We start from the raw sequence: 72,089 nt of genomic DNA on the forward strand, positions 1-72,089 counted from the left end.
GAGGCCCTTTGTGATATGTATTAGGCCCATGGGTAAGGCCCATATGATGTATTTAAGGCCCAAGTATGAGGCCCATGGTGATGTATATTCGGCCCTTATGTGAGGCCATGGGCCCACTATACGTTTGGCTTTATGTGGGCCACACCTTGGGAGCAATGTTAGTTGAATGTCCACATTGATGGACAGTGATGGTTAAATGTCCACATAGTGACCTTCCCTTAGGCCTGGCTAGGCCCATTCTCATCATTCTCTAGTGGGTTAACCCAAATTATTGGGGCCCATTAATATTGCTTGATTCATCACCGGTCATCCATTTATGGACCCTGTCTTGTGTCGGGGCCGATTCCGTTTCGTTAAGGCCGATTCCGATTATCGAGGCCAATTCTGTTTGGTCAAGGCTGATTCCGTTTGGTCGAGGCCGATTCCGATTGTCGAGGCTGAGTTAGATTGTCAAGGCCGATTCTGATTTCGTTTGTCAAGGCCGATTCTGATTATCGATCGATTCTGATTATCATGACCGATTACCGATTTCGATTGACATGACCGATTTGCCGATTCTGATTATCGATCGATTCTGATTATCATGACCGATTGCCGATTCTGATTGATGTGACTGATTTGCCGATTCTGATTATCGATCAATTCTGATTGTCGTGACCGATTGCTGATTTCGATTGGCATGCCTGATTTTATAATTTTAATAATCGATCGATTTTGATTGTCATGACGGATTGCCGATTCCGATTGACATGACTAATTTGTCGATTCTGATTATCGATCGATAACGATTGTTGTGATCGATTGTCGATTCCGGTTGACTTGACCGATTTACCGATTCTAATTATCGATCGATTTCGATTGTCGTAAATGATTACCGATTCTGATTGACGTGACCGATTTGCCGATTCTGATTATCGTCACCAATTGTATATACCAATTTTGAGTGTCGAGGCTGAGTATCAAGGGCGATTCCGATTTGTATAGGCTGATTCCGAGTGTCGACGCCGAGTATCAACACCGATTTCGATTTATGGAGGCCAATCGTATAGGCCGATTCCGATTGTCGAGGCCGAGTTCGAGGCCGATTCCATTTTGTCGAGGCTGATTGTATAGGCCGATTCCGATTGTCAAAGCCGAGTATCAAGGCCGATTCTGATTTGTCGAAGCCGATTGTATTGGCTGACTCCGATTGTCAAGGCCGAGTATCGAGGCCGATTTTGGGTGTTAATTCTAATTGTTGAGACGATTCCGATTTGTCGAGGCTGATTTCAATTGTCAAGGCCGATTGTCGAGACCTATATGATGTATATGCGACCCGTAGTTGAAACCCATTGTGATGTATATTCGGCCTATGTGATATATATGCAGCCCGTGTTTGAGGCCTAATGTGATGTATATGCGGCCCATATTTGAGGCCCATTGTGATGTGTATTTAGCCCGTGTTCAAGGCCTAATGTGATGAATATGAGGTCAATGTGATGAGGCCCATTGTGATGCATTTGAGGGCCAGGCGATAGAGTCCATTGTGATGTATATTAGGCCCCTGTGAGAGGCCCATCGTGATGTGTATTAAGCTCTTAAGTGAGGCCCATGGTGTTGTATATTTGGCCCTTGTGTGAGGCCATGGGTCCACTATATGTTAGGCTCTATGTGAGTCATTCCTTAGGGGCAATGTTGGTTAAATGTCTACATTGTAGGGGTCAATTGTCGATGCTGGTTATTGATACCAATTATGAGTATGTGACAGCATAGCATCATGATACATGCCCATACACATCATCTGCATGTTTATTATGAGATGTGGTTGACCATTGCATATGTCATTGAGCAGGTTGTTATCAAACTCCCTGATAGGCAGAGATTGTCTCACATGAGCGCACGGTATGCGCAGGATTGATGCATGACTGGATTGTATAACTCATGCATCTGGCATTGTGTGTTGTGATTACTATACGCCCTAGCGACATCAGGGTCATAGCCTCCACAGGCATATCGTGGATGGCCAGATGGGACACAGAAGATTTTTGGTTCTAGCATCGGGCTGTCATAGATGGCCCTTGGTGAAAATTCCTAAACCCTCTTGGTACTAGAGGACGGCCCAACATTGAGACTGAGTGGATATATATGAGCGCATGAGGGCCATATACCTATAGGCTGCATCTCCCACTGTGTCATGGTCAGTTGGGAGTGTGTGTGGCCTTACCCACCTGAGGGAGTAGGCATAGCTAGGCTGAGTTTGACCAGCTTATGAATGGGTTTGCTATCGACGTACTTGGTAGATATTGGCTGACTACTGGCCAGGCGGATAGTAAGGTCCCTTCCACTTACCCAGTTGTGCACTTAATGGGGCGGCAAGCTGGTGTAGAGTGTACTAGACCTCGGTGATGATCCCAAAGATGAACTGTACTGATATGTGGACTTATTGACCAGGAGTTACATATTCATTCATTCACTATCCACTCGGGCTAGTGGTGCGCAACTATTTGTTGCGTGTACCTTCACAATGGTCAGGATTTCGGTTGGGGCGCACGACTAACCTAAGATCAGGAGGTTACCACATTGAGTTTGACTATCCAAATTTAGGTATGGGACTGGTTTGGATAGAAGTCCCTTGTGATGGACCCCATAGCCTGCGATACTGCGTACTATCATCCCGACTCCACACTTTAGCATGGTCATTCCATTCGCACCACATATTGCATTACATCCGTGGCATATGGCATTTTGGGTTACTGTATTTTTACATTTATATGGTCTAGATACGGCTGACGGTATTCGTGAACTCATCAGGAATTGTATATTGCATTGCATCCATAGCATCTAATATTTGACTCTTTATGACTCCTCATTTGTATAGCTGATATGTATTGTGTAATCTGACATTGATTGACTCATGAACTTATCAGTATTTTCGCTTACTCTGATATAGTATGATTCTTGATCTTATCAGTATTTCTGATATTGTATGACTATGACATTGTATTGGATACTTAGCACTTACCTTGCACACACACTTATACCACCCTCTAAGCTTTCTATAAGCTTATGCACGATAGATGCGTGCAGGTGGCATTAGGTTGTAGTAGCGTTGAGCATGGAGCATGCAGTGGTCTTCTAGAGCTTTAATTTTGGCATATGTATTTCCCTTTCAGCATTGTATTTAAATGTTTATATTAGTGGATATGTGATAATGATGTTGCCTTTGTGATTTGGGTATACTTGTAGTTATGCTTATTACAAGTTAGATATACGTTGGAAAATCTTCCTTGCAGCATCCTAGGATTGGAACCTGACATATGAGCGCTAGAAGCTGAGAATGGGGTACTGCGGAGACTGTCGGCACCAGGTTCGGTAATTGGGATTCCTGTGAGTCCGATTTTCGGATTTGGGGCGTGATAAGATCAAAGGTGGGTGTTCATAGTATTTGATTTTGATGTAGGGCCCACGTGATTTGGGACCCACTTGATGTATGCATTGTATATGGAGGGCCCATAGTGGCAGGGTCCCTCCCCTTCACCGATTTCTCCCCTTTTTCCCTTTTTGATGTGTGGCCCACCATGATGCTAAATAGTGGAGATCCACCAGACCATGATGTATTTTTATATCTGCACCATCCAGCAGATTTGGACGGTGGAGATCCACCATACCATGATGTATGAGTTTTAATCCACACCGTCCATGGCTTAGTGAGGGGCCCACATACGTACATGTTTCATTCACACCATTCATCCAGGACCCCAGGCCATGGGCCTAGAATGAGGTAGATGCAAATCTCAGGTGGAAGCACACTGCGTTGTGCCCAGTACCTGGGACCACCATGATGTGTGTATTTCATTCACGCCGTCCAGTTGAGGACGGTGTGGCCCGCATGATGTAAATGTTATATCCTCACCGTCCATATGAACGGTGGGATCAACGTGATATATGTGTTCAATCCTAACCGTCCAAATCAAGGCCCCACAATGATGTATATTTTGTATTTCCACAACGTCTAGACGCTGGACGTGTGGGGACCACTGGATATGTATAAAATAATAATAATAATAATAATAATAATAATATATCATATACTATATGTGTGTGTATGATATATTTATATATGTTTAGGTGGTGGGCCCCACGTGGGACCCACCTATTTGGAAAGTGGATTGGCTGGTCTCCCACCTCACCAGCTATTTAGCTGATGTACTGGCGTCAGCCAGTACGTCTGATTAGACGATCTAATATCCAGACCGTCCGTCCATTTAGTTGGTGGCCCATGTGTGTGGACCCCACATGATGCATGTGTTACATCCAGCTGCCCATTATTGATATTGAGGACGTCAACAAGTTCTTTAAGTCCCATGCAATGTATGTGTTTCATCTATACTGTCCAACCAGTTGACGTGGACCCCACCTTGGTGTATGTGATTTATACTTGCCATTCATCTGTGTGGGTCCCATGCAGCAGCAACTGCTGCTGGACTGGAGTCAGCAAATTTTGTGTGGCCCACACATGATATATGTATTTTATCCATGCTGTTTATCAAGTGGACCACACTGCAGTAAACAGTGGTGAGTTGAACGTCTGCCATTGAAACCCCTTTTGGGAGTGCAGAAGTTTTTGATCAGTATGAAATTTGTTTTTCCCCTTAATTTAGGCCTTTATGACCTTATGAACAGATTGGATAGAAAATAAATGTTATGGTGGCCCTGGGAATTTTAAACGGCGAGAAACATTATCACCACTGCTATTTGTGGTATAGTCTAGATGATTTTCCAATCATCATCTCCGCTGCTATTTAAGGTGTGGTCCAAATGATCTTCCAATATGATTCATTTTTTTGGGTAATGTTCTAAAATGATCTCTAAAAACAGATGAATGGTGTAGATAGTTCACCTGGAACAGTGGGCCCGACTTAATGTATTTATAGCCCATCCATGGGGCCCATCTTGATGTATTTATGGCCCATCCATGGGGCCCACCTTGATGTATTTGTGGCCCATCCGTTAAGGCCCACCTTAATGCATATGAGGCCCATTGGTGCGGCCCATGTGATGTGGCCCACTTGATGTATATGAGGCCCATTTGTGCGGCCCGTTGATGTGGCCCACTTGGCGTGTATGAGGCCCATTGGTGCAGCTCGTTGATATGGCCCACTTGATGTATATGAGGCCCATTGGTGCTACCCGTTGATGTGGCTCACTTGACGTGTATAAGGCCCATTAGTGCAGCTCGTTGATATGGCCCACTTGATGTATATGAGGCCCATTGGTGCTACTCGTTGATGTGGCTCACTTGACATGTATGAGGCCCATTGGTGCAGCCCACTTGATGTATATAAGGCCCATTGGTGCGGCTCGTTGATGCGGCCCACTTGATGTATATGAGGCTCATTATGATATATTTGAGGCTCATGGGTTGTGGCCTAATGTGATGTATTGATGCCCATGGGTTAGGGCCCATAGTGATGCATTGGAGGCCCATTGTTGTGGCCCATGTGTTGCACCCCATTATGATGTATTTGTGGTCCAGGTATGAGGCCCATTGTGATGTATATGTGGCCCAGATATCAGGCCTAGCGTGATGTTTATATGACCCATGAATGAGGCCTATCGTGATGTATATTAGGCCCTTTGTGTGAGGCCCATTATGTTGTGTATATGGCCTTTGTATGAGGCCATGGGCCAACTATACATTTGGTCCTATGAGGGTCACTCTTTGGAAGTGATGTTGGTTAAATGTCCATATTGATGGGCGATGATGGTTAAATGTCCATATTATGACCTTCCCTTAGGCCCTTTTGTTAGGTCGATTATCGATTTCGATTATCGAGGCCGATTCTGATTGTCGAGGCCGATTGTATAAGCCGATTATCGATGCCGATTGTCAATACCGATTATGAGTATGTGACATCATAGCATCATGTACATGCTCATACGCACCATCTGTAAGCCTCGTATCCTAGACCGTACCGTTCCATAGACTTCCGCGGTCTTCCCGGTCGAATTTCGGTAACCTTCAACCCTCAACCGGTATATGCGCGTGACCCTAATTCACACGCCATCAACTCGAGTCGACTCAACCCAAGACTTGTACCTTAGCGACCGTGTTGTTGTCGCGGTTCCAATGCCGTGACTCGCCCGCCAAGGCGATACCGTGGTTAGGAGATGTGGGCCAGCGTTCGGTGCGAGGAAAACGCCGCCCGTGCAAATTTTGAGAGAATCTCTACGAGATGTCACATCAATCAATCAACCCATCAATCCCATCATGTCAAGTACATGTCAAGTACACATCACCTTTCACCCATTCCTAAGCAACCACAAAAGTCAAAAAGTTCTTACAAGCCCATACCTTTCTTACACCAATTGCCACAAAAGTCAAGGAAATCTCTTACACCCATCACTCACCCCATCCATCACTCCATCACCCATCACTCTCTCTCTCTCTCTCTCTCTCTCTCTCTCTCTCTCTCTCTTTACAACTTTCTTTCTTATTTTTTTCAAACCATTCTCAAGCAAGAAAGAAACCACCACACGTCCAAGCCTCTCCCCATATCTTCCAAGCTACAAGTGTGGCCCACCTTTCCACCCTCTCATCTCCCATCTCAACCATCCAAACCTCATCTCCTCCGTTGGAATCAAAGCTAAGGAGCTAAGGAAGCCAAGGGAGCAAGAAGATCAAGCGGTGGGTGTGTCATAGGCTAGATTTTCATGTGTTTATGATGGGCCAAGTGAGGCCAACCGATCAATGGTTTGGATCTCACTTTGGACCCTAAGATGTGGCCGATGGCCCACTTGGATCATCATGATCATTCCATGATGGGGTCATTCTCCGTGGACCCCATCATGATGTTTATTTTCCTTACATACTTAGGGTCATCTAGACCGTCTATTTTAGTGGAGAAGGGATCTCCACCGTTGGATTTTGATTTAATGGGCCCACATGTAATGGCCCACTTGATTTATGTTGTAGATCATTGAAGGGAGGGCCCATAGTGCTGGGGTCCCTCCATCATGCGTGTCCCACTCTCTATCTCTCTCTCTCCCTCTCTTTTTCATATTTTTTTATGTGATCATAACATGATTGTATGGCCCACTTGGATGGACCCCACCCTAAAACATGTATTTTATCCAAACCATCTACAAGTGGGGCCCACTTTGTGTGTATTGCACCCACACCATACTCCATTTGGTGGCCCACCTAGCCGGGCCCACCTTATGTACATGGGTTGCCCCGACCGTCCAGCGTCCAGGGACGCTGGACGTCAATGGAAAGCACAATTCAGCTTTATTTTCAAAGCTTTTGGGAGGGTTATCTATGTAGGCCCCACCTTGATGTATGTATTCAATCCACGCTGTCCATTCCTTTCCCAAGCTCGTTTTAGGCATTGAGTCGAAAGATGGGACCAATCAGACTTTCAGGCGGGCCATAACATGGCAAACAGCGGGTTTACCGTTGAAATATCCCATGTTGTTTCTATACACCAAAACAGGCCCAATATTGGGCTTGTTTTGCTCGTTTTGAGCCATGGAGGGCCATTGGACAGGGTGGATTCACCTAATGTGGGCCCCACACGAGCAAAACCTTAGAAAAACCAGAAAATAAAAAAAAATTGTAAACATCGGCAGCAGCAAGCGCTGCTACTGTGTCAGAAGGCAGCAGGCACTACCTACGCACAGCGGACGAGCGGACGGCGGATGGCAGCAACCCACGGTCCCTGCCATGGGCCCCACCATGATGTATATCTGTCATCTAACCCGTTCATTGGGTGGGCCACTCCTTGAAGTGCACTCAGCCCAAAATTCAGCCCGATCCGGAGTTCAGGTGGCCCGCATCACAGGAATCAGTGATGATGAACGTCTACCATTGAAACCCTTTTTGGGTCCACAGAAGTTTTGGATCAGGATGAAATTTGTTTCTACTCTTCATCTAGGTCTACGTGACCTTATCAATGGGTTGGATGGTGTATAAACATTATGGTGGGCCCCACGTGGAGCTCACAGTAATATATGTGTTTTTCTTCCACCGTCCAGGCGGACGGTGGAGCCCACTGTGATTATGTGCTCTATCCCCACCGTCCAGGGGACGGTGGGTGTGTATGTGTGCGTGTGCGCGCGCGCGTGTGTGTGTGTGTATAATATTATATTATATATATAATATTGTATATACTATATATAAAATATATATTATATTATATAAAATATGTGATGGTTGGCCTTCATGTGGACCCCCACCATGAGGCAGGTGCTGCATCCAATTTGTCCATCCATTTTAAAAAGCTTATTTTATGGCATGGGCATAAAGAATGAGCCAAATCCATAGTCCAAGTGGACTCCACCTTGGCATGTTGTAAGGCCCATTCGATGTATTAGGGGCCCATGGGTTAAGGTCCATTAAAATGTATTGGGGCCTATGGGTTGAGGCCCATTTGATGTACATATGGGCCCAATTGGTGTGGCCCATTTGATACACATAAGGCCCATATTATGAGGCCCATTGTGATGTATTTTAAGGCCCATGGGCTATGGCCCATTGCAATGTACGTAAGGCCCGTTGGTGAGGCCCATTAATGCGGCCCATTTGACGAATGTAAGGCCCACGTGATACGGCCCATTTGATATATTGAAGGCATAATGGGATGTACCTAAGGTCCATTGCAATGTGTGATCCCAACATGGTTTATGTAATGATGTTTACGACAGGCTATGCCTTGGGAGCAATGGTGGTTTGACGTCCACATTGCAAGTATAGTGTTGGTTAATGTCCGCATTATGACTTTTCCTGGGGCCCATTGTTAAGCTCGTACATGTAATGTGTAGGCCGTCTAAGCCCATCTTCGTTATGAACTGCATTCATTACCATATAACATGCTTAGTATAGTTCCATTATTCACGATCATACGCATCATATGTATGCTTGATATGAGAGGTGACTAATCATAGTATATGCCTTCGGGCATATTGTTTATAGGCTCCCGGATAGGCAGTGCTACCCTACATGAGCGCACGATACGCGCAGGACTACTGCATGACTGGATAGTATGATTCATGCATTCGCATTGTGCGATATGGTACTGAACGCCCTAGCGACATCAGGGCCGTAGCCTCCACAGGCTTATCGTGGTTGGCAGGATTGGATACCAGAAATCTTATTCTACATGGGGTGCTATAGATATCCCTGGGTGAAAGTCCTTAAACCCTTATGGTACCAAGAGGTTGCTCCAACGTCTAGACCGAGTGGGTGCATGAGCATCGAGTGCCGATTACCAGACGGTTGCGCTTTCCATTGTGTCATGGTCGGTTGGAAGGGGATGCGGCCTTACCCGCCCGAGAGGAGGGGACAAAGCTAGGCTGAGTCTGACCAGCTCGAGAAATGGGTCCGCTATTGACAAGCAGAGCCCGATATTGGCAGGCAGATAGTGAGGCCTTTTTCACTCACCTATTGCGCGTGATGGGGCGGCAATCTGGCTTGGAGTGTATTAGACTCCGGTGATATTCCAAAGTTGAGCTATATTGATATGTGGACTTAGATGAGGATTTGCATGCTTGAGTTGCATTCCACACCGCATGGCCTTGGTATGGCCGACATCATCCATGCTTCGCATTGCATAGCCTTGGTACGGCTCATGGCATTCATGGATTCATCAGCATATTCCGCATTACTCTGATACTGCATAACTACTACCTCGCATACACACTTACACCACCCTCTAAGCTTTCCATAAGCTTATGCACGACCGTTGTGTGTAGGTGACGTTGGAGCACAGTAACGCTGAGGCAGGAGCGCTTTGTTGATCATCTTGGAGCTTTTTTTGTTTATCATCATTGTATTTCCCTTTATGCTCATTGTACTTTTAAAGTTTTTTATCATAGTGGAAATGTGATGGAGTTTTTGGTTGTTGTTTGTGGGTTATGCCTTTGGTTATGCTTATTACGAATCAAAATGATGTTGAAAATCCTCCTCGTAGCATCCCAGGATCGGAACTTGGCGAATGGGCGCTGGGAGCCGAGAATGGGGTTCTATGGAGGCTGTCGGCGCCGGATTCAGCGATCAAAAATTTTATGAGCCCGGTTTTCGAGTTTAGAGCGTGATACCATTTGCATGTTTATTATGAGATGTGGTTGACCATTGCATATGTCATTGGGCAGATTGTTATGAGACTCCCTGATAGGTGGAAATTGTCTCACATGAGTGCACGGTATGCGCAGGATTGATGCATGACTGGATTGTATGACTCATGCATCTTGCATTGTGTGTTGTGATTACTATATGCCCCAGCGACATCAGGGCTGTAACCTCCACAAGCATGTCGTGGATGGCTAGATGGAACACCAAAAATGTTTGGTTAGAGAATCTGGGCACTTTGGATGTCCATGAGTGAAAGTCCCTAAACCTAAGTGGCCAGGAGATACCCCAACGTTTAGACCAAGTGTTCATGAGCGCCCGAGTGCCGAATATCAGTACGTCGCGTCTCCCACTGTGTCATGGTCAGTTGGGAGGGGGTGTGGCTTTATCCACCCGATTCGTAGTTGGAAAAACTAGGCTGAGTTTGACTAGCTCATAAATGGGTCCGTTATCGACGTGTCGAGTAGGTATTGGCTAACTACTGGCCATACGGATAGTGAGGTCTCTTCTACTCACCTGGTTGTGTGCGATGGGATGATAATCTGGTTTGGAGTGTATTAGACCCTGGTGATGATCCCAAAGATGTACAGTATTGATATGTGGACTTATTGACCAGGAGTTGCATACTCATTCATTCATTCATTCACTATCCACTCGGGTTGGTGGTACGCAACTATTTGTTATGTGTACCTTTGCAATGGCTAGGATTTCGGTTGGGGCACGCGACTAACCTGAGATCAGGAGTTTACCACATTGAGTCTGACTATCCAAATTAGGTATGGGACTGGTTTGGATATAAGTCTCTTGTGATGGACCCCATAGCCTGCAATACTACGTACTATCATCCCGACTTCACACACTTGCATGGTCATTTCATTCGCACCGCATATTGCATTGCATCCTCGGCATCTGATATTTGGTTCTCTATGTCTCTGCATTGCATAATCGATCTACATTGCATACTCTGATATTATATGATTTATAGACTTGCCAGTATTTTCGACATTGTATGATTTATGGACCTGCATTATATACTTGGCACTTACCTTGTGCACACACTTACATCACCCTCTAAGCTTTCTATAAGCTTATGTACGATAGATGCGTGCAAGTGATGTTAGGTTGCAGCAGCATTGGGCTTGGAGCGTGAAGCGGTCTTCTGAAGCTATGATTTTTTATATATGTATTTCCCTTTCAGGATTGTATTCAACTGTTTATATTAGTGGATACATGATGATGATGTTGCCTTTGTGATTTGGGTAAACTTGTGGTTATGCTTATTTCGAGTTAAATGTACATTGGAAAAATCCTCCATGTAGGATCCCAGGATCAGAATCTGGCGTATAGATGCTGGGAGCCGAGAATGGGGTACTACGAAGGCTGTCGGCACTGGATTCACCAATCGGGAATTTGTGAGCACGATTTCCAGGTTTGGGGCGTGACAGCTTCGCATAGTTTATCACATGTAATTGAAGTTTAAAAAACAAATAAAGATATTTTCATAAAGTACGAATAATTAAGTTTTTAAATCTAAAAGAACATTATAACCATGCATGCAATGAAAAATACATATGTAATATGTCAAAAGTCTCAGCATAGTTATCAATACAACATCTAAGGCCATTTTAAGTTAGTCAGGCCTATATTGTTAAATAAATCTTCATTGGCTTGCATGACAATCTCTTTCACACACCTAGGCGCTCACTCAACCAGCTATAACCAACGAAGTATTCTCCAAACTCAATAGTTGGTCTATTGCACACATGTAGATGCTCACCAAACCTGATCACAACCGATGGATTATATAGTTTATTACACACACTTGGGTTCTTAACCAAAAAAACATTATAGGGACTGTTACACACACTTAGGTGCTTACCCAAAGATATTCACTAGTTCTATTGCACAAACTTAGCCGCTCACCTGAAGATATTCATTGAGTCTATTGCACACATTTGGCTTCTCACCCAAAGATATTCACTGGGTCTCTTACACACTCTTAGGTACTCACCCAAAGGCATTCACTAGAGTTCACATTCGCGGAATGTATGAATCATACAAATCCTTTTTTCAAAACTTTTAAGAATCAATCTTTCAGCTTTCCAACCCTTTCAAGGCATCAAACATTAATCATAAACTTAAGAATTTCTGATACACAATGTATTACACAATTTCTATGTAAATTCTCAAAATCATCACCAAATACAACTATCATAGTATAAATTCAAAATCTGAATATAACAACACGAAATTTGGGCAATGAATGATGAGTAAACACTAGGAAAACAACATGATGGATTTCCAAATAATGAACACAATTTTCAATTCATATGTTGGTATGATAAACCAAATTAACACAATTGTGTAAAATAAAATACATAAAGGATAGAGTATAATGTGTATAACCAGTGTGAGACAACTCACCTATTTAAAGCATACTCGAACCTAACTTGACTCCACTTGACTCAGTTGTGACTCAGTTTTGACTCACTTGTAACTCGACGTTGTATGACTTTCCTCTTAAGCACACTGGATTTTCGGCCTTCCAGTAAGGATTTCAAGCTTTGTTGGACTTGGCTCGACCCAAATTCACTAGGACTCAGCCCATAACTCAATTCTTAGTTAACTTTGTGAATCAACTAATTTCTCTCTCTATTTCTCTCTCGATTTCTCTCTTGATAGAACATTATGATTGTGTGATCTCTCTTTGGATTGAGAGGTTTATAACCTTCTTTTAGGCTTTTTATGTTTCCACAATTTGAGTTGAAATAGGATCCATGTTGAGCTTATGCTCGGATTATGATCAAAACATGTTGAAAGATTCCAGGAGTGAGATGCATCAAATATCGTTGTACGTTGGTGATCATATAGAGATCAGATGGGCCTCTTAATAGATGATTTAGATTTGAATTCGAAGGCTATAACAACTTCTATGGTGATGGGTTCTTAACGAGTGAGATGGCCGAGGGGTAGTGGTGGATTTGCATATGAGGGGTTTTTCTTCAAATAGATGCTCATGGACAATTCTTATTGGCCCCATGAAGCTCAACGATACTTTAAATCAAAGCTCCATATCTTTTTGGGTGGTGGGTTATGTAGGAGAAGCTTTCAGCTGCCACAATGCTATTACGACAAAAGAACGGGAAATCTGAAGATTCCAAACGTTATTTGGGATCTTCTTATAATCTACAAGCATTTGGAAATCACCCAAGGGTTGCGCAAATGGTGTGAATTGATTCGATATCTCACTATCTCCAGAGATTTACTTCACAACATGCGATAACTAACAAAGAAAATCGATATAGTTGTAGTTGTTTGTAATTAGGCACCAAGAACTGTAGGATCGGACGATTATGATCTTCCGCTCGAATGGTTTACATCAGTCGAAAGAGTTTCCCTTAGATCATGATTTGATCAAGTTCCTAAATGGAATTCTTGGTGAAGGTTTTCTGTAAGTACTAAAATGTTAAAGCACACTTTAGTTGTCAAATTTCATATAGTCAAAACAACTTGTCAAGAAATCTTCAAGTCTAGTCAAAGATCAAGAGAAGATGAAGCTTAAGATCAACTGATGTTCTAGTAGAAGATCAAGCTCCGAAGACAAGATGAAGTTAATAATCAAGTTCAAGACAAAGAAGTTCAATTACTTCACATTTCAGGTAATATAATACCCTAAAAAGACCTTAGGTTTAGGTGCTTTAAAAAATTATTTAAATTGGGTTTTTATACTTGAGTTTGCTTGGAATTCGACCAGCCTAAGGTTTAGTTCGACTAGTTTGAGTTTTCTCGGCCAGTCCAAGTTCAAGTTGAAGCAAAATTATATTTCTGTTGCAAATTCGACTAGTCGAATTTTCTGTTCGACTAGTCAAAGACTGATCTTCGACCAGCCCATGGAAATTCGGCTCGAAGTGCAGCAACTAAATTGGTTAGGATTTTGGGATCTTCGACCATTCGAAGACCACCTTTGACTAGTTGAACAGAGCTCTTTGACTAGTCGAACTAGGGCCTCTAACCAGTCAAAGATTGGATAAATCTCATCCTGCTCAAATTTGAAAATCCGTTGAATAGAATTTGGTGCTTGGGATAGTTGAAGACTGCTTCGGGCCAGTCAAAGATTCAACTTCTTTGCTTATAAATTGAGGTTCTCTCTCAATCCGAAATATCAATTATTATCATTAAAATGCTTCTGCAAGAGAGAGAGAAGCTCCAGTTATTAGCAAGTTATTGAACGGTATTTATAAATTATTTTTATAGCTTTTGTTTAATTCCCTTAATCTTAGATTTTGTCATTCTGATTCTAAAGAGAGTGAATACTACTCTTCTTTTGAGATTTAAGAGAATTAACTCAAGTAATCATTGGTTTTAACTTAATTAAAAATAATAAAACCCTGGACCTTTTCTATCTGACTAAACATTGAACAATCGGCATTCAAGCAAAGCGGTTATTTGGTTATAACTTCTTCTACAGTAAAGATAAATATACCTTCAATTCTTATTTTGGTTTTTCTAAGATAGCTAGAAAATCTCTGTGTAGGTTTTGTCTGAGATAGCCTGAAAATCTCAGTGAGGGGTTTGATTGTAATAGTCTAGTAAAATCACAATTGTATTGGGTTTTAAGGTGACCCTGAGAAAACCTTTTTCATAGTGAAAGCCAAGATTACGTGGAGAGTAATTTTTGGAGTGGAGTAGGTGTGGCTGTTTTAGAACAGTTTTTGACACACTGAACTACTATAATTCTCTATGTTATATGGTGAATATTTTTATCTTTTATGTGGTGAATGGTTGTAATTATATTTTAGTTTTAGTGGTGAATGATTGTAATATTTATTTTTATTTACTCTTGCAAAGTTTGAGATTTTGATTTTAAAAGTATTTGTGAAATAAGGTTGTCCTGCCTAAACTTTTAGGTGAAAGTTGTCATACGAATCATTTGAAATCAACGTTTTAATACCTAGGCAATTGAGATCTTTGATTTATTTATTATTCAGTACTTTATATGATTATTTGGCATAGTCCTATTCACCCCCCTCTAGGACTTCTTAAGCTCTCTTTTACATTTTCTCTCTTGAAAGCGGCCTTATGTTGGGGGTTATTCAGGTTTTCGATTTTTCATGCACGCATTGGTGCAATTCAAGTTTTCTTTACGTTTCATACGAAGGTGGATTAAGTGTTGATTATAGATTAAGATGTTTAATGGAACACTCAATGCATGGTTTAGATTGTCAAATTTTGATTCCAATCCACTACTTTCATTAAAACGACTACAATTGTTTGGATTTTGAAATCAACAGTCAGATCAAGTTAAAATTGTAGATCGAGCATCCTCGGGGTTCCTTTGATGCGTTTCATTATAGATGTGCGGTCAGTCTCACGATCGAACGATCAGATCAAGATCTTTTGAGAGAGAATGCACGGTGTAAGATGTTCACTTGACTACCATATCCTTTTTTGTTTTGCAAATTGTAGAATCCATAAGATTCTTCCTGGATAATATGGGGCCTTCAAAAATAGGTCCAAACGTATCCCGATGTGTAAAGTAAATTGATAGCTTCTTCAGGGATCGTCTACGAATCATAATGATAGTTGTCATGTTATTTTCAAGCAGGTCATCCAACGAATATAATGCAAAATCTGTTGGATAGTTGATTTTGTAGGTTAGACTTGAAATTGATAATGTATGGTTCCACTAGGTTGAATAAGCATTGGTTAGATTTTCATCAGGATCGGATTCCCACAAATAGGTTTTCTTAATATTAGTGTTGGGTAGGAATGTGTACATCATAGAAAACTCTAAAAGGTCAATAATGTGTTTATATCCATTGGAATTAGACTTTAACGGTATAAAACATTCTCTAGTGTATCAAGATTATGATGAAAAGTTTAAAATCGTTGAGGATCAAATATAAATGGCTTAGATTAGATCCTTGTCTATTTCATGATGATCTGATGGTCCAAATTGAAATTTAATGGTTGGAACTTAATCTGTTCGTAAGAGTCATCCCAATGGTTGAATTGAAGAAAGATCGAGTGTATTGCTATATATAAGCTCAAGATGTGTGTGTGTGTGTTTGTGTGTAAGTATATGTAGTTTAGATGATCTTCGGCAAGTTCTTTATGATTTAATGGTTTGATGGTGATGAGGACGATTAGATTTAGGATAAATTATAGATGAACAAATAGTGTTGTGCGTAAAAGAGGTGAAAGTGATTATATACACACAAAATCATAAAGTTGATGATTACATGAATCAATGATTCATACTAAACAAATCAATTAAGCATATCAATAATCACACCTTGCATGGTTTAATGGACGCATGTCTTCATGAATGCTTAGATGAATGTAAGTGTACATGCTCGTGTGCTTATGTATACACATCGAAATCCTGAGTCATTACAGTTGAAGTTCATGGTCCACTCGTTTACCCCTAGGATCTTCTCCCTCAGTGAAGAGGACATCTTCGTAAAGGAAGGTCTTTAATGGCTGGTAGTCTGGTAGGGAGTGTGCCGCGAGATGATTTTCTAGTGCTTGCCCCTTAATTGCTTTATAAGTGATATAGGTGATGTCGAACTCAGAAAGCAACACTTACTACTTAGCTATTCTTCTTGTCAATGCTAGTTTCTCGAACATACAATTTAACGAATCTATATAAGCAAGTAGAAGGACCGAATAGGCAATCATATAATATCAAAGGAGTTAAATAGCTCATACAAGGGTAAGGCAGGTCTCTTTAATTTTCAAGTATTTGGATTTGTAGTTTTTGAATCTTGTGCTCAAATACTAGATTGCTCACTCTTTTCTTCCAATGTCGTTGTGTTAATCAAGGACTCACTAATTGTGTCTGTAGGGACTGATATGTAGATTAGAAGTGTCGTCTTGGGCCAAGAGGGACTAGCACCAATGGATCCAGAAAGTACTTCTCGATTATTTCAAAAGCCCTTTAACAACCTTTATTCCATTCTTTTGGTGAATTATTTCAAAAAAGCTTGAAGATGGGTTCACATATGGGTGTGAGTTAGGTGATAAAGAGACTAATGTATTCCATTTTACTTAGAAAGCTCTGAAGTTCTTTCCTGGTCTTCAGAGGTGACATCTCAATGATTGCTTTAGTTTTTGTTTTATCGACCTTGATGTTATCCTTGCCGATGATGAAGCCAAGTAATTTTCCTTGAGTTACACCAAAGACATACTTCTATAAGTTGAGGTGGAGCTTAAACTTCTTCAACCAGTTGTAGAATTTTTTGAGATCATCAGAATGCCCTTCGATACTTTAAGATTTGTGTTAAGCGTGAAATATTACATATTTTTCCCTTGTTATAGATTGGTTTTATGAATATGGATGCACTTGATCGATCTAGTTATACATGTTTTCTCTTGCGAGGTGATTTTGAGAGCTAAGGAGAAAAGGATGCTTAAAGCGATGATTTAATGCTTAAAGGATTACCAAGTAGAGGATTTGATCTATGGAGGTTATCATTGAAGAATTCAAGTACCAAAGATCCAAGGAAACTAAGTGAGGAATGAAGAAAATCGAAGACCCAAAGTGAAGGAATCAAAAAGTGTAGAAATCGGCACTTCAATGACATAAATGACACCTTCGGTGCCATCGAAGTAAGTTCGATGTCATTCAAGCCACCTTTGATACCATCCCAAAAATTAGGAAAATCTTCAATTGATTAATGGACATATATATACAATCTTTGATGCCATCAAAGGAGTGTTCAATTCTATCAAAGCCAAGTTTCATGCCATCGAAGGAAGTTCGATCCATCAAGAAAATCCCCAAATTTGAAAGTTTGTTGTTATACAGTTTCCTGTTTTCATTCGGATCCATCGATGGGAGTTTGGATGCTTAGGAAGACTATGAATATGTTCTTACATATTTTGTAATAGTTTGTTTTGTAAAATCCATTGATCTATCATTGATTCCGGGCATGATAGATGCTTTAAATTCCCTGCGATCATTACATTGATGTTTTATGAGGGAGCCAATTCAATGAAAGTTCAAATCTATTTCAAAGCATATGAATGATGATTTAACTACTTTATTATCTGACTGGATAAGACTTCGATTGCAGTTATGTGATCTAATTTAAGCAAGTAAAGTAACGTTAAGGAAGCTATAAGTGGATCTTTGGTACTCTAGCATGGATACTCACACATGTGAGCACAATCCCAACACAAGATTTGCTGGTAGGTGGAAGTTTTTGAAAACAGAAACCATTTTCTCCTTGCCATGCTGGCGATCTACTTGAGGAATCCTCCAATCCTAGCCCTCCATTTAGATAAATCTCGACTTTCCATTTGGTTGAATCACTATCGTCCAAGTTAGGGCTTCTTTCTCGGTAAGAAAAGAGAAAACAATGGACGATTTTCTTTGCAGAAGTTGTTGCGAAACAAAGCAATCCCGACTGTTTAGTTTTGATCCTACAGTTCAGGAGAGCTAGGGTTTTCTATAAGAAGAGGAGGATCGAACAACAGTACGGTTCTCTTCATTTCTTGTGGCTACGCTTGAAAATCAACCGAACTCTTCTCCCTTTGAACCCATTGGAAAAACCTCCTTGGAGCTTCACTCTGATCATTCTCCAAGCTTCCATAGGCTTGTCTAATACTTTCCAATAGCTTCAACTCGAAGAAAGAAGAAGTGGTTGAGATTCCACCATTATCGTCCATTGTCTTCTTCACCGAGTCGACGCGGTTTGAGTCGTACGGTGGGGTTGAGTCCATACTCATCTGGTTTGACAGAGACTGAAAAAAAAATAGAGAAAAGAAAGGAGAGGAAGGAAAGAGAAGATAGGAAGAATAGAAAGAGAGAGAGGGAATGTTGGGTTGCCACACTACGACCAAATCACGGCTTGCCGTCAAGTCGGATTAACTCGAATCGATGATGAGTTCGAGTCAAGTCTAGCGTCTCAGGTCCTCCCAGCAGAGAAGAAAGAAGGAGAAGAGAGAGTAGAAGAGAAAGAACGGGAGGAGAGAAGAGAAGGAAGAAAGAGTCGAGTTCTAGTCACCATCATCAAATCTGACCGGGCTATCCTGCATGACAGTCATCACCATCGAATCCCAAACCTCAGCCTGCTCATCTCCAAGACTACCATAAAGTCCTTGGTTCAACACTAACTTCGGAATCACCTCTAAGCCAAGCTGACCGAGTTACAGCAATCGGTTCAGCCACCTATCAACTCCATCCTCCTAGTCATCGAGTTGCAGTGGGACGGTCCAACCACCCGCGGAGTCATGCTTGAACCATACCTCCCTTCCATGATAATGATGTGGGTCTGACTCAGTGTCCGGGTTTAAAACCAGACCACCTGGTGCAGCAAAACGAGTCAACTCATCTTCAACACCTATAGGGTGTCACTCAATAACTCACTATGTTCATGTCCGTTACAGGGCTGAACTCAACCAGTAAAGCGGCAATAATCACTGAATCCCCAGCTCAATTTTGAATTTAATGGAGTAAACTCCATTTCATCAAGTAGCTATCGTAACCGAGTTCCTTGACTCACCAACCATGATTTAAAGCATTCATGGCTGGCCTAGGTGTCCAACAAGAGAGCATAAGAAAAACAGATAAAGGAAATGGAAAAAGAGAAAGAGGGAGAGAGGAGGAGCCGATTAGGTCTAACCGAGTTAACTCTGTTATTCGTTGAGTCCAACTCACTGATTGACTCATATGGTTGAGTCTGGGCTGAATATGGGCCCCATTTGGCACCAAGGGAAGAAAGAGAAGGAAAGAAGGGAAGAAGAAGAAGTGGCAATGATAGGTTGATTCGATGAGTTCAGTCAAGTTCCACCAAGTTCGGCTGAGTTTAGATTAGTTTAGCTGAGTTCATTCAAGTGGCATTGGAGTCGAGTTGGGGCTAAGTTAATTCAAGTTGAATTAACTAGGCTAAGAGCGAGTCGAGTTAGGTCTATCTCGGGAAGATTCTAAGGGCGCATGCACTTCCTAGCGATAATGTAGGCGATCGAAAACATAAGGTGATGACTTCTTCCCTTTTTTGCTTTCCACTTTCATATTAGCTTAAGTGATAGTTTCTATTTTAATTTTGACTTATAATTGATATCTCTATTTTATGATTATTTGTGCTAGTTATTGGAGCTGATCCTCAAAATTATATGCTCAACATTTATCTTGTATAAACATATATATGTTGCACTTGAATATATTCTCATGTTTGTGGATTGCTTGTGGATTACTTGTGAAACTTGAATTGATACATCTTTCAGTAGAAAACCCCACTTATCTATGTACATCCAAAATTGGGATGTAGTTTGATTGATTGTGATTATAATGGACCCTTGACATAGTTGCTACTTTGACTGGTGGATAAAATGGAATATTGATGTACCCACGCCATCTATAGATCGTTGTGCCTATGTGGCTTTTGGGGATGATCCATTTTTATCACATTCCTTGATAGACTATTCACCTTATGTGGTTTCGATTTGATATTTGCCCTATGTGGTTTCAATTTGATATTTGCCTCATGTGGCTTCGATCGCATATTGGCCTAATTGGCTTGACGGAATATTTGTGTGTAAACATGCGATAGTAAGTTTCACTTGTTAAATTATGATTGGTCACTGGTTGAGGAGGTTACCATTAAATATCCTAATGTTGGAGTCTCATGAGCTGGAGATGGTGTTATCGGAGATTATGCTCGAGTTGTCGGCCTATGCTAAGTGACGAGCCTCCCATAGTGACCCTTGAATTTTCTTAAATTGACTGTTTACAATTAGAATAATAATAGTTTGGCTAATCATGCATATATGACATATGGGTTTTATCGGGTGCCTGGTTGACTGTTCGAAATATCATTGTACTGTTTGAACGACTTTTTTTGCATTTTGAATGGGTGGACTGTTTGAAAGACCTATTCTTGTGCGTAAATGGGTTGACTGTTTAAAAGTTCCATTCATTTGGCACGTGGGCATTATCAGGTACCTGATTGATTGTTTAAAAGACCAGTGTACTGCTCGAATGACCTCTTTTACAATTTCAATGAGTCGACTATTTGAAAGACCCATTCTTTTGCATAAATGCACAAACTATTTGAAATGTTCATTTTCTTACATAAATGGGTTGATTGTTTGAAAGAACCATTCTCTTGCATGAATGGGCCGACTATTTGAAAGGTCTATTCATTTGTCCAACTGGATGAACATCCCCAATTGATGTGCATTCACGCGTCAATGCATTTAAATAAGATTACATCATGTATAGCTTTGTATGTTTTCTTATTTAACTTATGCTTAACCAATGCAGTGCAGTGTAATATTGAGGGGAATTCATACTAAGTTGGCCACTCAAATCCTTTGAATATATAATTGTACATGTAGTGTATGTGGTTTAAATGAAATTCATGTTCAGATTGATGAGGAGAAGGGTACAAATACCAAAGACGCATGGCTATATCTACACAAGAGTAGCTGTGTGATCTTACAGTTCAAGATTAGTTGTAATTTATTTTATTTCATATATCAAATTATTTCTTTCTTATATTTATAGCATTGAAATATTAGTTTGTATAAGCTATTTGGACAGCCGCTCGTAAATTTTGAATGTATATACAAATTTTCTTTATGTTTAATTTATTTTTCTTCTGCTGAATTACTATCTATAAAAATAAAAGAAAATAAAAATATGTGAAAATAGACTATCTTTAAAGGTTAATATTTTACTTTTCAATAATATACTTGAATTTCAAGAACAGGGGCTTTGTAGTCTAATCGATGAATCTACGTCAAACCTAAATATCCTAGGTCACACGTACACGCGCGAAAGCCCTAAAAGGGGCGTCTATGAGTACGGTCTGGTGTTCAAAAGTGGGTGAGAATATTTATAAGTAGTCTGAGGTGGCGTTTTAGCGATCTTAGGAATTTTGAAGGTTAAAAATTGACTTGGCATGGTGCGAATGGCGTGATTGATGGAGGAGAGAGGTGCTCGTGATGCTGCTTTAATGGTTGAGATGGGTGGCATGAAATGTAAAAAGAGAAGAGGAGAGGGTACTTTTGAAATTTAGGAGGTAGGCTCGCAATCTGAGGTGGGAATTGCATCTGGGAGATGCCACGGCTATCCCTACCGAAGCACAGCCAGCTGGTGTGTCAAGTGCCTATGCCACGTGGCTTAGTTAAATTTGCTCTAAAACCAGCTGGTGTGTCAATTGCATGAGAGACCATGAAATGTGCTCTGAAACACATGACGGTCGAGATCAATGGATTTACTATCCAAGTGTCCTAATGCAACTTGAAAACATTTTAACATGTGTCACTCTTAGCTCACCAGAGCATCTCTTTATCTAAGAGAATTTTTTTATTTTTTATTATTAGCTAGTAACTATTCGGGCTTTTTATTTTTTCTCCTAATTTACCAAGTAGGGACTCCAGAAACCAAATTTCTATGCATTGTAGCCGAGAAATTACTCCAGAAACCAAATTTCTATGCATTGTAGCCGAGAAATTAGCAGGTCTATTAGTTTTTAAATTTTTTTTTTTTCCTTAAAAAGCCAGAGTTGAGCACTGTGGGGCTCATGGGGTATGCTCTGACATCCAACCCGTCCAACGGTTGTACCCCACCATCATTCTCAGAAGAAGAAGAATTTTAAAAAAGATAATATCATACGACTTGAAGAGATACCAACTCATGTTTAATGTGATCACGACAGTTGTGGGTTTTATATGTTGTATGGGTTTGATGTGGACGCGAATAAGCTGCCACACCGGAACCAGAGATAAAGAAGCTCATCTTGTTTTTCAATAAGAAGGGCGGCACTTGTATCGATTTCCCAACTCCTTCAATGGATTCATTGGAGGCGATTCCTTTCACGATAAAATTGAAGGTGGTAGAAGCAACGGAGACGAGTTTTAAAGAATATGGACAGGTGATCGACGTTTCTTCCGACGGTCAGGAATTCGGCCCCTCCGATGCTCAGTTAGACCTAAGTCGTGGCACTCCCAGGTTCTCTCTCCTCTTTTTTTTTTAAAAAAAAAAAAATCTATAACAATGATTTTTTCTAAGGACTTGTTTGGATGGCGCATCGATGTATCTTCCTTTCATGCTGTTTGGATACCCCACTTTTCTTCTTCTTCTTCTTCTTCTTCTTCTTCTTCTTTTTCCCCCAAATGAAGTATATAGAAAACGCAAGGAAGACCATTCAAATTGTGGGACCCACTATATATAGGAAACATCCCAAAAATGTTGGAAGATTATTTCCAAGTCTTTTTAAACGTTTAAATGGAAATTTCCAAACTAGCGCCTTGCAGCTGTGATTAGTGTTTCTATTTCAACAAGGTTTTAAACGTGAACATTATTTTCAAATTTCTCCTCCACTGCCTCTTTGTTGATATTGCTCTTTTTGCTGATTTAGTTGTGAGTTTGGATCCTTGCATTTGATTAATCTAGTGTCAGAGTGCAGCCAATGAATTTATTATTATTATTATTATTTTGGTCCAATTGTTTCAAGAGTTCTTACATCAATGCGAATCATGGCTATGAACGGGATGATTCAACAACAACTCCTGGAGTATTGAGATGAATTTTCTCTTCAGATCTCAACAGTTTTGGGACTTGGTGGAGAACAATTTTCTTATTGCTTGAATCTGGCTAGTTAGGTGCAGTTGCCTGCAGACGCGCGGATGCCTGCATCAACCATATATAAAGGACAGCGCGGGTGCCGATTGTGGCCAGGGATCCTCTTGATGCCCAAGTCAGGCAAGCGGACTGAAATAAACATGGGACTTGAGTTAAGGTTTTTAGTGCTTACCCCTCTCCAATTGCAATGAGTGTACTTACAGGATGTTTAGGTGACTTCAAGAATTGAGTGTTGTGGTGGGATACGTTGGATTTGCTAGAGGGTCCTTATTTGGATGGGGATCTACTTCTGAAAGTATCGTCGAACCTATCTCGGTCGGCGTGATCTTCGGATAGAATTGTACCAAATCTTTCCTTTCTTGATTTGAAGTAGAATTCTCTCCAGGTTTTCCTTGTATCTAGTTGGGGTCGATCTGGTTAGCTCGGGAGGTGATTTCCATAACTGAGCTCTGCCCTTAAACAACTCAGTTCAAGGTCGGCCCATTGGTCATCTCTCTGTCGGTGCCTTATTAGCTTGGGAAGTTCATCCTGGTATTCTAATTGGCCCAACTTTAAGGCATTCTTACTATGGTTGTTTGTATTTCCTGTACAGCAGGCCTGTTCGGTTGTCTCCACAACAGTGGCCCCCTCTGCTTTTGACCTCGTCATGCACGAGCTTGGGCAGTAGGAGCCTAAACTGGTCTGGATGCGCTGGAACTGAATTTCAAACTTTTAAGTAGCCTGTTCTTTTTCTTTTGCTTGAAATTTCGAGTCGAACTTAGATTTGTTGTCTAATGATGAGGGCGGGAACAGAAAAGGAGGCGCCTGTCGCGAGATTCAAAAAAGATATGATGACAATTGCAAGGTACGAGGGGACGCCTATTACTTAGCAAGCGTCGTTCAGCCTGATGAATCACAAACGGACAACTGTCGACCGAGTCATCATGGTCTTGTCTGGGCTAACCTCGTGTCGCCACGTGGACGGGCACGTTAGTTGAAGCGTCTCCTCGGGCCTAAGTGGCTTTAGTCAGCAATAAATGCCCTACTATAGGGACTGTATAAGTATTACCTCCCCCCTCCATTAGCACATCAGTCCGTTTCTACGAAGCCCGAGCTCTTTCGACTCGGTCTTCCTCTCTTGACTCCAACTTGCAAGTCCCTTTTCCTTCAGTATACCTCAATTGGATATCTCTGTGTTTTCCGGTACACCTGGACCTTCCCTTGCTTCCCTTTTCTTCTACTTTTTCTTCATCCTTCCTCTCAGTGCCTTATATATATATATATATGTCTTCTGGATAGAATTTCGGGGCTGTCTTTGTCTCCGAGGCCTTCCATAGGGAGTTAATGAGTAATAGTACAGACTCTCAATGTCCCCCGTCTCCAAGTTCTGGGCCTTCGTGGCCTATCCTTCCTCCTAGGCAACAGAGATGAAACCTCGAAAAGGGGAGGCCTCTTCGCCTCAAGCGGAGCCAACCTCCCCGTCTTCCAAGGATGTGGCCCTTACGGCCAAGATCTCTGTGTCTAGGTTGAGGACGGGGGACTTATAGGCCCTCTAGTCAGAGTATGCGATCCCAAGCTCAGTGGGGCTTTGGCTTCCTCGGGCGGGAGAGCTTCCAGGCAAACCTCTTGCGGGGGAGGTTGCCTTGTATTCGATTTTCTTTTCCTATGGCTTAACGATTACCCTTTCATCCGATGGTGAGAGAGATGCTCGACCGTCTTAGGGTCACCTTGGGACAACTAAATCCCAACATTTGGAGCGTTGTCTTTGGCTGCTACATCATGTGGCAGTAGATCAGATGTTCTGAGTTCTCTATGGATGAGCTCTTCTACTTGTACCAAGCTAAGAGCAGCCCTGGCTGGTACTATTTTTCTTCATAGTCGGGTAAGGGTCAGGCCATCATTACCAATAACCCATCCTCCAACAAGGGTTGGAAGGAAATATGGTTTTTTTTGTGACTGGTGAGTGGGAAGCCCTCGCGATGGAGCTGGATGGATTAAGAGCTCAAGTCCCTACCTCCTTCGCCCTCCCAGGTCGAAATATACGTTGAGCCATTATACTTGGTTAGTTTTGCTTGATTATATTTTTATTTTTGTAAATATCTGATGTCTTCCCATTTCTTCTTTTTACACTTTTTCCTAAGTCTCAACCCAACCTCTCTGCTTTCCTCCTCCGCCAGATCAGGATTGCAAGAGAGCCACTTGCAACCCAAAGAGATTGTAGGAGGTTAATCACTTCTCAGTTCCTGTAGCAGGTTGGCCTCTCTTTGGCAGGCTCAACGGGTAAATACAATTTCTTTCCTTTTCTGTTCAATCTTTATGAATGCTGCAGCGCCGACTTATCTTGACTTTTATTCTCTAGAGACATGTCGGATCGACCGTAGACAAAGAAGAGGAATGATGCAGGACATGAAAATTAACCATGATATGCGAGATCTCAGGCTTTAGATCATACTAATTCAGAAACATGCACATAAAATTTCCACATCCCACACAAAAGTTCAAACATTCAGACAAGGGGAATCTGTGCAGGTGTAGGCCTACACATGCTAGGGCTGGATCAATAAAAATTATTAGCCAAACGATATTCGAAGGAAAGTGAAAATCATCCACACATGCACAACAGTTAGTCCCTAATCCAAGGGATTCACCAATTTCAATTCAGGGAACCTTAGGGTAAGAAAAGGGGCAAACAAATTAAAGATAACGCAATCTAGGGTTAGGGTTATGAAAAACAGGTATGAGAGGGGAAAATAAGAAGAAAACCTGAATCGGACGAAAGTCCCCGCATGCGGACAGCGGGCCAGGCCTGACGCACTTGCGTAGGGGCCTGGCCGCACGTGCGAGGGGGTCCCACACCTGGAAATTGACTCCTTGAGTCTGGTTGGCCAGGGGTGGGCTCCAAAACCCCAAGTTTTAGATCGATCCGAGCTACGAGTCGTGCGTGGTGCTACACCGAAGTTTCAACCCTCCTGCAGGGCCAAAACTGGAATTCTGCTGTAAAGAGGAAAATTGTTGTAATAAAGGACAGATTTGAAGCACGGATGGTGGTAGGAGATGAGAAGTAGAGATGGTAGAGGATGGGGGTGAATCGGAATAGATGTGGCCTTGCACCATGGTAGTTAGCCCTTCGATGAAGGGAGGGTTTCGCACCCAATTGAATTTCCACAACTCAAGAACTCAAAGGAGTAGGAAAATGCAGATTTTTTTTTTATTAAACTTCAATCAATTCAAAAAGCTACAAGGGGTGTCTGTTTATAAGAAAACCTTATACCCCAAAACTCGCACCATGTGCTCAACCTATTACTTGGCAATGAAATAAACTAAAATAAAAACTAATCAAAGAAATCTAAAGCGTCCATGATATTCTAAATAACATTAATAAGAAAAACCTAAAATATGAGGTTAATCAGACTAGTGGGCCACGATTATGAGATCCAATGATGGGCTTTATTTGACTACCGGGCCCACTTTAACAAACCAAAACTCAGTTTTCTAACTAGAAGGCCCTCCTTGGATGTCATCATCGATCCAGATCGACGGTGGGGCCCTCCTTACGTACGTACGTACGTATGTAAGAGGGGGGGGGGGTGTGTGTGTGTGCGTGCGTGCGTGATGTCCCCATCAAGGAAGTTGCCATCTGCCGCCGACATGGAGTTGCTAAAGGCCGCCGCTAGGAGGATAGCCTCGTAAGCTCCTGCTATGCATTCTGCGGTAGGTCCTTTTGCGGGTAGATCTGTTGCGCACGTGACAAAGAACAGAGAGGGCGGCAATTGAGGTTTCTCCCAAGGCTCCTCCATTGTCTGTCCAGGTGGAAGCTGAGGCTGTAGCTGCCCCCATGGAGTGCTAGGCGGCGTCTCAAATGTTGACCGCGTCGGGCTCCCTTTCTTCGAGTGTGCCTTTGAGGGAGGTTGTTGATTTGGAAACATCTCCTGCTTGCGCCGAGGGGACTTGGGTTGAGATTGCTTGAGCTCCAGAGGGTGTGTCTGAGCACAAAGCTCAGCTTCTGAGGGGGTAGCGACATCGGGGGCTTCATCTTCCTCCCTCCTGAGGCATATGGCCATGTTGGCCAATTGGGGACGATGATATGTTCCTGAGGAGGAGGTGAATTGATGCAGGATATGAAATTCAAATATGATGTGCAAGATTTTCAGACTTTAGATCACACTAGTTCAGAGACAATCACATAAAATTCCACATCTCACATACTGTCAAGCACTCAACAAGGGGAATCTATGCGGGTCTAGGCCTACACATGCTAGGGCTGTGTCAAGTAAAATTATAAACCAAACAATGCTCAAAGGAGAGTAAATTCATCCACACATGCTCAGAAATATTTCCTTAATCCAAGGGATTCACAGGTTCAATTTGAGGAACCCTAGGGTTAAAGAAAATGGATAGAAATTGGGGATTTAGGGCAATCTAGGGTTAGGGTTAGGGAAATCAGGTGAGAGAGGAGTGAAAGAGAGGAGATAGAGAACCTATAACCAACCCTCGCATGTGGACAACAGGTTGGGCCTGGCGCACGTGCATTGATGGCTAGCTGCACATGTGTGGGGCCCATGAACCCAAAAAACGCCCTCTTGGATCTGGTCAGCTAGGGCTGAGCTTCAAAACCTCCAAGTTTCAAGTCGATCCGATGTACGGTCTGGGTGTGGTGCTCAGCCAAAGTTTTAGCCCTCATGTAGGGCTAGAGTTTGAAATTCTGTTGAAAAGAGGAAAGTTGCTGCAATAATGGACAGATTTGTGGCGATAATGATTGTGGGAGATGAGAAGGGTGGATGGTAGGAGATGGAGCGAATCGGGATAGATGTGACTTCGCACCATGGTAGTTAGCCCTTCGAAGAAGGGAGGGCGTCGCACCCAACTAGGTTTTCATTAATCTTCATTGAATAAAAAAACTACAAGGGGTGCCTATTTATAAGAAAACTCTATACCTTAAAACTCGCACCATGTGCGCAACCTATTACTTGGCGATGAAGTAAACATAAATAATAACTAATCAAAGTAATCTAAACCATCCATGATATTCTAAATAACATTAATAAGCAAAACCTAAAATATGAGACTAATCAGACTAGTGGGCCACGATCATGAGAATCCATGATGGGCTTTATTTGACTATTGGGCCCACTCCAACGAACCAAAACTCAATCTTCTAACTAGGGGGCCCTCCTGGGACGTCGTTATCCATCCAGATCGATGGTGGGGCCCTCCTCCTTGCTTACGTTGCCAGGGGGGAATGCTGCGCCCCGACCTCCTCTCAGCTATGGCGGCGTCGCGCATTAAGGTTAGCATTTGGTTGTCGTTGACTTGACTTCGAACTTGCCCACCCCCCCCCCCCCCCTTCTTTTCTTTTTCTTGTTTTTTGGATGATGTCTTGACCCTCTCTCTTTATTTTTATAGGGCGCACTTGGGGCTCTTGCCATCCGACAATTCTTGCTTGATTTGAAGGCTCGAGTGGATGACGCAAATAGGAAGCTCGGAGCTACCAGAGTTGAGCTGCAAACTAAGTCTTCGGAGTTGGCAACGACTATGGAAGCCTAGGTTGCGGCCCACGTGGAGGTTAAAGTCCTCTAGGAGGCCTTGAGTGTATCCCTGGAGGACTGCGAGGCAAGCGCTTCTCGCCTGGCCGTTTAACAATGCGAGAAGGTTGACCTGTTGGCTAGGGATGCTGAGCAGGAGGCAAGGGCCAACGAGGTAGAGGCCCGTTTGACTGGGGCGGAAGCTTGGGTAGTCGAGGCAGAGGCATGTTTTGGGGAGGCCAAGGCCAGGATGGCGGGGGTCGAAGCCGAGATTCCAGCAAGAGAAGGGTTGTCGTGGAGGCTTACAAGGCCTCCGAGGGGCATTCGGCAAAGCTCAAAGAGACATTCAACACCTGTTTTTAGAATTGTTGAGAGGAAGTTCAACGCCGATATCTCGAGTTAGACTTGGGTTATCTAGACAAGGATGCTTTTGAAGTCCCTGAAGTTGCTGCACCCAAGGTCGAAGAACCCTCCAATCTTAAACTTTCTCAATGTTCTATTTTTATTTTTTCTTTTAGAGAATAGGCTTGTAACATTTCTTCTATTAATAAAAAAAGGGAATTTTTGCTCAAATCTCTGTGTTGCCTCATGTGTAGTGTAGCTTGCATACTTTTGTTTTGTGTTAGTCTCGTAGGGGCAACAAATCAGTGGTCCTAAAAAAACCCTTTTTCTTTTATTCATAGAGGGAGGTTTGCAAGTAGCAGGCACCTGAGGTGCCTTGTCGACCTAATATGCTGAGATGTCTTTGTATAATTCCCTGGGTCTGCTCCTACTGATGGTAGATCTTTAAATGCTCGACATTCCATGGGTGGGGCAAGGCTTGCCCCTGCATGTCCTCCAACCGGTAGGTTCCTGGTCGGACTATATAGGAGGCCCTTCCCAGCTCGGTCCTAAGGCTCCCGAGCCAGGCTCCTTTGGTACTTTGAAAGATCTCTCGGAGTACCAGGTCCCATTTTCTAAATCTTTGCACTTTAACCCTTGAGTTGTAATGCTAAGCAACTTTTTGTTGCTAGGCGGCGACCCTCACTTGCGCTTTTTCCCTGAGTTCTTCAAGCAAGTTGAGATTCAACATTATTTGTGCGTTGTTTTCTCTTAGGTTGAATAGCTCGGTTCGCCCTAAGGGGTTCCAATTTCGTTTGGGACTATTGCTACCGTATCGAAGGCTAGAGAAAAGGCGGTCCCCCTGGTGGTTTAGTGAGCAGTGGTCCGGTATGCCCACAAAATGTGTGGCAATTCCTCCACCCAAGCTCCTTTGAATATTTCGAGTTTGGTTTTGAGGTGGTTTTTTTATGATCTTATTGACTGCCTCTACTTGGTTGTTTGCTTGGGGGTGTTGAGGTTTTCGCACAATCCTCGGAACCGGGCGTTGTCAAACTGCTTGTCATTGTTGGTAACGAAAGTGTGGAGAATGCCAAACCTACAAACAATGTTTTTCCAGACAAAGTCTGTCATTTTCTATTCAGTGATCCGAGCCTGGCCTCAGCCAACTTGGTGAAGCAGTCGACAACGATGATGACGAACTTGGTCTATCCCTAACCCATTGGTAGGGACCCTATGATGTCAACCCCCCACTGTGCGAAAGTCTAGGGCCTGCTCATTGGGTTCATTTGCTCAGGTGGATGTCGTGGTACTATTATGAAGCACTGGCACTTGTCTTCACTTCCTCGTGAACCGCTTCATGTCTTCATGCATCGTGGGCCAGTAGTATCTTTGTTGGATTGCTTTATGGGCTAGGGATCTTCTGCTTAAATGATTTCCTCAAATGCCTTCGTGGATCTCCCTTAAATACATATTCAGCTTCGTTCGGCCGTAGGCATCTTAGGTATGGCAATGAGAATCCCTTTTTGTATAAGACGTCTCCTAGTATTGTGTATCAAGCAGATCGGTACCTGATCTTTCGAGCCTCCAACTTGTCCTCGTGTAGCTTACCTTATTGTAGGTAACACGTGATTGGGTCCATCTGGCTCGACCGATGGTCGATTGGGAGGGCTTCTCTTTGGTCGGGCTTGACGATACTTGGCTCAGGCAAAAGTTCAATTGGTACAGTTTCAGCGAGGTCATCATCGATGGCTAAGGCTGGCTTATATAGAGAATCAACATTAGAGTTCTCCGATCAGGGGACTAGTATGATCTCGTACTTGGCAAATCCTTCAAGCTGTTCCTGGGCTTTTGTTAGATAAGCAATCATTTTCTCTCCTCTGGCCTGGTACTCTGCGGTGACTTGGTTTACCTCTAGCTGGGAATCACTATAGATTTTTAATGTCTTGGCTTCCATCGCATTGGCTTATCTCAAGCCGGCTAGGAGTGCCTCATATTCAGCCTCGTTGTTAGAGGCTTGGAAGCCAAATCGCAGGGCATACTCAACCTTCGTCTAGTTGGGTGAAGTTAGGATCAATCCCGCTCTACTTCACTTAGTTTTTGATGATCCATCCACGTGGAGGGTCCACGCATGCGATCCTTCTTTTTGCTCGACTTCTGTTTGCCACTAGAGTGCGGGTTGAGTGAATTCTGTAATAAAGTTGGTGACGGCCTGGCCTTTGATCGCCACTCTTGGTCGGTATACAATGTCGAATTCACCTAACTTGATTGCCCATTTGGTGAGTCATCCTGACACCATAGGTTTCTGCAGTATCTGACGGAGTGGCTGATCGATCGAGACCACGATGGTGTGAGCCTAGAAGTAAGGTCGGAGGCTTCAAGGCGATATGATCAATGCTAGAGCTTGCTTTTCTATTTCCAAGTAACGTGTTTCCGCATCAACTATGGCTTTGCTAACGTAATATACTAGTCGTTGGACACCTCCTTCTCGGACTAAGGTCGAGTTGACTGTTGTAGGCAATACAACTGAATACAACAACAACTCTTCCCCAGGTCTAGCTCGAAGAGTAATGGTGGAGACCCCAAGTAAGTTTTAAGCTGTTGGAATGCTTGCTCACATTCTTTTGTCTAGGTCGGTCTCTTACTTCCCTTCAATTGTTTAAAAAAGGGTAGTCACTTGTTTGTGGCTCGGGAGACGAACCTGTTTAGAGCCACCACCTTGCCCATGAGGCATTGAATTTCCTTTGTCGTGCTGGGAGAACTCATTTCTAGGATAGCTCGAATTTTGTCAGGGTTCACTTCTATCCCCCTTTAGCGGACCATGAAGCCTAGGAATTTTCCCGAGCTGATGCCAAAGGCGCATTTGCTCAGATTTAGCTTCATTTAGTATTTTCTTAGGATCTCGAGCATCTCCTTCATGTCTACCACATAGTCCTCTGCCATGGAGCTCTTAACGAGCATGTCATCCATGTAAACTTCCATTGTGTTCTCGATCTGTTTGGCGAATAGTTTGTTCACCAAGCGTTGAGACATTGCTCCAACGTTCTTCAACCCGAATGACATTACTCGGTAATAGTGCCCCTATCGGTGATGAAGGTCGTTTTCTGCTTGTCAAGTTCGTACATGGCGATCTGGTTGTACCCTGAATACGCATCCATAAAGCTAAGGAGTGCATGCTCGATAGTGCCATCTACCAGCTAGTCGATCTTTGGGAGAGGGAAGTTGTCTTTTGGGCAAGCTTTATTTAGATCAGTATAATCTACGTAGACTCACCACTTCCATTGGCTTTCTTCACTAGTACGACATTGGCTAAACAGTCGGGATAATGTACCTCCTTAATAAATCTGGCTTTGAGGAGCTTGCTGACTTCTTTGTTAATTGTTGCACACCTTTTTGGGATCAAATGCTCATCTTTTTTGTCTTATGGGCTTGTGGTCGGGGTCTTTGTTTAGTCGATCAAAGGCAACTCTTGGATCTATTCCAAGCATATCCTGGTGTGACCAGGTGAACACATTGGCGTGTTGTTTCAACGGGTCAACTATCTCTGCCTGGAGTTGTGGTTTGAGTAACGACCCGACCTGGATGGTGCGGGATGGGTCGTCCTTGGAGAGTTGTACTGCAAAGAGATCCTCCACCGGCGATCCTCTCTTGACGGTATCTTCTTGAGGGTCCAGGGAGGTGATTTGCATTGCTTGTTGCCATTGTGCCCTCCTTCGGAGAGTTGTTTAATAACATTGTCGAGCTTCGTGCTGGTTGCCTCGACCTTGTCAGCCCCATGCTCAATCGGAAATTTCATAGTGAGGTGGTAGGTGGAGACTACAACTCGCATGGTGTTTAAGGACGGCCTGCCTAAGATCACGTTGTACACTGAGGGGAAGTCTACCACCAGAAAGTCCACAATGGTGGTGACCTAGTTGGTACCTTATCTGACCGTTATTGGCAGAAGTACACTTTCTTTTGAGGTGATCTTTTTCCTTGCAAAGCCGAGCAAAGGGGTTCGCACAGGTCGTAATCTTGACCTTCCAACTCCCATTTTATTAAGGCGACCGCGAATAGAATGTCTGTTGAGCTTCCGGTGTCAACCAATATCCGATGCACTCTATAGTTAGCAATGGTCATGATGACTACTAATGCATCTTCATGAGGATGTTGAGTCCATTGTACCTCTTCTTCAGTGAAGGTGACATTGTATGAGTCATCCTGGGTTCCTTCCTGGGTCGCCTGACAAGGTTTACCTCATGCTCTTCTTCGACACCATTCACATTTCGTGCATGGGCTTGGCACACACGGTTTGCACACCACAAGAGAAATAGATAATAAACGCAAGGAACATATTATTAAACACCACAAGACAAATAGAATTATAGTGGTTCAGTGTTAACACACACTTACTCCACTCTGAAATTACTTCATGTAATTTTGGCTTTCCACTATAACAAAGTTTTTCATAGGTTAACCTTAACAACCTCTTATAGTTTGCGATTTTCACAGGCTATCACAACTAACTTCAAGTGATTTTAACGGGCTTATCACTTCTCAATCCGATGGGATTTTTTTGGGCAATCTCATTTAACCCAAGTAAAAGCAATTTACCGGACGAGAATATATCTTCTTAAAGATGTGAGTCGAAGCGAGGATTTCGGTGAAGCCTTTGAAGTTGAAGTTTTAGTAGATGCAGCAATCATTTCTTTTATAAGATGAAGATAATTCAATGTATGTACAACCAGTGTTCGAATTATCTTCGATATTATCGAAATATCTCCGATGTTATCTTTATCTCCAGCTCAACGATACCGATAACACTGGTAGCGATACCGATAATGCAGGTAGTATCAGAAATTTCAGGTATTAGCAATGCATTGCTAAGTATCGCCAACGTATCAATATCGCTAATGTAATCATTAATATTTTCAACTTTGTAAATTCTAGGTGTCGCTTGTAGTATCAGAAATTTCAAGTATTAGCAATGTATCGCTAAGTATCACCAACGCATCAATATCGCTAATGTAATCATCAATATTTTCAACTATGTAAATATCAGGTGTCGCTTGTATTGCCAATGGATGAATATCGACAATGTATCGCCAATATTTTTGACTACGTAAATTCTAGGTAATGCTTGTATCATAAGTGTATCGACGATATTTCAATAATATCGTCAATGTATTGATATCATTATAAATTTGTTTGTTCAAAAAAGTTATTTCAATTTTTTTTTTCATGGGCACATGGTTGTATGTAGTATTCAATTTACCGTTGATAATATTAATAATATCTTGATATTATCAATATCGCAACACGCGCGATATTGAGACCACAGTCTTTTGTTTCCTTTCCAATTGTTGATGATTTCTTGGTGAAATATTATGTGTTGTTGATATTTTGCAATATCGATGGATGTTTGGATGGAATGTTGGATGGTTAAATAGGTTGGATGGGATGGTTGGACTGATTTCTTACAACAGCACATGCTTTTAAGGCCCCATTAAATGAAAACTTATTATGTATGTATTCTTTTTATAAATTTTTTTTTTAAATTTTTAGATATGCAAATGTGTACATTTTAACATCCCCGAAATTTCGCTGAAAATTCCACCGTTTTCCTCATGTTTCCTCGCATTTCCGGTTATCAGCGATATCGATATTGTTTCTGTGTCTCTAGCCAGCGAAACTTATAGCGATACCGATACTTCGAACATTGTGTAAAACTAAGAAGGATTTAGGGATAGATAATTTTTCAAAAAGAATATTCTTATGAGCTGCAAATTCAATCCTCTAGTCTCAAGTTGAGCATATGCCACTCTCTATCTGATTTTAACAAGGCTTGAGAAGAGAATTGAATAAGATAAAATATAATATATGAAAGACAATGCAAATAGCTTGAAAAGAAGAAGATTTTTTGTTTTGTTTTTTTGGTTTTTTTTGTTTTTTTTTTTTTGTTTTTTGTTTTTTTGTTTTTTGTTATTATTATTATTATTATCTTTTTCAGTACAAAACTAGTGAGAAATGAGACCTATTTATAGCAAAAGGAATAGAGCTTTGGTCAACCTGAGAATCCCTTGGGCTGGCTAGAGTTTCACGACTGTCTTAACGGCTAACAGATTTTGCGGGATAAGATTTAATTCAACCTTAGGCTAGACGGAGATAGAATTCGGCTGGCTTGAGATTCATTCGGCTGGCCGGACACAGGGTTCGGCTGGCTGAACACCCATGGATACCAAGGCAAGCCATTGTTGGAAACTGGTCTGAAGACTCTATTGGCTATTGTCCGACTGACTCGAGATGGTTCGGATGGCCGAAGGCAAGGTAAGGCTAGCTGAACTACTCTAAAAGCTAAAGCAATAACATAATAAGTTACGACTTAGAAAAGCCATTAAGAGGTACATTAACCTAGGGTCACTTCTAAGGTCTACTTTACCCGTAGGTTGGCATATAATTGATTCTTCTCTTGAAATTCTTCCAAGCCTTTTGATCTTGAGACGTTGAGTCCCGCTCAAGTCTTGAAATGTTGAATTGAGTTGGAGTTTCATACAATATATATTTTGTCTACGAAATTTGACAATCTAGTTGTGTGCTTAAAGCATTAGCACTTGCAATCTCCTCCTTTGTCAAATTTATGACAAAACATAACACATTACACATTCATCACATTACACATTCATCAGAATTACATCATTACAAGTACTCAAGACTACATAGACTCAACAAACATATTCAAAATATTGAAGGCCTTGAACACAGACTTTTAGTTTTAGCAAAACTCCCCCTGAAAATATACTTTAAAAAAACTTGTTTCCACATGAGTCCTTTCGTTGAGCATAGAGGAAGCATGAATAGGATAAAGCAAGAGAAGCAAAGTACTAATATTAAGCAAGAGTTTCAAGGTACTAGCTAGAGATGTTAATTCAGTTAACAATTCAAAGAAGTAAACTAGAAACATCACTTGAACTTAGGAGAAGATAGTGCTTACATCTCAGGATCAATACTTTTTAAGCCCTTACACATACGATGAAAGTACTTTTTCATGTACTTCATATTAAGCTATTGGTTTAAAACAAGGGCTTCTTGAGAAATATGCAAAGCATCCATCCAATGCTCCAGAGTAGACAAATGCTCATCAAAATTAGTAAGACAATAATCAGAATCATCCTCATCTTCAGCTGATTCTTCCTCCAATGCATTAAAAATATCATCCATGTTAACATCTTGTTCTCCCCGCTTATCGTCACGTTTACCAAGTTACTAAGGTATAAGATTTCAATTCATCATATGCAAATTAGAAGAGTCGAAAGGAAGTTCGGATTCCGGTGCCTCAATGGAAGGAATTTGGACTCAGAAAGATAATACTAGACACGTCATGCGATATCCAAAAGGAATAGAACCATGTTTTGGTTGCATCCGATAGTGGATAATGGAGTAACAAATAAGAGTTGGAAGACAAATTTTGATTCCAATAGCAATAGCATGTAAGATACAAACCATGAATGGAGTGAGATCAGTTTTGTTACCGGCTCTAGGATAGACGTTGGACGTAAAAATACGATGAAGAACATGGTGCTTAGGAAAAGTTTCCCAATTGGTAGGGCATTACTGGATCTCCGGTCCACGTCAAATCCACACAATATTTGGGTAATAGATCCTTTTTCAGAGTTTGACATCTTTTCCATCAAAGGAGGAATTGAAATTCCATCCTCCGCCATGTCTATATTCATTAATGATGCAATGGTGGATGGTGTAATTGAAATAGTCTTCTCTAACAATTTGATTTTAAAGAAGATGTCATCCTCTAATGTAAATTCCAAAATGGAGGAATACATCCCTTGGACTATTTATTGGTAAGCATTTTCTCCCCATTGGAGAATTTCCCAACCAACCTCAGACAAAATTTCGTGCAAACTATACTTAGTAATATGATTGAGATTTATCGTCTGTTCAATAATAATATTTCAATATCTAAAATTCCGAAGATTTTTGGGGTCATCCTCTGGTGGACGAAGGTCCGAATCTCGGAAGGAATGGATCTAGATGAGGAACTGGCTTGAACTTTCCTTTGACAAAAACCCCAACACAAGGGCTTAAAATCCTTAAAAAAAGGGGTTTTGAACCATAATTAGAAGACAAAGAAAATTGAAATCTTCAAGAGAATGGAGCAAGAAATACTCACTAACCAGTAATGAAGGAGGGGTGACTGAAGGAGACACCAGCGAGCCGAAGAAGAAGAAGAAGAAGAAGGAGAAGAAGAAAATGGGAAAAAATGATTTCTGCATTTTAAAAAGGGGCCGCATGACCTTCGTCTGACTGGACTTTAAGTTCGGCTAACCGATCAGTTCGATTACACTCCGATTAGCAAAAAAAAAAAAAAATCTTTTTAAACAAAAAAAAAGAAGCAAAGACAAAAATTTTAACTTTAAAAAGATGATTATATAAAACGTAAGCCAATATTATGTGATGGGGACATCATGCGCATGCACGCTGCCCCCCCTACGCACGTACGCACGGAGGAGGGCCTCACCGTTGATCTGGCTCGATGACGACGTTCAGGGAGGGCATCCTAGTTAGAAGATGGAGTTTTAGTTGAAAAGAGTGGGCTCGATAGTCAAGTAAAGCCCATCATGAGATCTCATGATCGTGGCCCACTAGTCAGATTAAGTTCATATTTTAGGTTTGACTTGTTTATGCTATTTAGAACATTATGAATGCTTTAGATTTCTTTGATTAGTTTTTATTTTGGTTTACTTCATCGCCAAGTAATAGGTTGCGCACAAGGCGCGAGTTTTGGGGTATAAGATTTTCTTATAAATCCCTTGTAGTTCTTTTGATTCATGGAAGAAATAAAAATTCCTACGTGTTTTTTCCTACTATCTGAGTTTTGAGTTGTGGAAAAATTTAAGTGGGTACGAAGCCCTCCTTTTTCGAAGGGCTAACTACTGTGGTGCGAAGCCACGCCTATCCCAATCCGCCCCTACCTTCTTCCATCCATATCTCTCACCTTCTACAATCATTCTTGCTTTGAATCCACCAGTTTTTGCAGCCGTTCTTATCCCTACAACCAGTTTCCAGAATGTGGCCCTGCAGGAGGGTTGAAATTTCGGCGGAGTACTGCGCACAGATAGTACGTCGGATCTCCACGAAATTTGGTGGTTTTGAAGACCTCCCCTAGCCGACCAGGGCCAATGAGGCTGTTTAGGGAATCAGGCCTTGTTCGCATGTGCGGCTAGGTTTGTGCGCACGTGCGCCAGGCCCTACTGCTGTCCACACACGTGGACTTTCATCGGTTCAGGTTTTCCTTCTTATTTTCTCTCTTTTTATTCCTATTTCCATAAACCCTAACCCTAGATTGCATTATCCTTAATTTATTTGTCATTTTTTTAACCTAGGGTTCTTTGAATTGAAATTGGTGAATCCCTTGGATTAGGGACTGGTTACTGTGCGTGTGTGGATGATTTCTATTTCCCTTTGAGCATCATTTGGTTCATAATTTTACTGATCCAGTCCTAGCCTGTGTAGGTCTAGATCCGCACAGATTTCACTTGAATGTTAGAACTTTTGTGTGGGATGTGGAATTTTTATGTTATTGTTTCTGAATTAGTATTATCTAAGCTTGAAATCTTGCATATCATATTTAAATTTCATGTCCCGCATCAAATTTGGTATCAAAGCCTAGGGTTCTTGTAGGGGAATACATCACATATTTAGGGTTTGGTTTGTTTAAGTCCTTCATGCATCCAGTTCATCACATATAGCTGTTTAGAAGACCGTAGTCCCTAATATTAGTTGCTGAAATTTCTGGTAGCAGAAAGTTAGCAATTTACGTTGCTGTGACTTTCTGTTATTCCCTTATTTTTTACAACTATATTGCTGGATTTTAGTAACTCTGCATAGTTCCCTCATATACAGTCTCATACGATCATTTAGTCCTACTTAGTTGTATATAGTCGTCCTAGAAAGTCCGTAGGTGGAGTTAGCAAGTGTATGCCCACACGTACGGGTCGCGGTTTTGGTTTGCACCCTACACTTAAGTATGGAGCAACTGCAAGAAGCAATGACTAAGTTAACCCAACAGGTTGATTCCTTGAGTAAGCGCTTGAAACAACGCATAGATGAATGCCTTCACCAAATAGAGGCCTCCCTCGGGACAAACCCCACTATTAGGGAAGATGTCCAATCTCAGGCAGGTGGTCAGGAAGTTAGACCAATGAATGGGGGTGGCTAAGGAGTTGCTCATGGGCGCGCACCTGTGCACCCACCCTATGAGGGACATCATGATCAATATGACCCAGATGCGCAACTCCTCAAGGGAGTTGGAGAGTAGATGCCCCTACCTTTGATGGCCACTTGGACGCCAAAGCCTTTTTACATTGGTTGGCGGATATGGACCACTATTTTGAGTGGTATGATATGACGGATGCTCGTCGAGTCCGGTTCGCCAAGATGAAGCTTGTGGGCCAATCAAAGAGGTTTTGGGCGAAGGTAGAGCAAAAGAAAGAAAGAGCGAGGGAACTCCCAATAGTCCATTGGGGAGAGATGAAAGAAATACTTAAGAAGTACTTTCCCTTTTCCTATCGCTTACGGTTGATCGAGGAGTGACAGTCTCTTCGACATGGTTCCATGAGTGTTGCTGATTATATTGAGAAGTTAGAAGAATACTTGACCCGCTGCGAGGTCGATGAGGACCCTGTACTTACCCTTGCTCATTTTAAAACGGGCCTCTGTCCTGACATTAGGAGAGAATTGCTCGCCAAAGACAAACACTATTGAACAGTTGTACCAAGTAGTGTTAGATGTCGAGAAATATCTCAAAGCGTCTGTGGGAAGGCGGTTTGACTTTCATGAGTCCAGTGCTAAGGCCAACCCCTCTGGGGCTAAACCTAACACGGGATACCAAAACAAACCTTCCAACAATCTTTAGCCCAGACCCAAGGATGATAAGGGTAAAGAGAATGCTGGGTCTAGTTCACGTGGAAGTGGGGCCACTAGGTGTTTTAGGTGTTAGGGGTTTGGTCATTTTGCTCACCAGTGCGGCATGAGAGAGGGCACCAAAGTATTCTTTATTGATGGGCAAGTAGAAGTAGTGCCCCCAGAGTGAAGAGGAAGAATATGAGCTCGTAGAGACCCCTGGTGATAAGGAAGAGGGAGCATAAGAGTCTGCGACCCTTGCAATTGTGCGTTGTGTTTTGGCTCAAGTCAAGCACACTGATGACTGGTGCCATAACACGATCTTCTACACTAATGCAAAATGTGGGGAAAAAAGCTGTAAGTTGATTGTAGATAGTGGTAGTTGTGCCAACTTGGTATCGACTAGCACTGTGAGATGTTTGGGCTTGAACCTGGAAGTCCATCCTCAACCCTATAGAGTGTTCTGGGTTGATGAAACCTCCATTCTTGTATCACACCGTTATCTTGTTCCTATTCAGTTTGGATCTTATAAAGACAGATGTTGTTCCTATGGATGTTGGCCATATTATTCTGGGCAGACCGTGGCTCTATGACAGAGATGTCACCATATTTGGTCGTTTAAATATGTGTACATTCTGGTTTGAGGGTAAGTAGGTCAAGCTAAATCCTCTATCACCCAAGAGTATGACTGGAAAGGAGTTCACTACACAGAGTGGTGTGAATGGCTCAAAAGAAGTGAAGGAGTCGAAGTCCAAGCTCAAACCTCTCCATATTCTGAATGCCAAAGACTTTGAGAGAGAAACGGAGGTGGAGTCGTTGGTATACGCTCTTGTGGTTTGGGAGAGTGTACCAGAGGCTAGTGTAGAGTTACCCACTGAGGCTATTCAGGTAGTGCATGAGTTTCGCGATGTCTTTCCTGATGATCTACCGAATAAGCTTCTCCCTATGAGGGATATACAGCATGCCATTGATTTAATCCTTGGGGCGACTCTACTAAACCTCCTGCATTACAGAATGAACCCAAAGGAGCACGCGGAGTTGAAAAGGCAGATTGATGAGCTCCTAGCAAAGGGTTTCATTCGAGAGAGCATGAGCCCGTGTGCTGTGCCCGCCCTTTTTACACTTAAGAAAGATGACACATGGAGGATGTGTGTTGATAGTAGAGCCATTAACAAAATCACAGTCAAGTATCGGTTTCCCATACCGTGTCTTGATGACATGTTGGATATGATGGCCAATGCTACTATCTTCTCAAAATTGACCTCAAGAGTGGTTATCACCAAATCTGTATTCGCCCTGGTAATGAGTGGAAGACGGCGTTTAAGACGAAGGATGGGCTATATGAGTGGCTAGTTATGCCTTTTGGGCTAACTAACGCCCCAAGCACTTTCATGCGCGTGATGACCCAAGTGTTGAGGCCCTTCATGGGGAAAATTCCTGACCGTATACTTTGATGATATTTTGATTTATAGCATGACCAAGGAGCAACACCTCAACTATTTGAGGCAGGTTTGTGGGATCCTTAGGGCCGAGAAATTATACGCCAACCTAAAGAAGTGTGCGTTTTTGTCTAGTAGTGTGATCTTCTTAGGTTTTATTATGTTAGCTGAGGGCGTATCGGCGGATCCCGAGAAGGTCAAGGCCATCATCAATTGGCCCGAGCCCTGCAATATTCATGACGTGCGCAGCTTTCACGGCTTAACCACCTCCTATAGGCGGTTCATTCAGGGTTTCAGTTCCATTATGGCTCCCATCACGGATTGTATAAAAAAAGGAAAATTTCAATGGACGAAGGTAGCCTCGAAGGCCTTATAGAGATACAGGTCAAGATGACCGAAGCTCCAGTCATGCGACTTCCAGATTTTTCAAAAGCTTTTGAAGTCACATGTGACGCGTCAGGAGTCGGCATAGGAGTACTTAGGAAGGGCACCCTGTCGCCTTTTTTAGTGAGAAACTGAATGAGGCAAAACAAAGATATTCCACCTATGACAAGGAATTCTATGCGATAGTACAATCATTGCGCCATTGGCGTCATTACTGATTGCTGCAAGAATTCGTCTTATTCTCAGATCATGAGGCCTTGAGATATCTGAACTTCTAGAAGAAATTAAACCCTAGGCATGCCAAGTGGGTTCAATTCCTTCAAGAGTATACTTTTATGCTTAAGCACAAGGCCGGCGTAGAGAATTAGCTTGCCGACGCGCTGAGTCGTCGAGTCGCATTACTCAACTCCATGAGCGTTGAAGTTAAGGGCCTTGAGCGCATCAAAGAAGATTATTTTGAGTGTCCAGATTTCGGAGTTGTGTACGCGTCATTGTTAGAGAGTCTGTCAGGAGCTAGCAGTGAGTACTTGATTTTAGACAGATATTTGTTTAGGAGTGACTGCTTGTGCATACCACGCACCTTCCTCTGCGATTTTCTTGTCTGAGAGTTACATTCGGGAGGGGTTGTAGGTCATTTCGGTCGAGACAAAACCATTGCCCTAGTGGAGGATAGGTTTCATTGGCGAAGTCTCAAGCGAGACGTGGCCAAAATTATATGGCAATGTCGTACTTGTCAACTGGCAAAGCAAATGAAACAAAATACAGGATTATACAACCTTTGCCAGTTCCATTCATTCCTTGGCAGGACATCACTATGGACTTCGTGCTTGGACTTCCCAAGACTATTCGGAAACACAATTCCATATTTGTTGTCGTGAAAATGGCCCACTTCATTCCTTTTTTTAAGACCTCCGATGCATTTCATGTTGCCAAGTTGTTCTTTAGCGAGGTTGTCAAACTGCATGGGTTACCAAAAACCATAATGTCTGACCGTGACGTGCAATTGATGAGTTACTTTTGAAAGACACTATGGCACATGATGAATACTAGGCTCCAATTTTCTTTTGCCTATCACCCTTAGACTGATGGTCATCTGAGGTGGTTAATAGGAGCCTAAGGAGTTTGCTCAGATGTTTAGTGGGGAAACATACCAGGACATGGGACACCATACTATCCATAGCCGAGTTTGCATTCAATAGTCTGTCAATAGGTCCATAGGTCTTAAGTCTTTTTGAAGTCGTCACTGGTTATAAGCCTACGAAGCCTATTAATCTTGTTCTTATGTCATTGTCCCATAGGCCATCAGAGTTTGCAGAGTCTTTTGTGCATCACATCTATTCATTGCATCAAGAAATCAGGCGAAAGATCATTACTAGTAATGAACATTACAAATTTTCTGTAGATTAGCATAAACGTTTCAAAGAATTCAATATTGGGGACTCTGTGATGGTCCGCATTAGGCCTGAACGGTATCCTTCGTGGGCCATTCGCAAGTTACACACGCATAGCGCTGGACCCTTCAAAATTATAAAACGAAACAGTCTAAATGCGTATGAGGTAGGTCTTCCACCTTCCATGGGAATTAGTTCCACATTCAATGTGGAGGATCTAATTACTTTTCAGGAGACCACTGATACTTTGTCTGGCCCTTCGCTCACCCATCATGATTTTCCAAATTTATCCCTTGATCCATGGCCTCTTCCCGACCTTTCTTCCCTGCCTCTACCTCCCATACCTAGCCTTCACACACCCAGCGAGGAAATAGAGGATATCCTAGACCATGAGATAGTTTTAATGTCGGACGGCGGTTTCAGAAGTATCTGATTAAATGGAAGTCGCGCCCAGCTTCAGACAACACGTGGCTCATTGAGGATGAGCTTATGAGACTTGATTCTGACATTTTGGAGCAATTCAGGAGTTTTATTTCGCCAGCGGGGAAATCTTCGCAGGCGGGGAGAATTGATGGGGACATCACCCCGAACGTATGCCAGGAAGATGGCTCCACCGATGATCGGCTCGATGACGCGTTCCGGGAGGGCCTCTGGTTAGAAGATGGAGTTTTGGTTAAAAGAGTGGGCTCGATAGTCAAGTAAAGCCCATCATGGGATCTCATGATCGTGGCTCACTGGTCGGATTAAGTTCATATTTTAGGTTTTGCTTATTTATGTTATTTAGAACGTCATGAACACTTTAGATTTCTTTGATTAGTTTTTATTTTGATTTACTTCATCGCTAAGTAATAGGTTCGACACGAGGTGTGAGTTTTGGGGTATAGGGTTTTCTTATAAATAGCACCCCTTGTAGTTCTTTTGATTCATGGAATAAATAAAAATTCTTGCGTGTTTTTTTTAATTCTCTGAGTTTTGAGTTGTGGAAAAATTCAAGTGGGTACGAAGCCCTCCCTTTTCGAAGGGCTAACTACTATGGTGCGAAGCCGCGCCTATCTTAATCTGCCCCTACCTTCTTCCATCCATATATCTCACCTTCTACAATCATTCTTGCTTTGAATCCACCAGTTTTTGCAGCCGTTCTTATCCCTACAGCCAGTTTCTAGAATCTGGCCTTGTAGGAGGGCAGAAACTTCGGTGGAGCACTGCACACAGACCGTACGTCAGATCTCCACGAAACATGGTGGTTTTGAAAACCTCCCTTGGCCAACTAAGGCCAATGAGGTTGTTTGGGGAATTGGGCCCCGCTCACACGTGCGCCAAGCCCTACCACTGTCCGCACACGTGGACTTTCATCGGTTCAGGTTTTCCTTCTTATTTTCTCTCTTTTTATACCTATTTCCATAAACCTTAACCCTAGATTGCATTATCCTTAATTTATTTGTCCTTTTTTTTTTTTTTTTTACCCTAGGGTTCCTTGAATTGAAATTGGTGAATCCCTTGGATTAGGGACTGGTTACTGTGCATGTGTGGATGATTTCTATTTCCCTTTGAGCATCGTTTGGTTCATAATTTTACTGATCCAGTCCTAGCCCGTGTAGGCCTGGATCCGCATAGATTCCCCTTGCTTGAATGTTAGAACTTGTGTGGGATGTGGAATTTTTATGTTATTGTTTCTGAATAGTATGATCTTAAGCCTGAAATCTTGCATATCATAGTTAAATTTCATATCCTGCATCATTATGCCTTAAATTTAAAATTTTAATACTGTCAAGCAGTTTGGTTAGAATATCTACTAGCTACTTTATAGTTTAAATATATTCTTGCATAATTATTTTCTCTTCAGCTAACTCTTGTATATAATGATATTTGATGTCAATATATTTTGTTCGAGAGTGTTGAATAGGATTCTTGGATATATTGATTGCACTGGTGTTATCACAATACAGGTTCATTGTATCTTGATTTATGTTGTAATCAGCCAACATTCGCTTCATCCACATTAGTTGAGTATATGCATTTCTTGCAGCAATGTATTTTGCTTCTGTAGTAGATGAGGATAATGAATTTTGCTTTTTGCTCATCCAGGAGACTAGACAGTTTCCAATGTAAAAACATCCACCACTAATGGATTTTCTATCATCTACATTTCCTACCCAATCCGCAACAATATATCCTTCTAGTTGAATTGATGTATTATGAGGATACCACAGACCAAGACTAGTAGTGCTTGCAACATATCTAATTATGTGTTTGATAGCATAGAGATGTGATTCTTTAGGATCAGATTGAAACATTTCACAAATACCAACACTAAATGAAATATTTGGTCTACTAGCTATTAGATATAGCAAGCTACCAATCATGCTTCGATAAAAATGAGAATCAACACTTTTACTTGATTCATCCTTGGATAATCCGAGTGTTGTACTCATGAGAGATTATAATTTCTCCCAGTTTCAAATCCAAACCTCTTAACCAAATTCTGTGCATACTTGGTTTGGGAAATGAAAATTCCATCTTCAAGCTACTTTACTTGGAAGTCCAAGGAAATATGTTTAACTCACCAACCATACTCATTTCAAATTCAGATTTAATAAGTTTTACAAACTTAGATGATAGATTAGCACATGTAGATCCATAAATAATATCATCAACATAGATTTCAACAATCAAGATATCATCATTGGATTTTTTTAACAAACAAATTTTCGTCTACACTTCCCATTCAAAACTCATGGTTGAGCAAAAATTTAGTCAGCTTTTCATACCATGCTCTAAGGGCTTGTTTTAAACCATATAAAGCTTTCTTAAAACAGTACACATGATCAAGAAGTTTGGGATCTTCAAAACCTTTAAGCTGTTCAATATATACTTCCTTATTTAAGTTACCATTTTGAAAAGAACTCTTGATGTCTATTTGATATATTTTAAAATTCTTATAGCAAACAACAGAGATAAACAATTTGATTAATTTAAGGCAAGCAACCATTGCAAAGGTTTCATGATAATCAATTCCTTCTATTTGAGTATGACCTTGCACAACCAGTCGTGCCTTGCTTCTAATAATATTCCCAAGCTCATCTGATTTTTATTTATTTATTTATTTATTTTTATAAATTCACTTGGTTTTAACAATATTTTTATCAGATGGTTTAAGAAAAAGATACCACACATCATTTCTTATAAATTGATCCAATTCATCTTGCATAGCCGAAATCCAACTTTCATCAGCCAACACTTCATTTATGTTGGCCGGTTCAATTTGGAAAGTAAAGCAAACATGATGGCAAGTATTTTCCAGTTGTCTTCTGGTTTGAACACCAAAAAGAGGATTACCAAGAATTTGATTTGTTAGATGGTCTTTTTCTAATATAAAATCAGTGATATCTGATTTGGATGATGGTTCACTTTGATTAATCAGAATGATATCACCATTACCATCATCTTGGTGAAGACTGAGATTGATCGATTGATCATCGATTACAACATTTATAGATTCTTGTATTACCCAAGTTCTCTTGTTTAGAACACGAGATGTTCGACTATTTACTACATATCCTAAGAATATGCTTTCATCACTTCTTGCATCAAACTTTCGCAAATTTTCACAGTCACATAAAATGTAACACTCGCTTCCGAAAGTACAAAAAATTTTACATTGGGCTTTTTCTCAAACCACATTTTATAGGCAGTTTTAATTTTCCCAACTCTAATATAAACACGGTTGATTATATAACAAGCATTATTCACAACTTCAACCCATAGATATTTAGGCAATTTCATACTATTCAACATAACACTTGCCATCTCTTGTAACACCCTATTCCTCCTCTCAACAACACCATTTGCCTGGGGTGTTTTAGGAGCCGAAAATTCATGCAATATACCATGGTCATTGCAGTATTTTTCAAAATTGCTTTTCTTGAATTCTGTTCTATGATAACTCCTTGTTATGACCGCAAACAACTCTTTTTCAGTCTGGATGTGTTTAATAAGCCTTTTGACTTAGTCAAAAGCATCCAACTTTTCTCTTAAGAATGCGACCCAAGAATATCTTGTGTAGTCATCAACTACAACTAAGAAATATTTCTTTCCTCTACTCTTCGTTCTTGTTGGTCCAACCAAGTCCATGTGGAGAAGTTCAAGAGGTCTAATAGTGGCCAAGGAGTTCACTTTCTTGTGACCACATATTTTATTCTCTTTCTTACTCAACTTAGGTAGGCCTCGCAAGTGATCTCTTTTGCTCAACTTGTAAAGATCTCTATAATTTACATGTCTAAGACATTGGTGGCATAATTTAGTCTCGTCTGTTTGGACCATGTAACATGAAAAGTTTGTTGAGCTAATGTCATCTATTATATAGCAATTCTTAGAAGTTCTGTGACCATTTAATACCACATTTCCTTCTTTACTAATTATCTCACATCCACGATCTAAAAATGTTATACTATGATCATTGTCGCAAATTTGAGATAGACTAAAGGTTATGTTTCAATCCTTTAACATATAAAACATTTTCAAATATAGGTAAGTTAGGAAGATGTACATTCCCTTAACCAATGATTTTGTAGTTGCTTCCATCTCTGAATGTAATTGAGCCACCATCAATTTTGTTGAAATTTGAGAGAATGGCGTTATCATTTGTCATATGTCTAGAAATCCACTGTCCAGGTACCATCTAGAATGGCTACTTGTTTTGAAAGCTGTGCGGATGACAAGACATTTAACCTTTGGAACCTACTTCCTGATTGTTTTAGGCTTTAGAAGGTCTCTTTCCTTTTGTTGTCTTTGGGAGTTAGGATTTCTCCTTTTTCTCCTGTTTACTCCTTTGTTGTTTGAGTTGGCTTTCAACAACTCTTGGAGCAAGTCTACAATTTTATCAGCAAGAGGATATGATTGTTATTTATTTATTTATTTTTGATATCTCTGGTTTTTGGCAAAGTTTTTCACTTTAAAAAAAAAAAAATTTCTTGAAAGGGTTTTTTATTTTTGAAGATAGTCTTTCTGTGATTAAACTCAGTCCCTTTTTGAGTTTCCACTTTAGTGTTCGAGGATTCTCCTTTCACAAAGGTAGGAGTGGAAGTCTTAGGCTTTAAATTGTTATATCTATTATAGCTAAGGCCAGACTTATCACCATACGGACAAGATGAGGTTAGTAATTTTTAAAGTTTTTCGTCTCCTTGGGTATAATTCCAAGTATCCTTTGAACTCTGAAGTGAAGAAACTTCAATCCTCAATTTCTCATAATCAGGCTTGAGAGTTTGAAGTTCATTATTTTATTTTTTTTTGTATACTTAAATCTAGTTTGGATTTTTCAAAACAATAAGAAAAGTGAGATTGTTCCAAAACAATTTTTTCAAGTTCTAATTGCAATTCCTCACACCTTTTCTTTTGCATTTTCAATTTCGATGCAATTTTGCAACTTCCTCTGAAGAGAGCATCATATGCTTCTTGAAGGTCTTCTTCATTTTCAGATTCACTCTTGGGAGTTTCATATCCAGATGTTTCACTATCTGCTAGAGTAGTGACTCTAGCTATTATCATGAATGTATTTTGATCTCTTACTTCTTGATCTGGTTCATCAGATTCTGATGATTCATCCCAATTGGCAATCATATATTTTCTTTTTAATTTGTCCTTTTTTGGACATTTTGAAGCAAGATACCCAAACTCATAGCAGTTGTAACATTGGGTGTCTTTGGATTTAGCTTTCCAATAGCTAGAATTGCCCTTTCTCTTGTCAAAAGTTTTTTGAAAATCAAATTTCTTTTTGTTTTTGAAAACTTCATAAAATTTCTTCGTCAATAAAGCCATATCATCCTCATTTTTTTCATTATCCAAAATTTCATTCATTACCTTTAATTTGGACTTAGGGGATTTGAGGGCTATATAGACTTGTTCTTCGAATCTTTCAAATTTAGCTCATATATTTGAAGAGATCCAACCAATTCCTCAACCTTCATTTGTCAGTATCCCTCAATTCTTGTATAACAGTAACCTTGGAATTGAACTGTTTGGGTAATGATCTTAGTATTTTTGCACAAACCTTGCTTTTAGGGATACTTTCTCCAAGACTCCACATAGAATTGACGTCCATGAATGTCTCATTTTCTTCCATATGAATTTTCTCAAATTTGGTTGTGAGGATTTGAATCTTAGATTTTTTTCACAATATTAGTTATCTCATGGGTCATTTCAAGTCCCATGGTTGTTTTGTCGTTTCACATGAAATGGTTCTTTTGAATTCATCCAGTGAGAGGGCACAAGTTATGGCATTCAAGGCTTTTGCATTAGCGCTACTTGCACTTTTCTGAGTATTTGTTCGTAAGTTGTGGGCTACTTTTATAAATGTGATTCTATCCTCCACTATTACTTCCATCACAGGAGGGGACCATTGAGTCATAGTGGCTTGCCACACACTTTCATATATGGATTTGAGGAAGATCCTCATCTGGGCTTTCTAATATGAATAGTTAGAGCCATGAAAGGGAGGTGGCCTGGATATGTATAAGTTATCGAAATTTGACCTCTTATAGCTTCGGATCTAGCCCTAGGAAGTGAATCCAATTAAGAGCAACCTAATCTGATACCACTTGTAGGTGGAGCTATCGATGTCGGGAGGGGGGGGTAGGATTTAACCAATTTTTTGTTAAAACAATTTCAGAGAACAAATTCACAACAACTAATATTGAAATATTGATTTCAATTGAGTCGTAGAATAACCTTCGCCTAATCTCTTAGGTAGGACAACTTTATTTCATGACTTTCTCGATCTCAGTATTTCAAGATAATAAACACAAGGAAAAGATTAACAACTAATATTGAAATATTGATTTCAATTGAGTCGTAGAATAACCTTCGCCTAATCTCTTAGGTAGGACAACTTTATTTCATGACTTTCTCGATCTCAGTATTTCAAGATAATAAACACAAGGAAAAGATTATTAAACACCACAAGACAAACATAATTATAATAGTTCAGTGTTAACTCACACTTACTCCACTTCAAAAATGACTTCTCCACGTAATTTTGGCTTTCCACTATAACAAAGGTTTTCACAGGTTAACCTTAACAACCTCATACATTTTGTGATTTTCATAGGCTATTACAACTAACCTTAAGTGATTTTAATGGGCTTATCATTTCTCAACCCGATGCGATTTTTTTCCAGGCAATCTCATTCAACCTAAGTAAAAGCAATTTGCCAAACGAGAATGTATCTTCTTGAAGACGCGAATCGAAGCGAAGATTTTAGTGAAGCCTTTGAAGAAATATTGAAATATTGATTTCAATTGAGTCGTAGAATAACCTTCGCCTAATCTCTTAGGTAGGACAACTTTATTTCATGACTTTCTCGATCTCAGTATTTCAAGATAATAAACACAAGGAAAAGATTATTAAACACCACAAGACAAACATAATTATAATAGTTCAGTGTTAACTCACACTTACTCCACTTCAAAAATGACTTCTCCACGTAATTTTGGCTTTCCACTATAACAAAGGTTTTCACAGGCTAACCTTAACAACCTCATACATTTTGTGATTTTCACAGGCTATTACAACTAACCTTAAGTGATTTTAATGGGCTTATCATTTCTCAACCCGATGCGATTTTTTTCCAGGCAATCTCATTCAACCTAAGTAAAAGCAATTTGCCAAACGAGAATGTATCTTCTTGAAGACGCGAATCGAAGCGAAGATTTTAGTGAAGCCTTTGAAGATGTAGCTTCAATAGATGTAGTAATCCTTTCTTTTCTCAGATGAAGATAATTCAATGTATGCACAATCAAGAAGGATTCAAAGATAGCTAATTTTTCAAAAAGAAAATTCCTATAAGCTGTAAATTCAATCTAATATTCTCAAGTTGAGTATATGCCGCTCTCTATTTGATTTAACAAGGCTTGAGAAGAGAATTGAATAAGCTAAAATATAATATATGAAAGACAATGCAAATAGCTTGAAAAGAAGAAGTTTTTTTTTTTTTTTTTTTTTAAATTTTTAAATACTTTTTTTGGTATAAAAATAGTGAGAAATTAGCCATATTTATAACAAAAGGATTAGAGCTTCGGTCAGCCTAATAATCCCGTAGCTTGGCTGGAGTTTCATGATTTTGTCTCAATAGCTAGCAAATTTCACGGGATAAGATTTAATTCAACCTTAGGCTTTCCAGAGACAGAATTCGGCTGGCAGGAGACATGGTTTGGTCGGCCGAATAGCCATGGATACCATGGCAAGCCATTGTTGGAAACTGGGCCGAAGACCCCTATGGCTGTTGTCCGGCTTACCCAAGATAGTACGGTTGGCCGAAGGAAGGGTTAGGCTAGCCAAACTACCCAGAAAGCTAAAACAATAACACAATAAGTTACAACTTAGAAAAGCCACTAAGATGTACTTTAACCTAGGGTCACTCCTAAGGTCTTCTTTACCTATAGGTTGGCATACAATTGATTCTTCCGATCCTTTTAATTTTGAGATGTTGAGCTACACTCAATTCTTGAAATGTTGAATTGAGCTAAAGTTCCATACAATATATATTTTGTCTACGAAATTTGACAATTTACTTTTGTGTGCATTGCATGTAATTATTGCCATTCAAATTTACATTTGTGATCAACAATGTGCATAAATAAGAAGATCCCATAATAGCTTATGAAGAGAGTTTGTCTTCTATGTTAGCTTCCAAGCCGTTGGCTAACCTGTGTGTGTGTGTGTGTGTGTGTGTGTGTGTGTGTGACCGACCTACAGTGTATCTTCTTCCACCTCAAAACAGTCCCAATTCACCAAATATGTGAACCTTAACATGACATGTAGTTCACACAGCAGTAAAAGGATGCAATCATACTCAATAGTGCATCAGTTAGGGCTAAAGGAGGTCAATTAGTGCTAAATGACATGGACATACACAGATTGCATGGTGTATAGCTAAAAAAATGGAAGAAAACCCCAAAGAAACGTAGTCAATCCTTCACAAACAGATACTGATTTTCAAAAATATCAAATACTTCTTTATATCACTAAAAAAGTGGGCTGATAATTTTCTCAAATAACAACTGAATATATACCAAACAGCTGGTCTATTGAACGATTTGGGAAAAACCAAAAACGTGTGGCCGATCTACAAAAGTCAGTTGAAACTCCACAAATCTCTGGATTCTGTGCAATAGAAGTCTATAGATGACCATTAGGGTAAAACGATTTACTATGTGCTGGATTTACAATGAAACATCAATTGATTTGGAGGATATCTCAAAAAAAACATGATATAGGGCATTTTTTCATGAATGCAAAGATTGGCTGGAAACTTACCTCAAGTTAGCCTAAAAAATTCTACTAAAATCAGTCATACTCATATAAAATTAAGCTTTTTCAGATCATACCCTTCTTGAGCAACCTTGTTTGTAAAATTTGTACACGTGCCAGCGTCAACCATATGAATGCTGATGCTAACAAGTCACTATAGTAGTGATCAACTTAGAAATCTGTAAAACTTCTTCTGCCTCGCTCTGATACCAAGCTGAGTTTAAAGAAACCCTAAAAGTGGACAATAAGAAAAATATGAAGAAGAAGAATAAGGATAGAGAAAAAAAGAGAGATAAGAGGATAAAAATTTTGGGGAGAGAAGTGATCAGTCTATCATTATGATAGACTAACCTATTTACATTAATGAGAATGAAGAGAATTATAATAGTGCCACTGGAGTGGTAAAATGACTAAAATACCCCTCACATTCAAAATAGAGAAAGCACATAAAAAAAAATATCTGACTAAAATCTCTCTTTAATCTTTATTTTGTAGCTAGCTTGTGTAGAATATCATAGTTTTAGATGGTTCCTTGGTCATTCGACAATTTTTTTTGTTGGATGAATGCCAAGCGCCATCATCCAAGCTATTGATGTAAGATATTTGGAAGTTCTTAGGCCAAGATAGTGGTGAGATCTCTGTATTGGGTACTAGTTCCTTAGAGAGAATTCCTTGGAGTAGTAACATTCTTTTAGTGTAATACAAGTTCTTCCCTAATGTGTTTTGTAGCATCCTAGCCAAGCTCTAATGCATGTTGTTGGTTGTACACATTGTTCAAAGTATCCCTGATATTATCCGTATCTCTAGCTCGGTGATACCGATAACACCAGTAGCAATAATGATAACACTGGTAGTCTCATAAATTCCAAGTATCGACTATGTATCACTAAGTATCGCCAATGTATCAATATCGCCAATGTATTGTCAACATTTTTGATTGTATAAATTTCAGGTGTCGCTTGTATCGCTAATGTATCTATATCGCTAATATTTTCGATTGTGTTAATTTTGTGTGTTGCTTGTGTCACAAGTGTATTGAGGATATTTCGATAATATCACCAATGTGTCAATATCTTAAAAAATCTGTTTATTAAAAAAATTTCTATTTCAAAATTTTTATGGGTGCATGGTTGTATATAGTGTTCAAATTGTCGATGATAATATCATCATATTGCGATATTATCATTATCGCAACATGGGTGATATCGAGACCACAATCTTTTATTTTCTTTGTAGTTGTTGATGTTTTCTTGGCGAAAAATCGTGTTGTCAATATTCCGAAATATCAACGGATGTTTGGATGGATAGATTGATTTCTTATGACAACATAGGCTTTTAGCCCCCCATTAAATGGAAACTTATTATGTAAGCATTCTTTTTGTAATTTTTTGATTTCTAAATATGTAAATATGTGTATTCTAGCATCTCCTGAAGTTTCACTGAAAATTTCATTGTTTCCCCAGTGTTTCCTCCCATTTTCGGTTATCGGTGATAACATTGGCGATATTGATATTGTTTCCGTATCTTTGGTCAACGAAACATGTGGTGATATTGATACTTCGAACACTAGTTTTACACACGAGTGAAGGGTGACTCGAGTAGTGTCGGGCTTTTAGCTGGTTTATAACATACTTCTCTCTTTTACTATGGGTGTGATGCTTCCATTATTGTTGCAAAGGTCAAACGATATGATTGTCACACAAAATATACATGTTTGTTTTTCCCTTTAACCTTTGAATTCAGGCCTATCCAGAAGCATATGTTGGAACTTTTAGGGGACATTTTTTCCTACAACTCTCGAGATTTGAATTATCATTGCTGCCTTGACCTACCCTTTTTATTGTCTTTTCATGAATTCATTTGATTGCCAATTTTACTATTTTTACTTGGCGCAACTACTATAAGAGCTAATAGTACATATTTTACTATTGGCAGGTTCTATATCATGCATCTGGAAGATCAGCAACTTAAATTTTCTAAAATTACTCATCATGCAAGTGTGACCCAGTGCCTTGGTTCGATAGGTGGCCAGGAATGGTATCTTGGTGTTGCTAAGGCTTCTATTTTGAATACAAATAAAATAGGTGTTGAAATGGGCTGTAAAGTTGTACAGTCAAGTTGTGGTCATTATTATGTGCCTCCTGCTCCTGATGCTGTGCGCGTTTTCCGAGTAGTTGGTCCCAAGTTTTTGAAGCTTAACATTGGGACGTGGCATGCCGGCCCTTTATTCAAAATGAAGACGATGGATTTCTACAATCTGGAATTGAGCAATACCAATGTTAGCATCTTTCTCCTTTTGCAGTTTCTATTACCTTTCACATCTTCCATATGAACATATCATTTCCATGATATCTTGTTGCTAACCGAGTCTGCATATCCTTTTTACGTTCATTTTTTTTTCCTTTTTTGTCAACTGCTGCACCACATGCCTGCATTTGAATGATGAAATTGCAAGTCCCAGAATGCATATTCTGGTCATAGTCAACATGGACCAGGTACTTGAATTGCATTTTCTTTTCATTTCCAATATCTTGTTGATGTCAAGTCAGAAAAGGAAATTCATACACTGCTTTTTCTTTGGACTAAATGCCCCCATACTGCTGATGGATACAAATGCAAGAATATATATATTTGCTCAAGTGATCGTTTCTTGCATATTTAATCTGGAAATTCATTAAAATTGTTAGTGTTGAGTTTTACTCACATATGAAGGCTAACCTAGATTATGCATAGGTAGGTTCCAGAAAGGCAACTGGTCCCAATCAATCTGACACCTATGGCACCGTGGATTCGGAATACCCAGATTGGAAATCCCCTGGATATGAAATACCTTGGATTCAGAATTCCCTAGTTGTGTTTGGCACCTTGGATTCAAAATCCCCTATAATCCAGAAATAACTATGCACTTTAATTGTGTAGTTATATTTACAGGAGTTTGAGTTTAATTACTAAATCAATTTTAGTATCCCTAATTAGTGTAAATATGTGATGTCTGACACAATGATTATAACAAACCCATTGAAATATATACTTTGGCCAAAAATGGTGAAATTTCAAGCCTTAGATGAGCCACAAGCATAGGATCACAACCGAGTGACTAACCAAAGTTTTTCAATTGTTGATTTACACGGCCAATGTTTGGACTGCTCAGATCATTCTGTGAATGTAATTTTAGTTATGCAATTAATATTTTGATTGTTTTGGGATATCATCAACGGGCCATATGTCATGTGTGCAATAGATTAGTAGCTTAGTAACACATGTTACACAAATGACTCTCCAGCCTTTAGAAGTGAGAAAAAAGAAGAGAGGATTGGTAATCCAGGCAAAAGGGAGGGATTGCAAAACTAACCAAAATTGAGGATTTGAAATCCCATGGATTCGGAATACCCTCTAATCCACCCAAATCTGCGGTGCCAAATGAACCCCTAACAGTGGAGATTTGGCATACAACTAACAGTCCTCATAACCAATAATGATACAATCTGTTCTGCCTTATTGAGTGGCTCTGCCTCTGCATACTACCCTCAAATTAGCAGCATCAATGCCGCAATTATATTAAGGACCTAACAATTCAAACTCTCAGCACTTGTTGTCTGACCAAAACAAACCTGCGAAACAACGATTCTTTGCTCCATCCAATCATTCAATGCCTTATTGAATCATCTTTCTTTGCATTCAAACATTTGGAAATGCACTTGATTGTGTTGCCGGAATAAAAATTCTGATATCTGCACTATTTCTGGAAAAATCTGTTCACTACACATCAAAGAAACTGACAGATAACTAATTTACATGCAGACAGAATCCACTGTAGTTAAAAAATAGAGATCTAGTATCATGTTCTAGACAATTGGGAGTTACATAAGATGTTTTTTGTTGTATCTTCTTCTTCTTCTTGTTTCGCGTTTTTTTTTTTTTTTTTTTGGGTTTTCAGATTCATCCATTCGGGTAAAGATTTGATTGCATTATTCTCATTAATCTGTCATGTGTGGTCCCAAGAACACGCTGGTTTCAGACTCAGTTGGGTCTCTTGGGTTCATTGCGTTATTCTCATTAATCTGATATGTTGGCAATCATTGCTTAGCCTTAAGATTTTATACTGAATAGGATACATGCAGATGGATGGTTGAAATCAATGAGTCCACCTTTAATTTAATTTAATTTTTTAATTATTTTTGGCATCAAAATCAACGACAGTTTAAGCTCTCCTGATCCCTTGTGTGTTTTGGAATAACAGAAAGGGTCATGGTCTTTAGTCATCACAAAATGGACTAATTCCAGATATCAGTCTACTGTCATGTAAGGCTTACAGAGTTGGTAGATTGTACCACCTGCAGCTAATACAAACACACACCCACAGCTGCACCCACATTAAATCATTGTGTTGTTGTTCGAAGATAATCAGTTTTTTTTTTTTTTTTTCTTTTTCTTTTTCTTTTTCCTACAGGTGGTGGATCACACGACCCATGAATTTTGCAAAGAAGATAATGTGGTCTTTTTAATTGACGAGTAATATATGCATTTCTAGAAGGGTCACACTGAAGTGGTACCCGGACCACGATGAGCTTACTGTGGTACTAGGCAGATGTGGGGCCCAGTTAGGTAGTCACGGAATCCACCTGTCCATAACATGCGTCACCTCAGAAACCCCACTAGCCCAAAAATCAGTCTGATCCAAAACTCAGATGAGCGACAGTACAGCAAACATATTGAGAGGGAACAACTACTGTTGATTTGCATGTGGGGACCGTCGTGTTGTTTATATAAAATCACGGCCGTTTGGACTCTTCTTCCAGTCCAGATGAAGGGTTGGCCAAAATTCAGGATGTTTTGCAACTATCATAAACCCTTGTGAAATTGAAGAGTGGGCATTCCCTCCTAGATCATATACTTTGCTGTGTACCAACTTAGTTTGGATTGGGCCGAGTTTTTGGTCCCAAGTGTTTTCTGAGGTGAAGAATCTGATAGACAGGTTGGATTGTGTGGATACATCCCTTTAGGCCCCACATCTACTCGGTACCATTGCAAGCTTAGGGTGGTATAGGTATCTTTCTATATTTATGGATCTCCCGTTACTTAGTGCTGGATAAAATAAGTTGGTCTGATGTGCCCACACTCAGTGGGAATGATTATAGTCATTGAGATTACATCATACACGGTAGAGAGATTATGTTGCAGATGATCATGTATCCAGTTTACAAAATTGTGGAATCTGTTGTAGTTGCATGCAATAAGGGTTGGTAAGATGTCATGTAAGTTGTGCAGCGTTCAAATGGCAATGTTGAATGTCACCAATCAAAACCTTTTTTCTGTTAGAAATTAGTTTGGTTTTATAGGAGCATATGACCAGACCTTGAATAGAGAAAGATTATATTGTGGAGTATGCTTTTCCTGCAATGATCTCAAAGTTAAATAGCGTGGATGTTAAGGTCCCTTTGGATGCAGTGGAAGTTCTGTCCCTGGATAGTCTATCCAGTGTTAGTCAATGGCTTGTTTAAATAACCAAAAGATGAGCTGACTCTTGTTTGTCAAAACACCCTGGAATAAGGAATGGGCAAAACTAGGTAAAAATATATAGAAGAATAAAATAACAATGAATTAGTAGAATAACATGAATAATTAGCAGTGTGTAATTAATCCAAAATAAATTCACCACCAATTAATGAAAAGGCATGTCATATAACTCATATCTATTGAATGCGACTGCCCTTGATGACTTTCATTTGGTAGTTATGTTCTTAAACATAGTTCTTAAAAAGAGTATAAGAATAGGGTTTTCTTCAACTATCATGTACGTGGTTGGACACCAACTAAAACCCAACTTCCATCCCCATTAAGGAGTGCATATTTGTATCAATCACCAGGGTCCCCTTCAACTATGATACCTACTTAGAGCTGGGCATTGAGTTGTGTCGTATTGAGTTAGGGCTGACCCAACTCGATCCGGTTTTGAAATAGGCCTGACCTGAACTTGACCCGACTCGGTACCGATTCTAGCATGCCTGACCCGATCCGAGTCCGGGTCAGGCCTGGACTAATCCAGACTGAGTCCAACTCAGTCACAAGTGCCGAGTCGGGTCGAGTTGGCACCAAGTCAGGACGGGTGCAACGGGTATTTACGGGCTGAAATCACAACTCAAAACCTAGATTCACAGGTGCAATGGGTATTTACTAAAGGAAAGGTTGCAATTCTAGCAAGTGAATCTAGGTTTTGAGTTGTGATTTCAGCCCGTAAATACCCATTGCACCCATGTGAATTAGATGCTCATGCATGCAAAGTCTGCCTGACTCTTATGGTTCATTGAATTGTTGGTGTCCCCTTCAATGATAGGGATAGATTGGAGACCGGGGTTAAACATCGAGAGTTCTCTCGGCCACTAATATTGCACTTCATTCGGGCAACTAGTGAAAGGAAAGGAGGTTAATCCTTTCGCCTGAGTTATTTTTGCCTTGTGACAATAGATGTGAGTCTATGGTCTTAAGAACTTGTTCTTTCACCAACACTTAGTTCAAAACACTTTTCAAATGAACAAAGATATACATTCAAATTAAATAAGGTAAAAATGTTGTCAATTTCATTACACATTGTAAAATGATGTTTATTACAACCAACAACTTGCGAGATAACTAAATGAATAAACAAAAAATGGAAAGGGATAAACACCTGATACACCTATCGGAACAGACGAATCGAGGCGCGTGATCAAGCAAATTAGAACTTTAAAGATCACAATGTACGACTTAAGGTTGCAGAAAGACTATCTCTACTCCTAAGGTACTATAGTGGGGGTTGCTAGGCAATAACTAAGCTAAATTAAGCTACGTTAAGAAACATAAAGGAAATATAAATAAAAGATAGACTGATGTGTTTGGTGTAGGGTCTCTAGCTTTTCTTTGATTGCTCTTTTTATAGATCGTCAAGGTGGTGAAACCTTTGCTAGGGTTTTCTTGTTGCTTCTATATCCTTCACACTTACATCGTTGGTCTGTATATGGGTGTTAAGGTAGAAAATTCATTAAACATATAAGTTCTGCAACTATGTAATTAGAATGAGTTGCACGGGCCCATCAAAAGGAAGAACTCAGGAAACCTATGTAGACATGTTAGTTTGCGTACATCTATGGACGAAATTGTTGCATGACCGCACAATTAACTTATGTTACATGGCTGCGTAACTGTTGTATAAATCAGAAGAAGATTGACCCATTCGCGCAACTTATATAAGTTTTGCGAAATCATAGTTTCATACGTGTGAGTGCCTATAAATTTCAACTCCTATTCAGGAGAGATACACTGGCCATAGTTAGTGTATCCCAGTGTATCCTGGAGACGAAGGAAATCGGAGTTGAAGTAATTAAAGACTCTTAAGCAAGTTACATGACTGTGTAACTTATCAGTCTAGCGCGACTGCACAACTTCTTTGCAAGAAAATGGGTTCAAGTATTTTCTAAGTTCAGGACAACATCTTTTGGGAGTATACAGAAAGAGTTCAAAACCCACTCAACTTTACTGTCGTTTCAACGGATCTTCAGTAGGGAATGAAATGTTGCCGAAATTATTTTTTTAACCATTATTTGTTGCTAATTGCATTTTATTTTAGAATCAAGGGCAATGTAAGGATTATAATAAGAACTAATATCAATAAAGTTGTGTGCCGACTGTTGCTGTTATTTCAATCTCAATCACGTGGTTAGTGCGGGCGTGCTAGAATTGAATGTGCGGCTAAATTCAAACCGAACAACTATGACCCCAAGTACCAAGATAGGCAGATACGTCAAAAATCGACCGTATATGATCGGGATATAATAATCTTGATCGCCTATTCAGCCACTTGCACAACATTGTTTAAGATGACCGGGCGATTGTCAATGGGTGGGGTTCATCATCTGAAAATGGGTCATACATTTGCCTTTCGTATGAAAGGAATTTTACTCTTTAGTACAAATAAAACAACAAGAAAATTCTTACAGTCGACTACAAAGAATAACTACGGAATACCTCTTTGGATGGAGAACTTTGCTTGATACTCGAACTGAATTTAGCATATGAGCGTAGACTCAAATTACAGATAAAGTTAACAACTACTTGATTACTACTACAAAATGTAAATAACAGATAAAGGTAAGAATTACAATAAGGAATGTAAATGAGAAATAATTAAAAGATATGTTTGGTTTAGTGTGGTTGGAATGAGACGATTTCTTCTATTAAATTCCTCTGTTATTTATAGCCTTAACCTAGCCATTTGGAATCTTCCTACATTTTGACAGTTGCTATAATTACTTCAGCACTATTGACCCTTTGGTGTCATTTCTTCTTAACTTGCCACACATATAGATAACTGCTCCAAGTTCCCTTGCTGACTCGACCACGTTTTATTCGACCACTATTGTTTTATGGATGATGTGGCATTGATCGATAAACACCAGTTGTATACCCATAAAATCCTCTTTAAGTATCTCCACAAATTTTAAATACACTATGTAACTAGTGTAAAATTACATGTGTCTCTCTTTAATTGGCTTTGGGAGGAACGAATAGAAATAGGGTACATCATTGATTATTATTTTTTCATCCAAGTTTTCCTTATTCTTAAATGTAAATATTCTAAAACTATGTTTTTGATCAAAACAAAATGGTGACTTTGCTAAGGATCGAACCTAAAATGGTGACTCTTGATAGGAACATTCCCACTTTCATCTCTAAAATAAAATGCAATCCGAATTGATAAGAATAACTAATTTTGAATTGTTTGAGTTCAGTTACCATACTTTAATACAACTGCAATGTCTACTTCACTTCCTGCCAATGTGACCCTCTACTTCATTGCTAACGCATTTGTCATAGCCCATAAGGATGATACTAAACCGCCTTCAAGGAAAACAATGAACAAAGCCAAAGGGAATTGTAAGGTGAAATGAACAATATCGAGTGACAAAGGGGCTAATCTCAGCCTCACCCTTGGCACAATAAGCGGATGATGGATGGATGGTTATAGTACCCAGGCAGAGAAGAACTCAGTCTCCCTTTAAAAGCCTGACCCCATTGAGAATATTAAAATGGCTGATTACAAGGAACATTGCGAAACACCATCCTGCTTTGGCTCCGCCTCCACTTCATCCATGAAAGATTGAGACGCTTCTCACACCACAAAATTTTCCTCCATAGCCAAGCACAATGAAGAATATGTCTGTCGCAACCTCACCGCAAGCCCAAGGAAAGGGAAAACTGTTACAACTAGCGAAGTTTCTCCCATAAAATCGACAGTAAAAAACTCACTCTAAGACCTAACCCAAAAAATGGTTCATTTCGAATCAGCTAGTTCACCATGACTGCGGTGCATTCAATCTGAGTCAAGCAAAAAATCATTCTCATTGACCTCATCATTAACAACATAGTCATCTACTCCTTCCCTATCGGGGTAGTCAAAAGGTAAGAGAGCGACAATCTTTATGGGAGGGACTAGTCAGGCCCACTCATCTTCAATGGATGAATATCTAGCTAAATTAACGCGCACACAAGACTTGTTAATGGAAGAATGTGGGAACCTCAAAGAGGCGTTGGTGGCTCTAACCCACAATATCATTTCGACAAGAAATGAATGTACTTGATTTGGGGGAATTATCTTATTCAATAATAACAAAGAAAAGAAAGAGAGAACAATCATCCAAATATATTTTATTGATTATGAATTCATTTACATCCTCATCTTCCCTTGATTCCAAAATAAAGTACATATAACGAAAGTATAAGAATTGAGTAAGTTCGGATATTAGTTCTGGAAGCATTTCGGCTTGCAATGCATTTGTCTCAATAAGAGAAGTGTTGTGCGGATTTAAACATCCCCATCTTTCTATATTTGTTCAAATAATCACTTTCTAAAGGAATGTTTGAATTCCAGGAAAGACTACAATGATTCAGCAAAGTGGAGGTTGTATGTAGTCATCTGCGCGCAACTTGACGTGTAGTTAAGGGGACCCATCAGTTGTGTGAACCCGCACAACTGATCCTGCGCGGTCTAGTGTAACAAGTGACATTTCTTCTTCTTTCAATACCTGACAGAGGTATCAAAGTCTTTCTTCAGAGGTTCTGATTTGTCTCTTTTAAAATGAAGAGGTGGGAGGGTATTTATAGGCTTCTGCATGTGTAGGACCTCGATCTTCGTGCTATGGAGTCCACTGTACAATATTCTTGTTGCGCGGCATACAACAGATCACATTCACAAAACATGATGCGTGGATCCATTAGTTGCGCGGACCTGCGCAACTCAACCTCTTCTGCCCCTGATTTCCATCTTCTCCTTTCTTTTAATCTTTCCTTCTTTTTCTTCTAGTCTTTTCTTTTTCCATCATTTGTTACTCAGATTTTATGCTCCAACAGATGCCCCCTTGATCCTATTTTTGTTCAATCATCAGAGCAAATAGAGGATCAATCATTCTTCTTTTAGATTAAGTTGTGCGGACCCACGCAACTCCTTAATCGGATCACACGCAACTTCTCTCGGGTCCATTCTTCCTATAAATACCAAGACTTATATTTTTCTTCTTTCGACACTTCTTCAAATCAGAACCATTGCCGCACAACTCAGCTCCCCCCGCAACTCACTATTGCTGCGCGACTCGCCAGGCAAACCATTACCTTTTCATCACAACCTTTCAAAACTCATACTTAAGGTAAGATTACAAAATTCATCTTGATCCATAATTCAAGTGGGCCACACTAAGTCCTAAAACTCTGTCGAATATCTTCAAGGATCATAATGGCTCGGACAAAAAAGAACCTATCACCTCATAGAAGAACCAACAACCCATCCTTCTCATACTAAACTTCCAGCCCCCCCGACCTCATCACAAGTACCTGAATCTTCTCCTTTGCCTCTTGGCTGGGAAGATCGTCCTCATGTCAAGGATAGGTCTTAAGTTACACCTTGTTCCGACATACGGATCAGGACAGATTCTTGAGCCTTGAGAGTAAAAACAAATTTTAAGGGGGGTAGAAAAGTTATGAACTCAGTCGGGTTAAGTAGGTACACTTATCTACCCACTCATAGGTGCAACAAAAGCTTGGTGGGCTAATAGCCCACTGGCCCAGGATCGAAGGAAATTGATCCAGGTTACACGTAAGTTTAGATTACTAAATAGGATCTGAATCTTCCGTAGAATGTCAATAATGAAGTCATTGAAGGAAAGCAATTAGGGTTCGAGTATTAAATCAATTCATATGAAAGAATAGGCCTAACAATGGCTTACTATAAAGATTTAAATAATAATAATAATAATAATATGGTAACTAGAGGTGACAAATATGTTATAAATAATAAAAGGGTTGAAATGAAAATTTTCTACAACTTCGAGTTACCAATAGACTGGTCATATTTTTTTCATATTAAAGTTTAGTATTTGGTGTCTATTTAGGAATTAGTTATAATCATACTAGGAATCATCCTGTGATTAAATTTAATTATATGGATATATTTTAGTTATAATGGGCCTCATGTACATCCCATTGGGCCTCGACCCATGGGCCTCCAATACATCAAATGGGCCTCATACATGGGTCTCGTGTGTATATATATATGTGTGTGTGTGTGTGTGTGTGTGTGTGTGTGTGTGTGTGTATATATATATTAGTTGTTTTTGTGCAATTAAATTAGGACCCTTGAGTAGGATTGAGTTTCATAGTTTAATACTCAGTAAGCTCATGTTAGAGGCGGACTACGGTAAAATATTATAAGTTTCCTATTCCCTTGAAAATTCAAGATTCATACCGCATTGAGGAGATATCCCTCTCCTTTCCTTCCCCGTGGCCTTATGTTGCTAACATTCCAAACTTTTGAAATATTTTAGAACTCTCGACTCTTCCTTCCCTCCCGAAGTTAATGAAACTAAAGTGTGATTTGCCCATAACCCACTAGCCATATGATCGAAATGGTGACACACAGATATAATTTTAGGATATTGAAAACCCTTCTAGTATAGCCTTTTGACTATGAGCACCATGGAAGAATTTATTATCCACCAAGTTAAACATAGGTTAAACAAGAACTCTCATTGAACAAGACTCGAAGGATAACCTTATAAACATGAGGCTTGAACCTCCTAATGAATTATAATACTCCTTAAATACTTAGGATGATTAGATTTCAGAATTTCAGAACCATATCCCTACGAGGCATTCGCGGCTTAACTCAATTCTCAATCCTAGGTGATTACCAAAGGACTCACTACTTTGACTGAGCAAAAGACTGGGATCCATCAGGATTAGGAAGGAATATAACGAGTTGTTTGCCCTGGTCAAGCGGGTAATCGACGTATCGAATTTGAGCCAACCACAATTGTCTTTCCATATTAGCCCAATCATAATGAGTAGAATATACCACCCTTAGGTAAACTTTATCATCAAACATTTAGCACGACAATGATGATTTGCACATTTTTTTTTCAAACCTCAAAGGTAGAAACTTTTAAGGGGGGTAGACCATTATGAGCTAGGCTAGTGTAGTTACTATATATCCTAACACGTATATAAACCTGAAACCAACAGAACTAAGCAAATGAAATAATAAAACCTTTACTTATTACCCTTAGGCAATTTCAGGGATAAAATTATTTTTAAGGGGGGTAGATTGTAATGTCCCGAAAAAATCCGTACAAAGACACAAGTACCACCTCGAATTTTACCAAGGACCGAATCCTTTAAAAATTAGACAAAAATTAATTAAGTACTAAACTAAATAATCGGTGGAATTAGCTCGAACCACTTTCTATACGAACTGAAGACCCAAAACCATTAGAATCGTTAATCCAACATTACACCTAGAAACCTAAGATCAGTCTCAAAACCTAGTTGCTCTCGGGAGCACATTGAAACTCCGTATCGAATTTGGACCGGGCGTCGAAAGTTCGATTAATGCAAAACTATACGGTTATGACCGCCTTATTGGACTTGACATCCATCGCAGAATCGAGTCCAAATAGCATCCAAGAAATGCACAACTTGAACCTGGAGCGAAGTGTGTGAGAAACGCGAATATCTTTAAAAATGAACTCTAACTTAAGTGATTTGGGCCTTTCACTTGCACGCCAAATTTAAGGTTTCAGCAGAATTCGACCCAACTACACCCTTGGATCAGAAAATTTTCCTACACATGTCGGTATACTTATGGCCTTGATCGAGCGACGATAGTCGTGAACTGAAACCGGTCCTCCACGGTCGATCCACAAATTGATCGGATCGAAATCTTAACTTGGCTTAGATCCATTGCCAGGGAACTTACCCTACACCGTAGGTGAGTAATGGACCTCCGGATGGTCCCATTTGCCCAAAAACACCCTTTGGCCATAACCTAAGTATACCATGGCCATGGGGCCATTTGAACCAATTCTGTGCCTATATAAGACCCTTAACCCACCCCTCTCTCATTCCATACGAAATTTCAAACCCTAGGAGAGAGAAGTGAGAAAAGAGAAGGAGAAAGTGAGGAGAAGTGAGAGAGAGTTGTGGTTTGTCACCGGGATTCGATCTCGCCACTCCACGTGCTGAATCATCTTACCTACATCACTATACCGGCGATTTTGATTCCATTTTTGGATAAAAAATTCTAACCCTAATCTATTTTAGGGATTCAAATAAAGTAACTGGTGAAATAACTAATCTATTTCATGCTATAGGTTGCCGTTGTGCCGCAAACAAAGGCATAATGTTCGAACTGAGTTCGATATGAGTTTACTGACGAAAGGTGCGGACTATAAATGTTTAGGTTATGGTTTTCAAGGCTTTCAATGTCAGCTAATGATTTATGACTGATTTAATTATTATCACATATGCTTAGATACAATGTTTTCGCGTATTACACATATATATGAACTATATTGAAAATAATGCATTCCATGTGTTTGTTTATATATTTGTATGAATACAAAATTATGATTTGTGCTTGCAATGATTGTTATTAGGGAATACATGATTGTTGTACGTGTGGCAACTCCCATGTGAAAGGATTTGCTATAATATACATTATAATTAATTTATTACATGTATGTGATATGTGTAGTATAAGTGTTTAACAAAATACCAGAATGTGAAAATGCTTGTTGAAATGTATTTAATGAGGGTGTTGAGATAGGATTCTCAATTCCCTTATCTATAGCCACAGTTTCCTTCATGTAACCTATATCACTACTACGTGATTTATGGTTGAAATACCTATGTATGATAACATGTACATTATGTGTTTGTGAAAATGCTCAAATGATATTTATATTTGTATTGGTTGTCACATGTTGTCTTTGACTATCACATGTGAATGCTATTGTTTTGGAGTGTGATTGGGGCTACGATGTAGTCCAGGGAATCGGAAATGGTTTACGACCAATGGTCGAATTAGTTTCGCCACCACGGACACGTTCGATGAATTCGAGTCGTACGGTGATTATTGATAGTGGTTAGGACACAAGGAGTGCGTATGCGCTCCATGTCGATTAATTCAATGTACGCTCGTACCAGTCGAGCTTGTTAAGTAACCCGATTGACCCAATGTATGTTCATCATGTATGAACGCTAATGCTTGAATCTAAGGTACCACTTACCATTGAAAAATTCGTTTAACCTTAGTACCATGATCCACTAAGACTTATGAGCTGGGCATGGTGGTATGGGACACCGTGGTCAAGCTGTCGGCCTACGCTGGGGTGACGAGCCTTCTTGTAGTGTCTAGTGAGCAAACCAAACTCGTGAGCCGAATACGGTGGTATGGGACACTGTATTCAAGCTGTCGGCCTACCCCGACGCAGCCTGGCTGTGGTCCCCAGTTGGGTTGGTGATGAGCCTTTGAAAATAGATTGCCAGTTAGTAGGGCGTCGGTGGAATAACCTCGAGTATACACTAGGACTACGCTAAGGTGACGAGCCTTTCCGTAGTAACTTCGAGTATAAACTAGGCCTGCGCTGAGGTGACGAGCCTATCCATAGCGACCTGAAACTGCCATCGTATGTGACTAACTAGGATTGACGACCCTAGATGGGTCACTGTTTCGGTCAATGATATAAAGGGAGGTACTTTAGCTTCCCAAACTTGCTGTATGAATAGTTCTAATTAAGAACTTGGCTAATCACGCATATGCACCGCATTGCATGTGCCTTTAGCATTGGAGTTGAGCATAACGGGAGTGTTGCATGCTGTGATCATGAGATGATGTCACAGAGGGAGTGCAAGTGAGGGCATACATCATTATTGCATATCATTATTACATTAACAAGAGTAATTAGGACCTGATTGTTGTACTGCTTATCATTACTGTTTGACTGAATTGATAACATGTTAACATTTGCCTTATAGCTCCACTGAGTTGATCACTCACTCCCACTTTGGGACTGTTTTAAAACACCAACCAGACTCTGTTGTAGTTTCAAGTGATGTCGAGGCTTACGAGGCGGAGCCTGACTTCTATGATGACGAGGAGGAGTTCTCCTATTTGCAAGTCTCTAGCGGGTCTATGTAGACCTGGAGTTGTGTCACCGAGGCTAAAGGGATATGGATTAAATGACATTACACTTTATCATTTTGTATATTTTGGAACCAAATATGTAATTATTTAACCTGGTATCATGTTCATACTCTGAGGACTTACAACCACTTATATGTTTTATATACTTATCACAGTCTTCCGCTTGCGTAATCTAACCATCTCTGGAGTATGATATGCTAATTTGGTATAATCTCACTCATGTTTAATGCATTAATATGGACAACATTTAATCATCATTATCTATGTTACATAAGTGATGTATTGGAACTCGGGAGTTGAGCGTTTGCTCGACCCTCAATTTTTTCGGTGTTACAAGTTGGTATCAGAGTATGATTTGGATTGAAATGGACCTGCATTGATAGAGGTTGGTCTTCATGGCCCCATAGAAGTCACTTCTGAATACTTTTGTAAGGACCCTATGATTTTCAAGGGTTGTCTTAACTGCTGGTGTCCGACCACCAATTCTTTCCATCTACCACTCGGCGAAGCCAGCATCACCCTATGGGATTTATACAGAATGGCAGGACTTCCCATGACCGGTCGATTCTATGATGAATATATTCTGACCAACACAGAGTTCACACATTTTTCGCCTTCTCAAAGACAAGTGCTGGTATCACATACATTGGTCAAGCTGTTTAGAGAAATGGCTAAGTTTCCTGATATTCGAAAGATCCCTCATCTTCTATGGTTTGCTCATTTTTTTAGGGGACTGCAGTAAACTGCTTAACTTAATTTGCATTCTTCTTGCATGTATATATAAGTTTTATAATTATTTACTTGTTTTCCTATTGCAGCTTTAGAAACTACCAGTCTGATGATATAGAGAAAACATGCCAAAAGATTTAAGGTTCTCTAGAATACAGTTCTAAAGGTGAACTCGTGGCCTTTCTCGCGTACTAGCTTAGCTTTGTGGTGCTTCCTAGTTCAAAATGGGCCTACGTGATTACATTGACTGTTTTCGCTATCGCAGGAGGAATGACGGAAGAACGAAAGTATTCTTTAGCACCCCTCATTCTCTGTTCACTCTATAGGGTTTTTGGTGATGTGGCTACTCACTACTAAAGTCCATCAATAGGGGTTGGTTTTGCTTATACATCATGGCCCTATTTTTCAGGATGGCTTGACATATATTTCCCTTGGATGTATGATGATCCGAAAAAGGCTTACATTAGCCCTTCTAATCTTCCATTGTGGCACTACTAGAAACGATCGATGAAAAGAAAAACTTATTAATGGGTCATTGACAAGATCGAAGTGAGCGACGCAATTGATTTCTATCAATTCTCGTTTTCTCAATACGCCGACGATCATGAAACCATGGATAATCATTCCCTTCCTCCCAATGAACGGGCTTTCTTTATCTCGATCAGATCCAACAGTCTATCCTTGAGAGAGGGCAGTGAATTCTAGAAGGTGCCATATTATCCAAGCAGGTTTGCTCGCCAATTTGGTTATGATCAAACAGTGCCCAAATTCAATGAGACAGTTACTCGCATCAAGAGGAGCTATGGTGTGGGTCCTTATAATTGGGCACTAATCTGGAAGCAACTACTGGCTGTGTGCATCAATTCTTCATTCATCATTCTCGATCGTGGGCAATCTATTTAGACTTCCTATACTTGGATGAGATGGTGGGTACACCAATTTCTTCTCATTCGTCACTGTCTGGCAGTCGATTCTTTGATATGGGTACCTCCTCCAAGATTGAGGAAGCGAGATCTTGTGCAAGGGATAGGGCATACCATTGAGTAAGATCATGCTCCTGCCCCCAGTCAAATTTGCATAAAGATCTCTTTAGAAGAGCCAATTCGCCAGATTAAACCTGTCAACACTCTTGAAGGCTGGATAGCTCATGGATTTCCCTTAGACCATCTAAGAACCTGAAAGAGACAAACTGTCAGAGCAGATGTTGCCAATCCTATAGAGATTTCTCAAACTCCAGTTTCTACTATCCCTTCTCCTATATCAGAGGCTACAGAGCACGTTGAGCCTCGAGAAGTATCCCCAATTGTTTGACCTCAACTACCATCTATTTATAGAAATTCGTCTTCTCCAATAACCCGATCTCAGACTCTAGCCAGATCTTCTACTTCTCCTGCTCATGCTATTATAGAAGAACCTGTTCTTATTAACGAGGTCATATTGTTGAAGAAAGGAAAACAAGTAATTGTTGAAGAATCAGACTTAGAGTCATCATCATTAGAAGATGAAGATGAAGAATCTTCTTCTAGTAGTACTTCTTCTACTGAGAATGATTCATCTTCGGGTGACTCGAGAGAAGAAGGAGAGCTTGATGCAGAGAAGGAAGAAGGAGAACTAGATATTGGTGAGGAAGATAACATCGTTGCCACAACTATAGTTAATAAGGAGACACCTCAAGACGTGACTCTCCCTCAAATGATAGCTATGGAAGTTCATGAAGAAGAAGAGCCCTTGAATTATGAAGAATACAATGATCCATCGGAAGTAGATATGACTATATCATTCAGCTCTGATTATTCTCCTCTTTCGAGTGAGATATTCTCCGATCTAGCAGTTAATACTTCAGTAGCTTTGGAAATATTTCCTACCATTGTGGAAGCAGCTCCAAGTGCAGCAGTCATTCCTATTTCTGGTACACAGTCTACTAAAGCAACTAGGACATCTCTTACTCCTTTGGTTAAGCCTAGTACTGTAACATGCAAAATTATATTTCCAATGGAGCCGGCTGACGCGAAAACTCCAACTACGCTTGTGTCTAGTACTAGTACCATGGCACCTTCTTTCACGGACATGATTCTTAATAATTCCGGTCCTTCATCTCTTCCGAAAAGAATACAATCTTCAGGAGCGCCTATTTCAGCTCCAATTGCTTCATTTGCAGGTATATTTATTTTTAATGTGTTTTATTTTATAAATGCACTGTCATAAGTTTTGCTCTAACCCATGTTTCTCTTCTTCCTTTTATTGTAGTCAATCCTGCTTCGAGCATTTTTGCAAGTTCGAATTTAATCGTTACCATTTCAGACGTGTTGTCTCTAGACAAAGTTCCTCCTTATGCGTTAGTTTTGATAAAAGGTGCTTCATTAGCAGCTATATGCATGTTCAAGGATCCAAAACATTGGCCTTTTCTGGATACTGGCTTGGGAGCTTTGGATAATGCCGGAAGGATGGCGAAGATCAATCTCTCTCCTTTATACAATTCTCTATCTCATTTTTGTACTTCACTTCATCAATTGGATGAGGTTCAAAGTATAGTTATTGCTCCAGAGATTATTAATTGTGGAAGGGAATTACAATCTTTGAAAGTTAAAGCTTTAGAGGCATCAATCGTGATTTATGGTTATACTGAGGAGTGTGAATACCTTCAGGAGAGATTAAGGACCTTGAAGCAATCCTCAGCAACCATTTATGAGCAGCTAATCAAGTTGAAAGAGAAAATATCTATCCTTGAAGCCCAAAAGCAAGCAGAAGGATTGGAAGCTGACAAGATTGAAGCTATTATTAAAGAAAATGTACAGATAATCAATCTTGAAGAATCTGAACTTTATAAGAATGCAGCGCTGATAACTTCATTGGAACATAAGCTTGCCAATGTTCTTGATCATGCTAAGCTTGTTATTGATGTGGAACTGGATAACGT

The 72,089-nt window shown here is 40.2% G+C and overlaps 1 protein-coding gene across 2 annotated transcripts; it reads left to right on the forward strand.

Moving 5' to 3' along the window:
- Positions 1 to 22,744: 22,744 nt before the first annotated feature.
- On the forward strand, positions 22,745 to 58,355 carry LOC131219123 (uncharacterized). Of its 2 annotated transcripts, XM_058214121.1 has the most exons (4): positions 22,745 to 23,069; positions 54,871 to 55,213; positions 57,168 to 57,237; positions 57,386 to 58,355. In XM_058214121.1, the coding sequence occupies exons 1-3, from the start codon at positions 22,909 to 22,911 to the stop codon at positions 57,192 to 57,194; spliced, it is 531 nt and encodes a 176-aa protein (XP_058070104.1). In that variant the 5' UTR covers positions 22,745 to 22,908; the 3' UTR covers positions 57,195 to 57,237; positions 57,386 to 58,355. The 2 variants fall into 2 exon arrangements, with proteins under 2 accessions (XP_058070104.1, XP_058070103.1); XM_058214120.1 differs by lacking the exon at positions 57,168 to 57,237 and having other exon boundaries at positions 22,748 to 23,069.
- The last annotated feature ends 13,734 nt before the right edge of the window (positions 58,356 to 72,089 follow it).

This window comes from Magnolia sinica, chromosome 11 (genome assembly GCF_029962835.1).
Source record: "Magnolia sinica isolate HGM2019 chromosome 11, MsV1, whole genome shotgun sequence".
NCBI classification, from domain to species: Eukaryota; Viridiplantae; Streptophyta; class Magnoliopsida; order Magnoliales; family Magnoliaceae; genus Magnolia; species Magnolia sinica.

What these genes read in the sequence shown, in the direction of transcription:
- LOC131219123 (XM_058214120.1), top strand. Translation starts at nt 22,909, where the DNA reads ATGGATTCATTGGAGGCGATTCCTTTCACGATAAAATTGAAGGTGGTA. An exon ending in CTAAGTCGTGGCACTCCCAG is followed by an intron (nt 23,070 to 54,870) that starts GTTCTCTCTCCT and finishes TACTATTGGCAG; the next exon opens with GTTCTATATCATGCATCTGG. An exon ending in TGGAATTGAGCAATACCAAT is followed by an intron (nt 55,214 to 57,385) that starts GTTAGCATCTTT and finishes TTTTTCCTACAG; the next exon opens with GTGGTGGATCACACGACCCA.